General features: G+C 54.1%; 2 protein-coding genes across 4 annotated transcripts; both read right to left on the minus strand.

Moving 5' to 3' along the window:
- Window positions 1–18226: 18226 nt before the first annotated feature.
- On the minus strand, window positions 18227–38251 carry MCM5 (minichromosome maintenance complex component 5). Of its 3 annotated transcripts, none has more exons than XM_086712380.1 (17): window positions 38158–38251; window positions 37792–37966; window positions 35786–35912; window positions 35569–35697; window positions 32514–32686; window positions 30229–30384; window positions 28662–28828; window positions 28146–28317; window positions 27624–27735; window positions 25906–26049; window positions 25519–25584; window positions 25152–25328; window positions 24390–24502; window positions 23071–23199; window positions 21705–21847; window positions 19732–19859; window positions 18227–18577 (listed from the first exon to the last, which is right to left on the minus strand). In XM_086712380.1, the coding sequence occupies exons 2-17, from the start codon at window positions 37956–37958 to the stop codon at window positions 18476–18478; spliced, it is 2205 nt and encodes a 734-aa protein (XP_086568506.1). In that variant the 5' UTR covers window positions 37959–37966; window positions 38158–38251; the 3' UTR covers window positions 18227–18475. The 3 variants fall into 3 exon arrangements, with proteins under 3 accessions (XP_086568506.1, XP_086568505.1, XP_086568507.1); XM_086712379.1 differs by having other exon boundaries at window positions 38117–38240; XM_086712381.1 differs by having other exon boundaries at window positions 38168–38186.
- A 2257-nt stretch (window positions 38252–40508) lies between these two features.
- On the minus strand, window positions 40509–48222 carry HMOX1 (heme oxygenase 1). Its single transcript, XM_086712382.1, has 5 exons — window positions 48042–48222; window positions 46432–46552; window positions 43721–44212; window positions 42261–42360; window positions 40509–41250 (listed from the first exon to the last, which is right to left on the minus strand). Exons 1-5 carry the CDS (start codon window positions 48185–48187, stop codon window positions 41120–41122), a joined length of 990 nt encoding a protein of 329 aa, XP_086568508.1. The 5' UTR covers window positions 48188–48222; the 3' UTR covers window positions 40509–41119.
- Window positions 48223–69775: the final 21553 nt, after the last annotated feature.

Below are 69775 nucleotides of genomic sequence, written 5' to 3' on the forward strand. Positions count from 1 at the left end.
ACTGAGTTTGCGGTCATCTCAGCAGCCACAGGAGACCCGCACACCATCTCCCGGGACAAGGAGCAGGGAGAGAAGGGTGAAGGATGTTCAGGAGGGTGGACGGGGGTGGTCAGCACAGGGGCAGAGACGCGGCGGGCATCCAAAGCACGAGATGCGTTAGGGGCAGCGGGCCATCCACCAGGCCCTGGGCCGTGTGTGGTGGCAGGTGGGGCTGGAGAGTGCGGCACAGGAAGGGCCTCGAAACATCACCAAGCTGGTGGAGCTTGGGCTTTGTGCTCAGGCGGTGGGGAGCCACGGCGGGTCCTGTGCAGGGAGCAGCTTGATCAGCTTTGGATCGAATCAGATTGCCGAGGGACCGGGCAGGAGTGGGGAGGCCAGAAGGACAGAGGGAGGACGCTGGTCAGGATGCTGTTGTGATACGCTGGCTGGTCAGCCGAAGGGCCCTCCGGACACAGGCAAGGGGCCCGGCCCGTGGCTTTGGGACTGCGTTAGACAGTCCTGGCCGTGCCCATTGGTCTCCCCCCACCCGCCGCATTCCCACCTCCAGGCCTTTGCACCTACATCTTTCCTGCCCGAACACCCCTGCGGCTCCTCTCCATTGATCATTCCCAGACTTCACTTTCGGTTCAAGGGCACCTCTTCCTGAGAGCCCTCCCTGATGAGCCAGCCTCTAAAGCCATCTCGCCCAGCCCCTGCCCCTGCTCTCTTCCATCCCTCTTCACCTCTGCTCACATGGCCCCACAGCCAGGATGCCCCTACCACCTGGGTTCAAATCCCATCCCCTCCACCTCTGGACACGTGACTTACCTTCTCTGTGCCTCGATGCCCTCGTCTCTAAGAGGAGGACTATGGGAGCACCGACAGGCAGGGTCAATATCCTCACAGGGAGCTCACAGGGCAGAGGGCCTGTGGGTCCCTGCTAAGCAGCCAGCAGGTGTGAACCTGTGCTGTCGTATCGGCCAAACTGAGGGCTCAGGGGGTCTTGGGATGTCCTCCCTCCTCCCACTGGCCCCAGCTCTGCCCCCCTGGCCACCAGCACACATCCAACCCGTCTTCCACCTGCACCTGTGAACATCTGAAGGCAGCGATCAGCACCCCGGGCCTTCCTGCCTCCTGGCAAAACGGCCCAGTCCCCCCTACCCTGCCCCTCCCCCCGTGAGGTTTCCAGGCCCTTCTGCACAGCCGGGCACATTCCTGGACAGGGCTGCCTCAGACACAAAGCCCCCTCATTAGTGCTCAGTGGACCCCTGCTTTGTGCTGGGCCCTGGGGACACTGAGGCAAAGACAGCGTTATCCCTGTCTCCAGAGCAGCTCTTGGCCTCCTCGGGGCCTCTGGAAGGACTCATGAGTCCCCCTGCCGCCTGGGACAAGAGCACGTTCAAGTGCAGTTGTTTGCATTGCTGTGATTGGAACCCCAAACTTTTCTTTCTTAGAATTCTTGAATAAGAGTTCTTGAATTGGGCTTTGTGGCCTGGCCTTGTGCCTCCAACGGGACCGTCAGGTCGCCAAGGGCAGGGTCCAGGCTTCCCTTGTAGCACCTGGCGTGCCAGGTTTGTGGGTTGCAGGCCCCCAGAAACTCAGAGCTTCAAGGGGCCTCAGGGATCAGCCACTTCAATGCTCCCATTTCACAGACGCAGGAGCTGAGGTCCAGAGAGGTCACGTGGCTGGTTCACAGCCGTTTCCAGCGTGACTCCCCAAGGGGCCCTCTGCATGCTTCTCAAGGCCCCAGAAAGTCCCGTTTATCTCACTCAGGCTTCTGTCTCCAAGCCAAATCCCCCTTTCTCACGACTTTCTTCACTAACATCCTTCATCGCGGGGCCCCGTCAAAGATTCCGAGCATCTCAGCATCTCAGCACTGCGACCTGGTGTTAGGGGACGGGCCAGGGCCCCGGGGGAATGATGTCTGTGTGCAGTTAGGCCTGCAGGGAAATGGGGAAAACTGACAGCGAGCAACCTGTGAAGACGGGTGGGATTCGAGGAGGCCCCGTTCTCCTCCCTTTCTTTTCATTTTAACATTTCCACGTGGCTCTGAAATCCACACAGAAGGAAGGGCGTGGCCCCCCGCGTCCCCACACACCCACTCACGTGGTTCGGCTGTATCGCTGCCACGGTCCGGTAAGGCTCTGTCACCCCCGCTTCCCGAAACAAGGAAAATGGGGGGGCAGAGAGGCTTAGAAAAAGCATGTGCCCAGTTCACGTAGCTACTAAGTGGTAGAGGCGGAAGGTGAACATGAGACTTCCGATACCCGGTCTAGGGAGAGGGAGGGGGTGGAGAGTCAGGGAAGGTGACAAAGAGGAGGGAGGGAGAGGTGAGGGAGGAAAGACAAAACTAACCTACACAGGCCTCTTAACAGGTTTATCCAGGTGCACACAGTGCTTAGTACTTGATGAATGGATGGATGGATGGATGGATGGATGGACAGATGGAAGGACGGATGGACAGAGGGACAGAGGGATGGATGAATGGACGGACGGATGGACAGAGGGATGGATGGACAGAGGGATGGATGGATGGATGGATGGATGGATGGATGGATGGATGGAAGGATGGACGGATGGATGGACGGACAGACGGATGGATGGATGGATGGATGGATGGATGGATGGATGGACGGACAGAGGGATGGATGGATGGATGGATGGATGGATGGGCGGATGGACGGATGGACAGAGGGATGGATGGATGGGCGGATGGACGGACGGATGGATGGATGGATGGATGGATGGATGGAAGGATGGACGGACGGACGGATGGATGGATGGATGGAGGGAGGGAAGGATGGATGGAGGGATGGATGGACGGATGGAAGGATGGATGGATGGATGGACAGATGGACAGAGGGATGGATGGATGGATGGACGTACATCAGGCAAGCAGCAGCTCCAGAGCTAACAGTACAGTTTCTGTACACCCTCTCAGCTTCTGTCTGACTGGTGGCATTGCCTACAGGACAATGGTCTGTGCTGGGGCCCCTCTGCCTGGAGAATCTTAAACCTTCCCCATCTTTGCCCTTGATCCGGGGAAGGGTGGGGAGACAGGAAGGCAAGAAAGTGGGAAAAGAATGGATGGGGAATTGCCACTAATTTGCTGTGTGTCCTCCCCCTCTGGGCCTTAGTTTCCCTAATTAGAAAGTGAGGGAACAGGCCTAGGTCAGCAGTTTCCCACCTGGCTGATACCAGAATTCCCTGGGAAGCTTGTGAAAATGCAGGTTTCCAGGTCCCCAGCGTGTATTTTTAACAAACTGCCCAGCTGATTTCACAATAGGCCAGAGTTAAGGATGAGGGACTAAAAAAAGTCTCCGTGGCCCCAGTTGGGACACCCTCTGACCCATGGCCTTTCCTGGAAGCTGCCATCCTCTCTTTCTGATAGGCTCGTTTCCACCACAATGTCAAAAAGCAACCCACCCCAGCTGAAGGGAATTTATTTGCTGACATACTGAAAATTCAGAAGTGGGACTGCCTTCAGGCCCAGCTGGATCCAGGAACTCAAACATTCTCAAGGCTTGTCACTTCATCTTTCAGAAGTTCTTACTTCATCAGTGTGCTGGTTTCATTTTCTGGTGGGTTCTGTCTCTACATGGCATGGCAATGGCTGCTGGATAGTCCAACCCGCTTCAAGCCAATGGACAGCAAGAGACCCTCTGTTTTTGGTGTCCATGTACCAATCTCAGGGAAGACTCTGATTGGCTCTGCCTGAGTCATGTGCCCACCATGAGCCAATTGCTCTACCAGGGGATGAGGCATTCTGATTGGCCGGTCCGGGTCACGTGACCCAAGGAAGGCCATCTGGGCAGACACACAGCAGTGTGTCTGCTTTGCTCCCCATTTGCTCGTCAAAGGCCAGCCACAGAGCCTTTGTAGGAGGGGGCAGGATGGACAAACCAGTCTTCTGGGGGCTGACCTGCATAAACAGGGGTCAGGTGACACAATCACTCAAAACTATTGTCCCTCAGCAATTACCTGTCTGAGAGTCAGGAAGCTGTGGCAGTGTTCAGGAAATTTCTGGTGGATCCAAGCTGACCAACCACCTTTATACATCTGAAAAGGAGGCGATCCTAGTGATGTGTGGCTCAGTGCCAAGTCTTGGGGCACCCCCCGCCCCCATCTGGCTGTGGAACTTGCCCTTGGCACTTGCAAAAGGACCCTCTCCCTCTCCAGCTGGGCAGGGCTTGGTCCCAGAGATGAGAGTCTTCCCTGCACCCCACAATCCACAGGGCGGATCCCCAGATCTCTTTTGTTTGTGAAGATTGCAGGGAGGGGAGGGACGGTGATGGGACCCAGAAGGGCCTGTGCTCCTGCCCCGCTGGATTGGGGAGGGGGACGGGGGAGGGGGTGGGGACAATAGTCAGTCAGGGCTAGGAGAGCCCACAAGGGAGTGAAGGGGTCCGGCGGGCTTGAGGGAAGGAGCACACCATGCCTGGGACAGGGCGAAAGGCCAGAAACTTCTGTAGAGAATGTGAAGCTGTGGGTTTGGAGCCAGTGTCAACCCTCCCCCACCACCGCCTTCCCCTCAAGGTTCAATAAAGTCCACTGCACCACGCAGGAGAGGCATTTTGTGGAAACTGAGGCAGGGGCTGAATCCCACACCCGAGCTGGTGTCACACGTGGCAGAGGAGCCACGAGATGGAGGGACACCAGGAAACTGTTGAGTCAGAGCGTGCAGGAGCCCGAGGCTTTAGGACCACGGGGCCCCTTGGGTGCGGAGGCTGGTGGGGCTGGTATGAGGATTCACAAGGGCAGGGGGCCCACTCGACCTCCGGCCCATGCAGGCGCTAGATATTTTCCATCGGTTTCGGGAAGCCGAGCAAAAACACAAGCCCTTTCCACTCTCCAGGAGATAGTGGAGGCAGGACTGGAAGCCAGACCTCAGCCTTCAGGCCAGGCCGGAGAGGTGGCGTGGGGGGAGGCTGGCGGCCGGCGGAGGGAGTCCACTGGGCCCCCCTCTTCCTCCGTCTGCCCCTCCCAGCCCCTGTGTCAGGGGACAAGCCCGCAGGACAGGAGGGCCTGGGGATAAAGCTGCTGCTGGGTAGACCAAGTGCTAAAATGAGCCGAACTCGCCAGGAGTCTGGTCCCCATGGCAACAGGAAAGTGGCTCAGCAGAGGCAGAATCGGGCACTCACCGTCACCAGGAGGAGCCTGCTGTGGCCAGGCCCTGGGGTAGGCACTTTCACAACCCGCTGTGCCCCAGAGTCCCGCCGCTGCCGTGGTCCCTCTGCAGACGAGAGCCCTGGGGCCGAGACGGAGCCCCCCACCCAGAGTCACAGCCCCGAGCTGCTGGCTCCAGGTCCTGCGGTGGATAGGAACTGGGAAGCCTGGATCCGAACCCCCACCTCCCTCCCCGTCTCCCAGCCATCTCAGCCCTTCTGAGCCTCAGTTTCCCCCTCCACACCCAAAGCGCTCTCAGGGGTAGATACGGGGTAGTCCTGCCTCCTCCATGGTGGTTAAGTTGGAGCACAGGCACGATCGCCCCTGAGCAGGGACTCTGGGATTCCTGCAATCATCTCCTGCCCCCTGGGCTTAATTACAACTCTGTCTCTCATGGGATTCGTTAATCGAGCTTCCCTGTGGCGGGCGGCGTCAGACGGACGTGGTAGCTAATGCTGTCTGTGTGCGCCAAACTTTCCCAGCCGCTCTTCCAGAGACAGGCCCTGTCCCCTGGCCGCAGCGGTAGGACATGACCCAGTCATTCACTCCCCATCTCTCTGGCAACTGTGAGCGGGTCAGCACAAGAACTGACCCAGCAGAGCCCATTGGAACGCTCCCCGGGGACTGACGTCTGGACCTCTCGGTAGGGGCGGGGTGAGGAGTGGAGACCTCCTGTGACTTCGTCCCGCATACTCTGGAGAAGGTGTGAGCATCAGTCAGGCTTCAGTGACAGACAACAGAATCTATCCCCAATCTAAAAAAAAAAAAAAATTTTTTGTTTTTGTTTTTTTTAATCATATTAGGCAGCTGAGCGTCCGAGAATGACTGCTGAACTGGGCCGCCGAGGGGGCTGCGGCTCCTGTCTCCCTCGGGAAGCTGGGGCATCAGGTCACCTCTCAGCTGCCGGCCCCAGAACCACCCCTGCTCTGCTACGATCCACACAGCAGAATGCGTGCTCTGTGCCCAGCCTCTCTGCCCACGAAATCCGGTTCCAAATTCTCACCCTCAGGAGCACTCTCTGCGGGGGGATTTATGTTGCCACTGATCCATGACCAGCGGCAGGTGACTCTGGGAAACAGAGCTGTTGGGCTCTCCACCTTCTGCAGCCCAGCAGACACGTGCCACAGGCAGCCTGACCCTCGCTGTCACCACTGTCGTCCCAGACGATGCTGTCACAATGTCCCACGCCGCCCTGAGTCTGTTCTGCTGTCATTCAGGGATGTGGAGACCTGTCCCAAACACATCTCCAAGCAGTTATGAAGGTCAAGGTGAGAGAAGAGTGAGAAAAACCTGCACATGGGCCTGTGCACCTGGGAGAGCAGCTTTAACCAAGAGGAAAATGAGCCCAGAGAGGGTGAAATGCCTTCCCCAAGGTCAGGCGTTCAGGCGATACGGTGTGGAAGACTAGGACTTGGGACTAGGAATTCCTCCTTAGGGCTGGGGGGAGTGGGGGGAGGGAAGGGGGACAGGGGAGCCAGGGGGTCAGGGGATGGCTCTAGGAGGAGGTGGTGGTGGGTTGTATTAAGTCATCCATGGCTGTAGAGCAAATGTCCCCAAAACTTAGTGGCTTAAAACAAACATTCGTTATCTCCGTTTCTATGCATTCTCTGGCTCAGCTCTCTCATGAGCTTGCCAGCAGGCAGGCGGCCGGGGCTGCGGTCTAATCTGGAGCCTCATCTGGGGCCGGGGGTTCCCTCCCAAGCTCACGCTCATGGTTGTTGGTCGGCTGCAGGTCCTGGCTGGCTCTCGGCCAGAGGCCAGCAGCTCACAACACTGGTTTTCAAGGAAGCGAAAGGGCAGGCGCACCCAGAACACAAGCCACCAAATCTCACAAGGGACATCCCATCACTCCTGCTGTATTCTACTTCCTAGATTCAAGTCACTATTATCAGCCTGCACTCAGGGGGAGAGGATGACACAAGAGAGCCTCTCCCAGGAGGTGGGGTCTGAGACTCACTCTGCCTCTGAGAAGAAGGGTGGGCTGGGCCAGCAGGGGTGGCTGTCCCCCTGCCCCTTTGCACCCGATGTGCCCAGCCCCGGGTCTTGCAGATGGAGAGGCTGAAATGAAGCCGCCTTTGGCCACCACCCTTTTCCCTGCAGGGCCAGCCCCCTGGAAGAGGGAGAGGACGGAGGAGTAAGGATTCCACACTTCAGCAATGGCAGCAACATGGCCACCCCTTAGGTCAGACATTCCCAATGAAACAGGAGGTCCCAAGGCCCCGAAAGCCAGCATAATGTCATGCAGGAGCCCTGAGCTAAGAGCAGAGAGGACTGGGTTCTGGCCCTGGGCAAGCTCCTAACTAGCTGTGTATCTGTGAGCAAGTCGCATGCCCTCTCTGAGCCTCAGTCTCTCCAGCTATAATGCAGAATGGTGGTCTGATATCCCCAAGGTCCTCTTGGACTCCAAGGGTCAACGTTCTCAGTTGGATGGAGGCAACCTAGGGGCTTGGCCCGGGCCTCCACCACCTGCCCGAGGCACCTGCCCCCAGCAGCCCCTCTCCCTCCCTGCCCCCCACCTCTCTCTCAAGCACCTGATTCCCTGGTTTCCCTCCTGACCTGCCATCTGTGTCCCTGCAGCCCAGCTGGCCCTCAGCCCCCAGCAGCCCCCCACCTTCCTCCAACCCCTCCCTACACAGAGCCAAGGAGGCCCGTCTGGGCTGAGCAGATGGCTTGAGCCAGGGACTAGAGAGTGGCAGAAGCTGTCCACCTGTCGCCAGGTGTTGGTGCTGGAGGCTGGCCCCCATTTCCCTCCTCAAGGAAGGGGGAGAAAGATGCCTCCAGACTCGGAGCAGATGCTCTCGGGGCCCCTCCTCCCCCTCCACCCCCCAGCTCTGCTGCTGAAGAGCAGGTTCCTCATGGGGGCTGCGAACAGGACCGTCAAAGCCGCATCTGGCTCCCAGGCTGGGGGCTTACGTAACTGATGGCTGTCACCCCCACCCCAGCCGCACCCCCTGGGCTCCACCTCCAGGCCCAAGGCCACCGGGTGCCCCCACACCAGGCCTGCATGGAGTCCCTCCTCTTGGAAGGTGTCACAGCACCGGTCTCCTTACACAAGTTCCTTCCAAAGCCGCCCTGACATTCTTCTCCGGGCCTTGCCGCCCCAAGGCAGGAAGAAACCAGCTTTGTTCTCCGTACTCCTGGTGTCTAGGAAACGTAGCAGATGCCCAGAAAATTTAGTTGAATGAACTAAAAAAAAAAATCAGTAATGATGATAGTGACACTTACATTGCACCACGTGCTGAGGATTTGTCCAAGAAGTCTCCCTATGCTCACGCATTTAAGCCTCATCCTAACCCTGCACTGAGGTCCTCTTAACATCTCTGTGACATGAACCAGTGAATGAGTGAACGTCCTGTTCTTTCTGGGGAAGGCACTGACCCAGGAGAGATGACATCACCAGGCATAAAGCCTGAGAGGGTGTGAGGGGAGGGATAACTGGTTCCTATCACATGCATCTCTTGACGGCCACACCTCCCCAGGGATGTACGAAGGGCAGAAAGTCTGCCACGATCCCCGTTTTCCTGATCTGTAGCAGTCAGGACAGGGAAGATTAACCTGTGTAACAAACAACCTCCAATCTCAGTGGCTTAAAACAACACAGCTTTCTTTGTCACTCAGGCGACACATCCATAAGAAGGGTGGGGACAGGGCTTTGCTCCCTGTTGTCCCTACAGAGGAACCCACCTGGAATTTCCCCAGTCACTGCTCAGGACGGAAGGAGCCGGAAGAATTGGGCTCCACCCAGAACTGACACGTGTCACTCTGGCTCCTAGGTCATTGGCCAGAACGTATCACGTGGCTAACTCAAGGGACAAGGGGGGTGTAATCTACGGCATGCGAGGAAGAAGGGGGAACTGTGAATTGGGGTGGAAGATGTTGGGTTAACGGAGTCCCTTATGGAGTGTCTGCACTGTGCTGAACACTGAGAAGAAATACAAAATTCGGCAGAGCCCTGTCCTCCCAGAGTGCACCTGCTCACAGGGAAACAGATAAACAGAAGGAAAGTACAATCCAGCGAGACTAGAGCTCTGATAGAGGAGAGGGGTGCACGGAGGGGCCCGTGACCTGGCCCCCAGAGAACAGGAAAAGCTTCTGGAAAAGATCTCCCAGCTGAGGAAGGTGGGCCCTCAAACCCAGACCTCGTCGTGGCCCTTGCCCTCCCAGGTGGAGACAGGGGAGGTCTTAAGGCCCTTGGAGGGCCCATCAGCCCCCATGCTGCTCAGGCATCCCCATGGGGGACTCCGTCTCAACACCCGACACCCACCCCATGAGTGGGCGCTCCCACTCTCCCCTCTGAGGGGCAAACCGAACACGGGTTCCCACCACAGGTACAGGTCCAGGCTTTCCGGGGTGAGGACCCCCAGGGGTGGGGCTGCCGAGAGGAATCAGGCTCAGCCTCCCTGAACTGGAGGGGACACCCTCTTAAGTGCCAGCAAACCCCTGTGAAGAGGTAGGTGGGCTTGCAGCTGGGGGGTCTCGGGAGCCAAGACAGATCCTCAAAGCCAGCCAGACTGTGATAGTGACGCCAGCAGGAGCCTGAGGGCAGGGGACTAGAAGCAGCTGGGTCACCCAGAAATCCCGTCTAATTCTAATATTTGATGAGCCTGTACATGGGGAAAACCCGAGAAACCAACTGTGGTTTCCTCCAGGGAGGGGAAGGAGAACTAATCCTTTTGCTTTTCAATCTAAGTGCACATAGTAATAATAAATATATTAAAGTATGTAAGAGTAAAAACAGATATATATGGGACTTGAATAAAAATTTCTGAATCTAGCCTTTGGAGCCTCTAAGTTTGTAAGACTCTCCTAACACTTAAGATTCTGGGATTCTCAGAGGCTGTTGGGCAAAGATGTGGGCATCAGATGTCCCCGGGTTTAGATCCAGGCTTTCCCCATTGCTGTGTGACCTAACCCCTTGGTGCCTCAGTTTCCCCATCTGTGATCAGAGAGACCTTGCTTCTCCTGGAACAGTGTAAGATTAAATGGGATAAAGCAGGTCAGGCGTCCCCCAGGGTCTGGCACCTTCAAGCCTCTGTCTAAACCAAGCGGGGTGGTGAATACCCAGAGCCTCTTGGACTCTCCAGGCTGAGTCGGAGCCAGGGAGTTTCCAGATTCCCAGGGTCAGGCTGGGAGGTCGCTGGGAAGCCAGTGGGGAGAGCCCTCTGACAGCCCTCGGTGGGAAGGGACGCAGTGGACGGCTGCTGCCGTGGCTGGTGCTCGGGCGCCCCCTCGTGGGCACTGTCCTCCTCAAACCCCGGGAAAACAGGTGCTCACTTTTAAAAATCTCTGGGGGTACCTGGGTGGCTCAGTTCGTTAAGGCTCTGACTCTTGATTTCAGCTTGGTTCATGATCTCATGATTCAGGAGCTTGAGCCCCATGTCAGGGTCCAGCTGTCAGTACGGAGCCTGCTTGGGATTCTCTCTCTCCTTCTCTCTCTGGCCTTCCCTTGCTTGTACTCACTCTCTCTCAAAATAAATATATAAAAACTTAAAAAAGGTGGGGGGGGAGGTTGTTGGGACAGATCCTGATCCAATATGGTTGGTGTCTTTTTTTTTTAATTTTTCTTAAGTTTATTTCTTTGAGAGAGAGCAAGCACAAGCTGGGGAGGGGCAGAGAGAAGGAGAGACAGAATCCCAAGCAGGCTCCATGCCATCAGGACAGAGCCTGACATGGGGCTTGAACTCACAAACTGTGGAATCATGACCTGAGTGAGTGGAGAGCAAAAGTCAGATGCTTAACTGAGTGCACCCCCCAGGTGCCCCTGTTTTGTTTTTTTTTTTTATAATTCTTTTTTTTCTTTTTAAAAAAAATTTTTTTTAATGTTTTATTTTTGAGACAGAGAGAGAGAGAGCCCGAGCATGAACAGGGGAGGGGCAGAGAGAGGGAGACACAGAATCCGAAGCAGTCTCCAGGCTCTGAGCTGTCAGCAGAGAGCCTGTCACGGGGCTCGAACTCACAAACTGCGAGATCATGACCTGAGCCTAAGTCGGATGCTCAATCGACTGAGCCACCCAGGCGCCCCTATAATTCTTTTTTCTAATGTTTTTAATTTTATTTTTCAGAGACAGAGGCAGAGACAGACAGACAGACAGACAGACAGACAGAGGATCTGAAGTGGACTCTGATGACAGCAGAGAGCCCGACACGGGGCTCAAACTCATGAACCGTGAGATCATGACCTAAGACAAAGTTGGATGCTTAACTGACTGAGCCACCCAGGCGGCCTGATTGGTATCCTTTTATGAAGAGATTGGGACACACGCAGAGGAATGGCCATGTGAAGACACGGTGGGGAGAAGGCACCCATACACCAGCCAAGGAGTGAGGCCTCAGAGTAAATCAGCCCTGCCAACCCCTGGATCTGGGGCCTCCAGCTTCCAGAGCTGTTCAAGCCCCCCCAGTCTGAGGAACGGTTACAGCAGCCCCAACAGATGAGTAGCCACCCCACCCCCTAAATCCAAAGGGCATATTAAAGGCTCATCCACACCGGCCTTTTGCTGAATTCTGGAGGCTACTAGTCACCAGTCTCCTACTCCCAGCCGATTCCAACTTCCCACTAAAAGAGCTCTAAAGAGGGGCGCCTGGGTGGCTCAGTCCGTTAAGTGTCAGACCGTGGCTCAGGTCCCGATCTCGTGGTTTGTGGGTTCAAGCCCTGCATCGGGCTCTGTGCTGACAGCTCAGAGCCTGGAGCCCGCTTCAGATTCTGGGTCTCCCTCTCTCTCTTTCTCTGCCTCTCCCCCACTCACCCTCTGTCTCTCTCGCTCTCAAAAATAAACATTAAAAATAAAATAGCTCTAAAGACTCACAAAACGGGGTGGGGGGGGGATCATAAATTGCTTCTTGCAAAGAATTTGGTTTCCAAATAACATGGTGAACGTTGTTCACCAACATTGTGCCAGGGTGTTCTAAATATTGTCAAGGTAGCCGATCCACTGGTCCTAGGGCCTGCCACACGCCCAACCCTACTTTCTTGTTCCATAAACAGTAACATGCACCCAGAGTTCTGAGCCCGCTTTGAAATGCTGAGGTCTGTAACTTCAATATTAGCACTCACTTGGAACTCTGTGAACCCAGCACAGTCCTGAGTGCATTAACCCACGTTACCCTCACATCCCTCCTTATGACAGAGCTACCCCCAGGTTTATAGGTGAGGAAATGAAGGCTCAGAGAGGTGTCTTGAGTGGCCCAGGGTGGCCAGCTGGAAAGTCACGGAGCTGGGATTTGAACCCAGGCCATTTGGCTCTGAGACGACGCTCTCAACCACTGTGCTTTGCTGCCTCATATTTTAAGTGGAAAATGCTTATTTTTGAACTGCACATTACCAAAAGTTGTATCAGAAATCGTTATGATGTACTCTTTCGCCTTACCATATCGTGTGGGGAAAAAAATGCCTACTTTTGGGGGCACCTGGGTGGCTCAGTCAGTTAAGCGTCCGACTCTTGATTTTGGCTCAGGTCATGATCTCATTCTTCATGGAATTGGGCTTCACATCCGGCTCTGTACTGACAGCACGGAGCCTGCTTGGGATTCTCTCTCCCTCTCTCTCTGCCCCTCCCCTGCTTGTGCTCTCCCTCTCTCTCAAAATAAATAAACTTTAAAAAAAGTCTACTTTTGCTCATCCAGTCTTGAAGCTTCCGTTTACATCAGCTATCAAATAAATACAAAGCTTTTATATTCATGTTCAAATATATGTGAAAAATAGTTACTATATCCCCAAATGGAAAAGCTTCTTTCACGAACTGATATGTGGAAGACTTGTCTTCTGCATTTTTTTAAATCCAGTATTTTTTTGCGGTCTTGTTTCTTACAGACAAGAGAACGTGTTTTAGGCTGGTACCTGTGAGCACTTCTCTGAAATAACCCATTTCAAGTGTGGGCCACCTGTGTTTCCAATGTATAAAAACCCAAACTGGTACCATCCTCCTACACCTTCCTTTATAATATTGGGTTTATAAGTACATCGGTTCTGTAAGATTTGTGATCTGGTGGGCACAGATGAGCAGGCCCAGTGAGGACAGCGTCGAGTTACCTTGGGTCTCTGCAGTGGCTTAAGCCTCCTATCGTTAGGAACCAGGGGCCAACTGTGGGTAGAAACCTAACAATACGTGACTGAGGGCAATGAAAACAGTCTAAGTCTCCAGGGGGCCCGAGTGGCTCAGTCAGGATCGCGTGTGACTTTTTTTTTTTTTCAATGTTTAATTTTATTTTGAGAGAGCGAGAGACAGAGTGCAAACAGAGGAGGGGCAGAGAGAAAAGGAGACACAGAATCAGAAGCAGGCTCCAGGTTCTGAGCGGTCAGCACAGGGCCTGATACTGGGCTCAAACTTGTGAACCATGAGACCATGACCTGAGCCAAAGTCGGACACTCAACCGAATGAGCCACCCAGGCGCCCCAAGAGCATGTGACTCTTGATCTCAGGGTTGAGTCCAAACCCTACATTGGGTGTAGAGATTACTTTAAAAATAAAATCTTAAGTCATCTGGGTGGCTCAGATGGTTAAGTGTCAAACTCTTGATTTCGGATCAGGTCATGATCTCGTGGTTCATGGGACCAAGCCCCACATCAGGCTCTGTGCTGACGGCGTGGAGCCTGCTTGGGATTCTCTGTCTCCCTCTCTCTGTCCCTCCCCTGCTCTCTTTCTCTCCAAAGTAAATAAACTCTTAAAAATAAAATAAGATCTAGAAAACAAAAAACTAAGTTTCCAAACCAACAGGCAGAAGAACTAAATGACAAGCATGCTCCTCTGGTCGCTCCTCATGGACACGGGGAACAGGGTGGCTCCCTTAGTGGGAATAGAAGGGACAAGAGGCACAGAGGCCGGGGGTGGAGTCGGGGGGAGGGGCGCCCAAAGAGGCCTGGAGTCATCAGGGCAGGAAAAGGTGATCTGAGAAGTTCCAGCCCTCCCAGGAACAGCTCTGTGCCTGAAGGGACTGACTGGATGGACATCTGTCACCTCAGCTAACCCTCACAGCCCTCCTGGGGGGAAGGACTCTTGGCACCCCCTTTCTATGGATGAGAAAAGAGAAACCAAAACCGAAGATGCACCACTTAACCGCCTGCGCCACATGGTGTCCACAGAACAGCCCACGGAGGGCCAGGGGAGGGAGAGGGCCACACCCGCAGCGGGCTGGGGCAGGTGGGAGCGGAGCCCCCACCCGGGTTAGGATCCCTCTCCCTGGAGTTCACGGAGACCCGGCCCGGCCCTGACTCCCAGCCTGGGTGCTCCTTTCCGGGCAGCCTGCACAGCCTCCCACCCCAGCCAGCCACAGGAGATCCCGGCTGCCTCCCTCCTCACCCTTCAGTCTTTGTGGAGGCTCGGGGGCTCCCCGGGCACCCCCAGGATTTTCATGGCGCCAGGCCCTGCTGCTCCCTCCGTGGGACTCCCTCTGTGCCCACCCACCTGAGCCCTGCTCCGCCCTCCCCAGTCACAGCCAAGCCAGTACCCGCTTCGGTCCCTCCATACTGTGCCTGCCGTGCCACATCGCCGGGGACGGGGACTATGCCAGGGCACTCTTCCCCCTGGACCAGCACCTCCTCCAGGCCGGAACCGTGTCTGCCCCGGCACCCCGCTCAGCCCGAGCACGGGGCCTGCCTGGGGAGGGGCTGCTGGACAGTGACATGGGGGGTTCAGAGCACAGCCAGGTTTGAATCCTGACCCTGCCCTCACTCGCTGTGACATGGGACTCTGAGCCTGTTTCCCCATCTACAAGAGGTGACCACGGTGCCCACATCCACGACTGCCAGGGGCTTAAGTGCATCCCAGCTGACGATGTGGGATGACAGAGCCTCCACCCTGCAGTCCCCGCTGATGGGGCACCATCCATCACGGCCGAGACCCCGAGTGAATGCGCTCCCTGGAGAGAGATCTCTCTCCCCCTCCCAGAAACGCAAGCCCTGGCGGCAGGGTTAAAGCTCACCCTGCCTCCCGCACCCCCAAACACAAGAACAGAAGGCTCGGGTCTGCAGCGGATGCTGCCAACGCTCGCGTCTCCCCCTGCACAAGATGAAAGGAGCAGAGGATCTGGAAGCCCTCACGATGCTCTCAGAAGATGGGCGTCCGAACCAGGCGACAAAGAGCTCTTCAGAAGTTCTCCAAATTACCCAAGGAGAAATGGGCTTTGAGCAGGAGTGAATCAGAGGAAAACTGATTGAGCCTCTCTCATCCCTCCATTTCCTGGAACCGGGCAGTTGCAAAGAGCTGTAAGCGGCTGGAAATTGCCACAGGTAAGTACATGAGTGACTCAACAGTGACCACACTGACGCACCCAGGTTTCCTGGTCGGGGTTTTAGGAAGATCGTATAATCAGACTTTCAGTTCGCGGCGGTCTTCGTTTTAACATGGTGCTTATTTTTAGACACTGTATCTGCTAGTAATTTAATAGAATAAAATGTGTAATGCATTTCTGAATTCATGCTTTGCTTGAGGTTCTGCATTCCTAAATGTATCTTAAGTGGCAAATATCTTACTTCGTGGATTTTTCTTGAATTTTACGAACTGTACCCTTTTATTGGTATTACAGTATTAAGCAAAATAATGACACACAACGAGGGCTATTGATTTTCTCCGATACTGCTGTTACTCGTGCTTTCTACCATTCAAACCTCACAACCTGCGGTGCTGAATCCTACGACTTCCAGCTCACTGATGCTAAATTCAGGTGCACACAGGCCAATGGGACAGAACAGGGAGTCCAGAAATAAACCCAGGCATACACGGTCCATTAGTTCAGGACAGAGGAGACAAGAACATGCGATGGGGACAGGACAGGCTCTCCAGGCGGCCGTGCTGAAAAACCGGAGATCCACGTGCAAAAGAAATTGGACCGCTATCTCATACCACACAAGCTAACTCAAAATGGGTTAAAGAAGGAAGAAAGACCTGAAGCCATAAGGCCTTAGAAAACAGGGAAACTTCTGGACATGGGCCTTGGTGAGGACTTTTTAAATCTGACACCAAAAGCAGAGGCAACAAAAGCAGAACAAACAGGTGAAGGGACATCAAACTAAAAAGCTTCTGCATGGAGAAGAGAACCGTCAACAAAACAAAAAGCTCACAGAATGGGAGAAAGTGTTTGCAGATTGCATACTAATAAGGGACTAATACTCAAAACATATAGGGGCACCTGGGTGGCTTATCAGTTAAACATATGACTTCGGCTCAGGTCATGATCTCACAGTTCGTGGGTTCGAGCTCCGTATCGGGCTCTGTGCGGACAGCTCAGAGCCTGGAGCCTGGAGCCTGCTTCGGATTCTGTCTCCCCCTCTCTCTGCCCCTCCGCCACTTGTATTCTGTCTCTCTCTCAAAAAATAATAAAGAGTTAAAAAAAAATAAAAGTAAATAAATAATAAAGAACAAAATATATAAAGAACTCAGGTAACTGGACAGCAAAATAATGCAACTAAAATATGGGCAGAAGATCTGAAGAGACATTGCTCCAAAGACATACAGATGGCCCACAGACACATGAAAAGATGCTCAACATCACTGACCGTCAGGGAAATAAATGAAAATCAGAACCACAACGAGCTCATCACTCACACCTGCCAGCATGGCTAGTCTCAAAAACACAAGACATAACAAGTGTTGGCGAGGAAGTGGAGAAAAGGGAGCCCTCGAGCACCACTGGGAATGTAACCTGGGGCAGCCACCGTGGCAAACAGCAGAGAGAGTCACCGCGGGGCTAAAACTAGAAATACCATAAGACCCAGCGATTCCACTTGTCAGTATCTCCGTATTTACACAAAGAAAATAAAAACACCAATTTTTTAGCAAAGGAAATGAAAACACCAATTTGAAAAGACATAGCACCAGCAGGTTCACTGCAACATTTACAACAGCCAAGATACGAAAACGACCTTGGACCTAATTCCAAGATATGGAATCCGTCCACTGATGGCAAAATGGATGAAGAAAACGAGGTGTATGCACACACACACACACACACACACACACTATCCAGCCATAAAAAAGGAAGTCAAAGAAAAATATTGTATAACCTCACTTATACATGGAGTCTTAAAAACAAAAAACACAAAAAACACAAAAAACAAAACAAACACCTCAAGAGACACAGAGAATAGATGGGCGGTTGCCAGAGGTGGGCGGTGGAGAGTGGGCAGATGGGTGAAGGGAGTCTAGGGGTACGTACTTGCTAGTCAGTTAGCCATGAGGAGGTAACGCACAACATTGGGGACCCTAGTTAATACTGTCTTATGAATGTTTCAAAGTCGCCAAAAGAGATCTTACAAGTTCCCATCCCAGGGATGCCTGGGTGGCTCCGCTGAGGGTCTGACTCTTGATTTCAGCTCAAGTCATGATCCCAGGATCGTGGGATCGAGCATCGTGTCGGGCTCTGCGCCGAGCATGGAGCCTGCTTAAGATTCTCTCTCTCCCTCTGCCCCTCCCCCACTCATGCTCCCTAAAATTAAAGTTCCCATGACACACATGCAAAAATTAACTACTTGTGGTGACCCCGCCCAAGAAAAAGGAAACGGCAAAAGGCGTATCCTCAGACCCAGAGAAGTCGATTGCCTCAGCCAAGGCCACACAGCTACGGGGGAGCCCGCGGGGAGCAAACCAGTGCACACAACACTGGCACCTCCACTCTCAGCCACTTTGCTCTAAGGCCTGTGGGAATCCAGGTCCCCGAATCCCAAAAGCCACTGGCATCTCACCGCACTGCCCCGTCCTCCCTGAGCACCTCGCTGTCATTATCCTGAACACAACCCTGCAAAGCACGTGCTAGCGTCAGCCCTTTACGGTCCGGACACTGAGGCACGGAAAGGTGTGGGACTGGGCGGGCCTGAGGCAGGAGCACGGCCTCCGCGCCCCCACAGGCTCCGGGGAGCAGCAGAGCCCATCTTGCGCACCCCCCCAGAGCCCTCCACACGTCCCGGATCTGGTGGGATTCTCACCGCTGCCAGCTGGTGAGTTCAAGAACCCGGAGCACAAAAGGGAAGGGAGCTGCCCAAGGGCCTGAGGGGCGGACGCAGGTCAGATGCCCCGCTCGGTCTGGCTCCAAGGCTGGTCTGCAGGGCAAGATGGGGGCGGGGACGGGCTACCCAGTGCAGAAGCCCAGAGACATCCAAACGCACCGCGGCTTTATTATTTCAACAAACTCCAAAAGCACGCCTCCTGGACCTGCGCCACAGGCAGGCGCCCGGAGGCAGCGAGGCAGGGGGGACGTTCCTTCCTCCAGGGCAGGTGGACAGCGCGTGGGAAGTTCAAGATGGCAGCAGGGAGGCGGAGGGCAGTGACGTTCGGGGTGCGGGCCGTGCGGGAGGCGCGGGCCGTGTGGGAGGCACGGGAAAGTCCGAGGCCGCGAGGGCTCACTTGAGGCGGTAGAGGACCTTGCGCTGCATGCGATGCTGAATCTCGCCCCGTCGGAGCATGAGCTGCAGGACCTTGTGGATGGCGTGCTCCGGGTATTTCTGCGGACGCAAGGCTGGATGCAGGAGCGTGCCTCCAGAGGGGACCCCACGTATCCCCCCCCTGCTCACAGAGAACTTCCGGCTTATCAAAGGCCTTCACACCCATCTCCTTGGCTCCGGCAAAGGGCTCACACCTCCTGAACTCTACTACGTGCCAGGCACCGTTCTAGTCTTCGTACCTCAACTCACTCCACGCCCACAACAGCCCCACGCAGCCGGTACTGTGATTACTCTCATCTTACGGGCCAGGAGCTGAGGCACAGAGAGGCTAAGTCACGTGCTCAAAGTCACACAGCAATTAAGTGGCAGACCTGGGCCTTGAACGGAGTCCACCTGACTCTAGAACCCAAGCTCTTGACCCCCTAAACCTCCCTAAGCCCCAGTCTGCTCACATATAGAACGAGCGTGGTACCACCTGCTGCGTGAAACTGCTCTAAGATTCAAATGACATGACGTATGTTAAGAGGAGCTGAAATCAGAAAGGCATGGATTGTTCCTGTGGTTTTAAAGACCACAAGTTGGGGCGCCTGGGTGGCTCAGTCGGTTAAGCGTCCGACTTCAGCTCAGGTCATGATCTCACGGTTCGTGGGTTCAAGCCCTGTGTCAGGCTTTGTGCTAACAGCTCAGAGCCTGGAGCTGCTTCCAATTCTGTGTCTCCCTCTCTCTCTGCCCCTCCCTAGCTTGTGCTCTGTCTCTCTCAAAAAGAAAAAAATGTAAAAAAAAAAAATTAAAAAAAAAAAAAAGACCACAAGTTCTCCACAGCACCCAGAAGGCCCCACTCCTCTCTGGGTTCTCGAACGTTGTCCTCCATGAACTGGAGACTCCCCCTCCTGACTCTGCCCCTCCCCACCCCACAAAAGCCAGGCAGCGAGGGCAGAGATACATGGGAGGTGCTGGGGGAGCCTGGGTGTGGTTGTACCAGAACACCAGCCCCCCGTCCTCTCCCCTGATGGGAGAGAAGACCACCCCTGCCCCAGACTGAGGCCATCTCTAGGGGATGAATGACGGGAACAGGTCCAGGGCGAGGAAGAGCCACCTCATCCCCATCCCCAACCCAGGCCTGTCAGCTGAGCAACAGGACACAGGTGCCGGGTGGGTAGGAGGCAGGCCGCGGGAGCCCCCCACCCCCCGCCCCAGGCCATGGGAGGACCTACCTGCTTGGTGAAGTCCTGGATGATGCTGTGCTCCGACACCTGGGAGCCGATGGCAAAGCGGCGCTTGAGCTGTTTCTCGATGCGGCTCAGCATCTCCTGGTCCTCCTGGCTGGTAAAGCCCTCCACCCCTGTGGGCAGAGAGAGATGGGTAGGTGGGGACGGGGCACCAGAGACCTCAGTCTGCTCGTGGTGGGTAACCTGAAGGGACGGGGCCCCTGAGCCAAGAAAGGGTGGCCGGGGAACGGTGCATGGGGGACAGCACGGGCCTGTGGAGATGGCTGGACACAGCCGTGAGTCAGGGGACACAGCACACCTGTGTGGAAGGATGCTCCAGGCAACGGACTGGCAGGTGCAAAGGCACAGGGGTAGAAACCCGACTTCATTTGAAACCCTGTCCAGAGACCAGGGACGTGGCCAGACCGGCGACCAGGGGCCAGGTCCTGGGGGCCCTAGGCCATGGCACGGGTTTTGCTTTGATTCTGGGAACGGCCAGGGGAGGGCTCTGAGGAAGGACGTGAGCGGACTTGGAGAGAGAGCCCGTAATACCTGGACCCCACCCGGTTGGTCAGGCAGCAGGGACAAAGTTCCTGGAGGAGCAGATCTGAGAGAGCCGAACCCACCAGTGCCCCAAGGAAGGAGGGCAGGCTGCCCAGAGACCACGGCTGTGAGGTGCCCCAAGGGGCCCAGGCAAGCACCAGGCTCACGGCTTGCATGTGCTGCTGCAGGGCACGTTCCTCCTGCTGACCAAGGCCTACAGATGCCCTGGGGTGTCAGCTGAGGAGAGGGTGGGGCACGGTCAGCGGAGCCACTGGGTGGGGGACCTCAAGGCTCCAGGATGAAACGGATCTGCAAGGCAAACTGCTACGCAGCCTACGATGCCCAGTTCAAACCTCACTGTCCCAAATCACACCTGACCTCTGGCCATCAGCAAACCCAAGAGCCCCCATAGGCAAATTTCTCATGTTGACGGGAATCCCCTCCAGGGCAGAGACTGAGTCTTCACCAAGGGGAGGGTGGGGGCGATCAGGCCCCTCACACCACCCAAGGCACCGGCCACACTCACCCTTGAACATGCCAAGCCTGCTCCCTCCTTGGAGGCGTGGCATTCAGCCTCCCCCTACAGTGTCCTCTCCCCCTGCCCTTATTTCCTCTTTTCACACCACTCCTGAATAACGTCACCTCCTCAGAGAAGCCCTCCGGAGCATCTTCTTCCAACATATCCGGCCTGCCAGGATCCCCCCCGCCCCCGCAGCCCAGGGCACTTCTGACTGCCTGAACCCCATCTATCTGCCTTTGTCGAGTCTCTCCCCATCTCAAATGAGGCCCGCACGGCAAGGACTTCGAGATCTGTTCACTCCTACACCCCTGGCACCTGGAACAACGCCTGACAAACACGACACCCTGCTCGGTGAAGGAATGAATCTACTCCCAGGAGAGTCTGGCACAGTCAGTGATCCAGAACAATCTGTTCAAAGACTGAGCCTGAAGCAGACTGTAGGGCTTATGGCAGTGTGACCTTCACTGCCCCCCGGGTCGAGACCTGCATTCCAGCTAACGAACAGCCAGCCTTGGCACCATGAAAAGGCCTCTGAATGCCTGTCTTATTTCTAAGTGCCCCGCCTGGCTTCTCGGGGGGGTGGGGGGGATGTGGGGACAGCTGGAAGTAAACGGGAAAGAGTTCTGGAAGCACTCAGAACGGTTACGAGCTCACAAGGAGTGCCATTGTTCTCAGATGAGGACAAAATGACGGTTCTTCCTAATTAACTGGCTCAAGAGGAGTGTGTCCAAGGGTGTGGAGAGAAGCCACCACTTGTCATCGTGGAAGGAAGTGGCCGGGGCGGAACTGGGAACGGGGGCTCACCGCCGGGAGGACGCTCAGAGACACTGGGCAAAGGCACAGACGCGACACATGCTCCGGGCCTCCCGGCTGTGCCCCTCCCCCCCCACCAGCTCGGGTCCCTGCGCCTGCTCACCTGTCAAGGTGCCGGACAAGGCAGCGTCCAGCGTGGACACCTGGAAGAGCCGCAGAGCCTCCTCCACATCTGCCTCTGTGGCAAAGGGCTGAAGCTTCATCTTGCTGAGGGCCTCGGCGATGCGCACGATGGCCTCCAGCTGCCTGCATGGGAGCAAGGGGACGCGGCGGGGACTCAGCTCACCCCCCGCCCCTGTCCCAGCACAGCATCAGGGAGGTGCCTGCCCAAGGTGTCAGACTATGGGGGAGACTGCTTGCGGTCCCCACGACCCTCAGAAACGGAACCCCAGGGGCGCCTGGGTGGCTCCGTCGATTGAGTGTCCGACTTTGGCTCAGGTCATGATCTCATGGTTCATGAGTTCGAGCCCCACATCGGGCTCTGGGCTGACAGCTTGGAGCCTGGCGCCTGCGTCAGATTCTGTATCTCCCTCTCTCTCTGCCCCTCCCCCACTCGCGCTCAGTCTCCGCTCTCTCTCAAAATTAAATACACATCAAAGAAATGGAACCCCAATTTTTACTCCAGCATGTGGCGCCCAGCTCAAATTTGACATTTCCCAGCCTCTCTGGTATCTACGTGTGTGTATGTGACTAACGTAGGCCAAGAAGATGGAAGTTCAAACATTTTGTGGGAATTTCAGGAAATGTCCTTAAAAGACGGGCCCTTCTTTTCCTGCCTCTCCTGTCTCCAGGAATGCAGAGGTGATGGCTGAACTTCCAGCAGCCATCTTACACTAGGAGGATAAGGGTAAGCATGAAAGAGCCCCACTTGCCAATGACTCTGAGGAGTCATCGCATCAGTCCTGGACCACCCACCCTCTAACATTTTTACACGTGAGAGAGAAATAAACTCCGATTTATTTACTCTGTTTGTATTTTCCATTACATACAAACAAAATCACTCCTAACTAATCAGTGCTAGAGACAGGATTCAGACGAGATGGGGTCAAACTCTTCATCACTATCTTCTACTGTGTAATTTCACAAAAATGAGGAGTTAACCATGAAAACTGAGATCCAGAGAAGGAAAGCCATTTCCCTGCAGTCAGTCGGCCAAAGTCTAGGACCCAGGTCTCTTTAACTCCCATAACTGGACCCTTCCCTTTCCCTCATGCTGCCCTGCAACGAGGGAAACCAGACAAAATTCAGAAAACAGGGTCCCAGATCTTCTCAACCTTAAAACAGGCCAAGAAGTACATACCGTGAGGGTTTATATTCCCAAAAGCCTCCCTGACCCACAGCCCTCACTACAGGCCTGCGCTGTGCGGTGAGCAAGGGCCCCCAGCCCTGGCTTGCGAGGCACACCCTGTTCTGTAAACCGAGGAGGCCCATGCAGCCCTCCTGGGCCCGGCCCTCCCGCGCCCGCTCACCGCACGGTGATGGGGATGTTGGAGCGGCGGTCACTGTCCCTCTCGTGCTGCCGGGCTCCGCTCCGCATGATGATATACCGGTTCTTCAGCTTCTCTGCGGCCTCTGCCGACAGCCGGGGGCCACACCTCCTGCAGGATGGTGGGGAGCAGCTGACATGAGGCCAGGAAGGGTTCTTGGGGCACCCACCATGTTGCCCAGCCAAGTGACAGTCAGAGATTCAGGGGAATACTCAGATCACCTAAGGCAACCCCGTCCTGAGGGTGAGAAGACAGAGCCAGGAGGGAGGAGTCGACTCCCCAAGGCCACCAAGGACCTGGCGTCAGGATGGGGCAAGCCTCACAGCTGGGGCCCGGGCCTCTGAGGACGGGGCCACAGGAGCTCAGAACTGTGACAAGGACCCGGGACGGGAGTCGCTGCGCCACTCCATCACTCCAAGGGTGGGTAGGGGGGAACTGAGGGACCTACCCGACTACAGTGCTCCCCTCCCATCAGAGGGGCTCTTGAAGACTCCTCCACCCTCAGGTTTTACCCCCAACAAGAGGCCACCGAGGCATATGTCCAGCATCTCCACACTGTGGCTAACAGCACAGCCCCTGGAGCCAGGTACCTGGGTTCAAATCCTTGCTCTCCTACCTCCCACTCAGGACCTTGGACAAGCTACTTAACCTTTCCTTCCCTCAGCTTCTTAGCCGCAGCCCCAGTAAAATGGATTCCTATGGTCCCTCAAAGGTTTAGGGACAGGGCTAAAGTTCGCTTACACGTGAAATACTCAGAGAACACCCAGCACAGGGTAATTATTGTATGTAGGATTACAGTTACTGGCCGGCTGTGAAGAAAACAGGAATAAAAGTCTCAGCTGCCATTTCCCGAATGTTGACTCGGTGCAGGGGCTCTGCCAAGCACTTAATCACCCGTGCCATCATTACAAAAACCCTAGGCAACACCAGTCCAGGAAAAGGGAGATTCAGAGGGCAACTGACTCGCCCAAGGTCACACGGTGGGGCGGACGTGCCCCAGAGCCCGTGTGCACGATGTCCACACTGCACCGCCTGCCTCCCTGCATGTGAGAGTCGAGCTGATCTTTAAAAGACCTTCTGATTTTTACAACCTCGTTTTAGAGATGTGGCAACATAAGCCAAAAGCCACCGAGTGACCTGTGCGAGTTCAGAAAGGAACCTAGCCAGAACCCTCAGGAGGGCTTCACTTGTAAGAAGGCATCCCTTCTTGTAATCCCTCGTAAGAAGCAGGCCCAGGGTTCTCTCCCACCCTAGGAGAGCCAGGCAACCTCACTCCTACAGGGCCCATGCCTAGGACTCACGCTCGGCAGTAGGCAATGAACTTCTTGAGCTTGGCCAGGTCGACCTCACCCTCCACAGCCTGGGTCTGAGTCAGTGCACTCACGTGCAGAGTGACGACGTGCTTGGCCAGCATCTGGGGAGGCAGAGGGGACACTGGGTCAGCCCACAGGCCCTCCCCAGCCTGGATCCCAACACAGAAGTTGAGCAGGCAGGAAGGAGGAGCTGGTAGGGCCAGAACTCGTGGAAAGGAGGAGGCCCCCCTTTCCTCAGGGTCTGTGAGCCGACCAGACAAAATCACAGAGCTGCCAGGGCCGTATCGGCCACAAGGGGAGCATCTGCCTGAGTACAAGCCTCCAGCAAGGGAGGGAGAGCAGAGGCAGAAGCAGAGAGCTCTGACCACGGGGCCCCGGATGCAGCTGAGCCCCACACCTTTAGGCTTGCCCATTACATAAGCCACTACTTTCTTCCAGAGACGTCCTGGCCAGAGCCGGGCTTCTATTATATGCAGAGGTCAACTTCCTTGTTTCGTATACAAGGTGCTGAGGCCCGGGGAGGGAACGATTGACCCAAACCGCATAGCCTAGCACACACAGGAGGCAGGACTGGACCCCCAGTCGTGTTCTCTGTAAGCCACAGCCACCCCTCCTGGGCTGCCCACTTACGGGCAAGTCGGATTGATGGTCAGGACTCTGGGCCAAGCCCCGGTGACCCTCCCCCAGAACTGCAGCCCTGGCTGGACCCGGCCCTGTGCGCCCTGTGGCCCTGGCCGTCTTCAAACGCACCACGTCCCTCTCCTCGTTGTGCTCGTCCTTGACAATGAAGATCATGTCAAAGCGGGACAAAATGGTGGGCATAAAGTCGATGTTGTCCTCCCCCTTCGTCTCATCCCAGCGCCCGAACACCGAGTTGGCTGCAGCCAGGACGGAGCACCGGGAGTTGAGGGTGGTGGTGATCCCAGCCTGAGGGGAAAGGGAGGGAAGCAGATGGCAGAGATGAGAACCCGGGGGCACATCCCCTCCGTGCGTCTGTGCACACGCGCCCCACGACCCCAGGACGGCGGCTGCTGCCAGCACAGGCCCTGGCGAACAGTGGCCCCCGGCCAGCACCCTCCCCACGCACGCCGGGCCAGGCTGGACGGGAGCCGCGCACCTTGGCTATAGAGATGGTCTGCTGCTCCATGGCCTCGTGGATCGCCACTCGGTCGTCTTCCCGCATCTGTGTGGGACAGGAACGTCTGAGGCCCAGGCAAGGGGGCAGGAGAGCAGCAGGGCAGCAGGAAAACCACAGCAACTACCAGTCAAGCCCCAACTCTATGCCAGGCGGACGGCAGGAACGTGGAGACCTCTCGCGCCAGTGACCACGAACCCACTCTCCAGATGAGGAAACGGAGGCTCAGAGAGGTTAAACTACTTCCCTCGATAACAGGCCCAGAGACTGACCACACCGGGCTCTAAGTCAGAGGCGGTCTGTGCCGTCTGAGCACGGGAGGCCACACCTCCACCTTCCAGCTGCCAGCCACGTCGCCATCAGACTCACCTTGTCAAACTCGTCGATACAGACGACCCCGCCGTCGGCCAGGACCATGGCCCCACCCTCCATGATGAAGTTCCGGGACGAGGGGTCCCTCATCACTGAGGCGGTCAGGCCTGCCGCGCTGCTGCCTTTCCCCGATGTGTACACCTGCAGGGAGAAGGGGAGGGGTCAGGGCCCCGCACATCTCCAGCTCCACGCTCTGACCCCAGTGAGGCCGGGGCCCAGACTGACGGGGCTGGCTCAAGCTCACACACCAAAGCCGGCCGCAGAGCCCAGGACAGAACCCCAAGCTCCTCCCCTGGGCCAGGAAGGCAGCCCCGGCACCAGTCTGGCCCGGTGGGCGTCCACACGCGCTCTCCACGTGAGTCCCGCCACAGCCCTGGGAATCGGCCCTCGGGGGCCCGGCTCACAGAGGAGCAAACGGAGACCCGGAGATGAAGGACACACTTCGAGGCGGCCTCAGGGCTGGAACAGGGACGCCTGACCCCCAAGGAGAAGCTTCCCCCTCCCCAGTCCCCTGTCATCTCTGTACAGACTCGAGTACCACATGCTGCCCCTGTGGCAAGTCCCAACCTAGGTGGCCTTACGTATGCACCCATTTCAAACTTAGCCCTTAAAAAAAGAAAGGATGTGAAGTATCCCACTGCATTTTTTATGTTAAGCTACGAACTAAAACACCGCTTCAGATATATTGAGCTACACACAATAGTAAGATTAGTTTCGTCTGACCCTTTTAGTTCTCTAACGTGGCCACCAGAAACTTCAGCCCACTGGGGGCACCTGGCTGGGCCCAGTCAGTTAAGCAGCAGACTTCGGCTCAGGTCATCTCACGGTTCGTGAGTTCCAGCCCCGCATCGGGCTCTGTGCTGACAACTCAGAGCCCGGAGCCTGCTTCGGATTCTGTGTCTCCCTCTCTCCCTGCCCCTCCCCCACTCGTGCTCTGCCTGTCTCTGTCTCTCTCCCAAAAATTAACACTAAAAAAAATTTTTGTTTTTTTAAAGAAACGTAAGCCCACCCCGTGGCTCATGGCTGTAGTGCACACGTGCTTGTCGGGCTGCTCCAGCAAGGAGCCCCTGGCATACTTCCGGTCTATCCAGACTACAGCTCCCGCTGGCACAGCCCTGTCCCACTGGCCACGATGGCCATCCCCGCCCTCTCTGAGCCCCCAGACCCCAATCACTGTACAGAGCACCCCGCCTACCGCACACCTGGGGTCAGATCCCTGTGCCTGCACTTACTAGCTGTGGGACCCCGGGCAAGACGGAGCTATTCTGTACCCATTTCCTCCTCCTTAAAGGGGTCACAACACCCACCGTGCAGCGAGCAGAAGGTCAGGTGAGTAAATCTACGTAATGCACTGCGAGCAGGGCCCGGCCCTTAATCTTCATGTGATTATTACCAACACTACGGCTCAGTGGGTAAACAGTCTCGGGGACAATAGGTGACTTGCTTGCGGTCCATGACCAGCCAGCTACTGGCCAGGCAGAGATCCAGAGCCTGTGCTCGCTCGCAGGCCGCACTCCACCCACGGCCCCAAACCGACCCACACCCGTTGGTTCCCTTCCTCCTCCCTCTGTGCCGTCCTGACCACAGGCGAGAGGAACGAGAAAGAGATTCCGGGAAGCCAGCTGCCCCAGGGGTCCTGGGGACCCAGTAGCCCTGCCTGCAGCCTGCCTCCCTACTGGGGTGGCCAAGCAGAGCAGTGAGCCCTAGGCACTCACCCCGATGGGAGAGCACTTCTCCACAAACTTCAGCAGCTGGGACTTGGCCGTCCCCGGGTCCCCCAGCATCAGCAGGTTGATGTCTCCTCGGCGGGTGAGTCCATCAGGGAGCCTGGGGGAGGACGGGCAGGTGGGCGAGGCTGGCACTTGGGCTGGTCACGGGGAGGGCTGGCAGTCGGCCCCCCAACCGGGTATCACGAGCCTTAGAGCAGCAGGCAGCCAGGGGCTCCGGGCTGAGACCCTCGTTCACAGCCGCCGTGTCCCCTAGCCTCGCCCATGGTAGCAATGGGGGAGACAGCTTGCCTCCAGGGCACGGACAGCCAAGGAAACGGGAGACCACAGATGAGCCACAAGCCAGCTGACAGCAAGCCTGGTTGATGGGGAAGGAGCCTGGGAGTAGCAGGCAAGGCTGAGGGTCCCAGGAAAATGAAAAGAACATTCAAGTCCTGACCATCAGCAGCTACCCTCATAGGGGCCAAGTTACTCATCCCCTCCAAGATCTGGGGGGACCCAGGCCCCCACCTCTTTCGGGAGCCCCCAAACAGCAGGCAGGCGATGGCCTTCTTCATGTCCGTTCCACCGAAGATGGACGGGGCGATGCTCTTGGAGATGACCTCATAGACATTGGGCAGGGCGGCCAGGCGCCGGAACTCCTCCTCCTCCTGTGGGGTCACGGGCCCGGCAAAGCTGCGGCCTGGGTGGGCCGGTGGGGGGAGGGTGTGTGAGTGCTACGTGAGGGAGACCCTGGCCAGCCCACCGCCCAATCAGGGCGCCCTGCAGGGCAGGGCCTCAGAGCTGGGACGCCACAAGCCTGAGCAGAGACCCCGGTTCTGCCCCTCAGGAGTCAGCCTGTGCTCAGGGTCCAGTAAGTGAGGGGAACGGGTTCTGAGGAGCTATGGGGCTAGATCACGGACGCCCTTGGGGACCGCTGGGAAGGGTGGGGACAGGGAAATCAGGAGGCCCGGCAATGATCCAGAGGAGAGATGACAGGGGCTCGGCCCAGAGTGCAGCACAGCCAGGACCCCAAAGCCAACTCACCAGAGCCATCTGTGTCCACCTGGATGCCCAGGACACGGATGTAGGAGCTCCGGATGCCCACACCCACCCTGTCGCGGCCCCTGCTGGAGGTCAGGCCAAACTTCTTGATGGAATAGATGCCCATGATGGTGACCCTGTTCCCGGGGACGACCTTGTCACACAGGTACCTGAGGAAACAGGGAAGAAGGAGAAACAAAGATGAGAGCCTGGTGGGGACAGGGAGGTCTCTGACCCGCTCACCCACCCTGTCACACTCATGGTCCACCTTATCGTCTATACCAGAGGCCTCCCCGCCTGAGCTGGCTCCAGCTGGCTCCGTGTTGGCTCCCCACCTCTTCACAAGCCCCATCCCCGTCTCATCTGCTGTCAGACTCGCCGCGGGCTCCCCAAGCCTTCCTCCTCAGGCCCTCCAGCCTCTCTGCAGGGGCCACCCCCACTTCTGCCTCTTCATGGCCCCATGAGCTCCGTTCCATCAACTCGTTTTGCCTCTGGACTTCCACGTTCTCTTCTCAAAACGAAGGTGCTGGAAGAAGGCAGTCTCCGAGCCCCTCCAGCCAGAGCTGGAGCAGTGGGGACGCTGGGGTGTACATCCGGACCCTGCCACTCAGAAGTCACCGCACATCTCTGAGCTTGTGGGGTGGGGGCAGCGATATCACGGGATCAAGAGAGGAAACAACCCAAAAGTGCTTTCCATGCGGGAAAGAGTCACATCCCACCAAGGAGCGTCACCATCACTGTCACTGTTCTGAGAGGATTCTAAGGCCCTTCTTCCCACACACCACTGCTTGAGTCTGGATTACTGACTGCTTGGAGAATAACCTAATCAACAACAAACACTCAATTTGTATTAAGGAACTACGCTAAACACGTGCATCTTCCAATTACCATCTCCCAGCAGCTTAACTAGAGATTCAGGACTGTCATTATGCCCGTTTTCCTGATGAACAAACCGAGGCTTTGCCAACTCATGTAACTCGCTCGAGTCTGACCTCTACACGTCCCACTGCCACTGACGAAGCTAACAAGACCTGTGGATCCACGCCTCAGGAAACCACACAGCACAGGACACCTGCACGCACACCCAGGTGCACCAGCCCAGGTGACGAACCCCCATCACGTCACCAAGTCTTCCACTCAGGTGGCCGAGAGGGGACCAGACTCTAGTCAAGCACCCTCCCCTCCTTCCCGATCCTTCAGCAAAACCCAAGGAAGAGGGTGAACAGAGAGCCAGGGATGCAGGCGAGGCAGGGGCTCTCCCGGCTCCGAGGGCTGCGGGGACCCCCCCGGAAAAACCCAGAACCAGAGCCCTCAAGGAGCCAGTCGGCCTCTCGGGGTTCCAGGTCCAGCACCCGCACGGCAGGGGCTACACGCCCTCACAGACTCTGGGAGGACAGGACGAGCGGAAACATGGGAGGCACCAGGGTGCCAGCGAAGGGGTGTTCCGTGACTAGCCACCCTCTCCGCCCACCACACTCACTCGGCCACACCCAGCACCTGAGCTGGGGACTCGGCCTGGCCGCTGCCCCAGTGGGAGCCCCTCCCTGCCCCCAGCCCCAGCCTGTGTCACCTGTCGCAGTAGAGCTGCATGTGTCTGGGCATCTCGCCGTGAGGCACCGCGTCGGGCAGCTCCTGCAGCTTGAGGGTCTGGAAGTCCACACACTTACACTTGTCGGGCATGATGAAGTACGGGTCCAGCGGGCACTTGGGGCGCCCAGCCTGATCCCTGCACAGGGGGAGGAGAAAGGATCACCAGAGCTCCCCTGAGAACCCAAACCCCAGGGAGCCCACCCCAGGAGTCGGTGACAAGCTCTGGTCCACAGCAAGTTGAGGGTCTCCGCAACAGCGGGGCAAGGCCCTTAAAAGGAGTGCAGCTCTGTGGGGTACCACGAGCCAGGTGAGGAACGGGGAGGTCTGCTCTAGGCCCGGCTCCTCCCCCTTGCAGACAGGTCACACTTCCAAGCCCCACGAGGGTCTCGGGGTCCCCACAGGTAGAGGAGCCAAATCACCAGTGACCTTATGAAACCCCCGCTCAAATCCCAGGACCTCTCGGTGAGGGTCTGGGCACCTGGAGACCATCCTCAGGGTCCAGGCCTCTATTCACCTCCATGTGACGAAGTCACAGTTCAACTATTACCGAGGCGTTAGAGCAAAGCACCCCCTACGTGCCAGACACAGTTCTACAGGCCAGGGACATGGCAGTGAGTCCCTGCTCGTATGAACTTATGGTCTAGTCAGGGAAGAAAAAGCCAGCCAGCGAATGACTCCGTAACAGGACAGGCAGTGCTCCATGCTGTGAAGTCGGTGGGTAACAGAGTGACTGGGCACACACACACCCAGTGTAAGCTGGAGGCCTGGGGGAGGACCTCTGTGAGAGGACAGAAGAGAAAGCTGATGGAAAAAGTGAGAATGTGGACTGTGGAGGTCAGAGGAAAGAATGTTCTGGGCAGAGGAAATAGCATGTTCAAAGGCCCTGTGTTAGGAGGGAGGCAGCGAGGCTGGGCCCAGAGTTGGGGGAGGACCAGAGGCCAGAGAGGGCTGTGGAGGGCCGTGCGGGCCAGGACAGCGCTGGTCTCTGGGTGACATGGAAACGACTGGGTCACCTGTGGCTGCAGAGTGGAGAACAGACTGGGAGATGAGGGTGGGCCCGGGATTCACCACTCCAGGTGAGAGGACAACAGACATGCCCAGGAGGTTAGGAAAAGGTCTGGTTCTCTACATGCAATCTTAAGGGCAGAGCCAAAAGGACTTCCCGGAAACATTCTGAGACTGAGCACTTGGGCCTGGGCACCTGAAAAGATGGGGCTCCCATCTGGGACGGGGGAGGGGAGCTGTGGAAGGACAGATCTGGGGGGTGGGATGGAGGTCAGGTCAGTGTGGTTCAAATCTGCAGTGTCCCCTGGGCACCGGCTCGGGGGCATCCCACCCACAACCAGGTCTGACTCTGGAGTTCAGGGGAGACACATGTGAGTGTCCTCTGCACGCGGATGATTTTTTTTTTTTTTTTTTTATTTAAAAAAATTTTTTTTTTCAACGTTTATTTATTTTGGGGACAGAGAGAGACAGAGCATGAACGGGGGAGGGGCAGAGAGAGAGGGAGACACAGAATCGGAAACAGGCTCCAGGCTCTGAGCCATCAGCCCAGAGCCTGACGCAGGGCTCGAACTCATGGACCGCGAGATTGTGACCTGGCTGAAGTCGGACGCTTAACCGACTGCGCCACCCAGGCGCCCCTGCACGCGGATGATTCTTAAAGCCCGAGACCACTCAGGGAATGAGTGCAGAAGAAGGGAGCAGGGCTGAGCCCAGGGCACTGCCGACACTTAGGTCAGGTAGCTGAGGGGGACCAGCAGAGGCCAATGAGCAGCCTGACAGAGGGCATGGGCCCTCAGACCAGGGGTGGAGATCATTTTCTGTAAGAGCCAGAGTGTAAACATTCGGTGTTACGGGCCAAGAGGCCACACACGCAGTCTCTACAGTGCAAATGTGGTCATAGGCAACGTGTAAATGAACAAGTGTGCTATGTCGCTGGCCCGGCTGCCCCAGCAAGCCAGTTTGCTTCAGAAGACTCCAGACAGACTCATCCCCCTGGAGTGCTTTCCCCTTTGAACCCTGGGTTCCCCGCACAAGTCGTCTGGACGTCCCGGTGGGCACAGAACTCACCAATGGAGAAGGATATGGCCCCTGGTTCTCAGCCCTGAGCCCCAGCGCATCGGCCCACACCACCCCCACAGGGCACGCCTCTGCCCCAGCCCCTCTCCCTGCAGGCGCTGCAGGCTGGTCCCTACCCTTCCCGTCTCCACTCAGATGTCCCTCCCCCAACAAGGCCCTGGGGCCCCCGCAAGGCCCACTCACGTGTTGCACTTCCTAGGCAGGGCGTAGCCCTCCAGGCCGGGGCGCATGGCGATGTTGCTGAGTGTGTTGCGGCAGCTGCGGCACTGGATGGAGATGCGGGTGGCCTTGGCTCGGACCCCAGACGCGGAGATGATGATGCCAGGAATCTTTACCAGATGCGACATCATGTCCGACTGCAAGAGAGCCATCCAGAGGGCGGTTGATTAAAGGGAGACAGGGACCCCAGAGAGTGCATGGGAAAATCTTTTTCTCACGTATGCAGAAGTACTGAGAGATAAAATGGCACTTCTAGAATTTATTTCAAAGTACTTTGGCAAAAAAAAAAAAAAAGAAAAAGAAAAAAAAGAACAAAGGCAAAATGTTAACCACTAAACCTAGGTGAAGGTATATGAAATTCATTACACTATTCCATTTCCATGTATAATTTTCCATAAGACAAAACAAGAAAAGTTCCTTTCAGGGGAACCTTGCTGGCTGAGTCAGTAGAACATGTGACTCTTGATCTCAGGGCCTTGAGTTGAAGTCCCACGTTGGGTGTAGGCTTCCTTAAAATTAAAAAATTAAAATTAAAAGGACTTTAATATTTATGAGACTGAGAGTGAGAGACACAAAGCATGAGCGGGGGAAGGGCAGAGAGAGAGAGGGAGACACAGAATCCGAAGCAGGCTCCAGGCTCTGAGCGGTCAGCACAGAGCCCGATGCTGGGCTCGAACCCACGAAACCGCGAGATTGTGACCTGAGCCAAAGTTGGACACTTAACTGACTGAGCCACTCAGGAGCCCAAAATTAAAAAGATTTTTTTTTAAAAGTTCCTTTCGCTACCTTTTCTTCCAGTTCCCAGTGGCTTTCCTGGGACAGGCAGGCTACAGGTTCATGCTGACACCCCCTCCACCAAAGCCTGGGAGATGGGAGGCGGAGAAGGAAAGAGGCTGGCCCCCTCTGTGCTAAGTAAGGCCACATGTGCCCACCACAAGCTGGGGACACCGGAACTGTTGGAACCACCACAGAGGATGTTTTTCAGACAACAATCTACAAAGACGCGGGCACCTGGCACTCCAGAATCCTGAAGGACTGGGATAGTCTCAGCCCCTCCAAGCCATCCCTGACCAGTGATCCTTCTAGAGAGGGCTCCTCCTCTACTGTAGGAAACCCATCACCTCAAGTGGGTCATTCAATGTGTTCTCCAATGAGTCTGACAGTCGGAAGCGTGTCCCTGGGGGGAAGTGGAGGCTTGCCTCCCTCATGAGACAGCTGCCCCCCAAACAGGTCCAATGCCGCTTCCACAGAAAAACGTGATACTGAGTTTAATTCCAAACATAGTCACGGAGCCCTTCCCTGGTGCTGGGAATAGATAAAGCCGACAAGCTCCAGAACTCACAGCCCTGCTTCTGGAACAGACCTGCCATTGTGCCAGCCAAAGGCGGCTTGACAAGGACCCCCAAGAGAGCTGCAGGATGTGGAGTAGATCTGTCAAGCAAAGACCAGAGCATGGCCTTATGGGTATGATGCACGATGAGGAAGTGCCATTAGCTAAAAGGGTGACATCTGGGCCCCGCTATGGAGCATGCCGAGTACAGCCAAGTGCATCACCTCCTTAGATTCTAACCACCACCCTGTAACGGAACGACTAACGTCACGACCATCACTTCCTGCTCACTGCTCCCCTGGCTCTCACTCCTGCCAATTTTATAAATTGTCCTCCACGTGGCAGCCAAAGGGACTGTTTGCCAATGGAACCAGCCCACTCGAATACCTAAACACCCCCTGCTTTCCTACCGTGCTCCATACAGAATCCAAGCGCGTTTCCATGGCTGGAAAGCCTGGGCCCTCTGGCCTCTTCCTCCCTTCCCCCTTCCTTCCCTCAACCCTCATGTTCACTGGGGTCCGGCCACACTGGTTCCTTCTTGTTCCCTGAAGCATACCACTGTCCCCACCTCAGTGCCTTTGCACCTGCTTCTCCTTGAGCCTGGAATGTTCTTCCCTTGGGCTGTCGCGCAGCTGACTATGACTCACTCAGACTCACTCCAACATCACTTCCTGAGAGAGGCCTCTTCTGACCGCCATCCACCTCCCTTGGCCACTGTCATATTTACTCGCGTTTCTCTTTCCTTCATGACTCCTATCACGGCTCCTGAAGTTATCTCAAAGTCCTGTATCTGTCTCTCCCACCATAAGCTCTGTGAGAACCGAGTCCTGTTTACATGAGGGTCTAGCCCACACGTGGAGCACAGCAGCCTTCAGTATTTGTCAACTAAAACAAATAAACCCCTCAGATGCCAGCCCCTCCTGCTTCCCGATCACTCTTAGCCTCGCCGGCTGTCCTTCAACATGGCCTTGACCATACATACCATGCCCCCCTCACCACTCAGGCTTTGTCCAGGCTGTACCTCTGCCTCCCTGGAATGTTCTCCCAACTGTCTGCCCACTGCTCGGTCTCCACTCAGATGGTTCTCCACCACGGAAGCCTTCTGTCTTTCCCACAGGGCCACCCCCCTGATTTCTTCCACTGCACTTAGGAACATCCAAAAATCATCACGGGTGGGGCTCCTGGGTGGCTAAGTCAGTTGAGCATCCGACTCTTGATTTCGGCTCAGGTCATGATCTCATAGTTCAAGATCAAGCCCTGCATCGGGCTTTGCACTGTGCTTGGAATTCCCCCCCCCCCCCCCGCCCCTCCCCACCTCGCATGCACACTTGCTCACTCCCAAAAATAAACATTAAAAAAAAATAGGTAACTAAAATCACCCTGGGTGATATTCACTGCTTGACTCAGGGCTCCCCCCACACCCCACGGGTGGACATAAACCCCACACAAGAGCTTTTTGCTTAGCTCAATGTGATTTCTCCAAGAACCAACTCAATGCCTTGCCCACAGAAGGAGCTCAGTAAACATTTGTCCTATGAGTTAATTTTACAGAGGAGGAAACTGGCTCAGAGAGGTTGAGTGAGTTGCCCAGGGTCACACAGCTGGCACTTAGATCTGCCTTTGCCTGAAGCCCCTGTGCACCATGCAGCAGCCACTGCCACCCTCGGACCAGCCTCTAAGGGGACCCACCTTCAGGCTACGAATGCTGGACGGGCTGGCATCGGACTTGAGCATGACTTGAATGTCCTGGAGCACCTCCTCGCCAGTGGGCCGCGGCCGGGTCACCTCATCAGCCACCTCCTTGGCAGCCTCCTCCAGCTGAAGAGGAAGGAGACAGCTGTTGGTGACCAGAGCAGGACCGGCCCTGGAGCGGGGAGGGGAGGTTCAGGGACGGGGACCCACTCACCAGCTGCAAGTGCTCGGCTGGCTGCTTATACAAGTAGTCAGCCAGGTCCTCGTCAAAGCTGGCCAGGTCCTCCACCTCCACTTCGATCCAGTACTCCCCCAGGTTGTAATGGCGCTTGAGTTCATCCCTGCGGTGGGCAGGTGGCAGGGTGGGGGAGGGGGAGGGTGCAGAGGAGATCAACACTGGCCGAGGCGCACCTGCACCCCAAATCTGCCCACACCAGCACCACCACTGCCCGCCCCCTCCTCTTCCCAAATACACATCGAGTTCCAGGTGGTTCTGTGACGTAACCCTGCAGAGGCTCCCTGCTGCCGACAGAGGCATATCCTCCAAAAAAAAAAAAAAACAGGTTCCGTGGAAATCGTCCACAAGATGGCCGAAGCACAGTTCAACACTCCAACACAGGGTTGTGTGCACACACAGGTCAGTCTGGGAGACTCAGCTCTTTCGCTGCAGGACTCCCTGGAGCCTTTTCCTTTCTCCTGGAGACTAACCTAACACACAGCTCAAACCTGGGAGCCCAAAGACAGCAGAGACTGTGTCTGTCTCATCAACCACCAGACGCACTTTTTACAGAGCATCCTATGGGACTCTTGTCCCAAAACACACTTAGGGACCACTGACCCACACAGGGCCCTCTCCTCAGCCTCATCTCAGACCTTATCCCCCACCCCTGCCTTATGTCCCAGAGCCACACACAAAATGACCACCCTGGCCCAAAAAACCCCTGCTATTATAAAAAGCCACTCCTACCTCTCTGCCCATGCATGCAACTGCTCCTCTCAGGAATGCCTTCCACACCTGAAACTCTTCTCTCAGCCAGGGGTTAAACTTGGGCTCCTCTGGAAGCCCTCCCTAACTTCCTTCTATATTCCTCCTTTATTTTTTCCCTTTAATTTCTTTTCATGTTTATTTATTTATTTTGAGAGAGAGACAGAGCACGAGCAGCAGAAAAGACAAAGAGACAGAAAGAGAGAGAGAATCCCAAGCAGGTCCCGCACCATCAGCCAAGAGCCCGAAGTGGGGCTTGAACCCATGAACCTCGAGATCACAACCTGAGCTGAAATCCAGAGCCAGACGCCCAAATAAGTGAGCCACCCAGGCACCCATATAGTCCTCCTGTGAGGTAACTGTCACTTTGTAATTCGTCTCTTGGCCTCTATGCCTTGCTCCCACTGACTTATAAGCTTCACGGACCTAAGAGCTTCTAAAGGGTAAGCAATAGATAGGCCTTTCCATCTTCATACCTCAATGCCTAGCACAATGTTTGGCACACAGATGGTCAATGTCAGCTGGTACATGAATAGGGGGAGGCACCATTTACTGATGACACAGAGAGACTGTTACTTGGAAGTCACTCAGTTATTGGTCCTGCCCAAGCCTGAACCTACAAATCCACCTCTGCCTTTTAAGGTGCTAGGGACAGAGGCTGGACCTACAAGGATCTGACATGATGCCGCGGATTATACAATGACAAAGAGCAGGTTCAGCGGAACAGTGCCTGGCCCGCAGCAGGTGCTGATCAATGGAACTTGCAAATCAGAATGACTGCATGAATGAAGTAAATCCTAACTACCATCTTCACCTTTTACACCCATAGAGAACTTGAGTTTAGGAGACATCAAAGACAGTACACGGAAAAACAAGAAGCAAACGACCAGAAACAAGTCATGGGTTAAAAAAAAAAAAAAAAAAAAATCAAAGGACCCTAGGAGCTCTAGCTGGCTGTTAGGAGCCCACTCAACAGGTGACCACTCAAAAGTTACCTTCAGGTATAACACGTACAAAACCAAAGGCCACAAGGGTGCGGCCGGATGAAGCACGGCTGGGACCCCGATCCTCGGACCTGGGACATGCTCCCTCATCTCTCTGGGCCCGTGTCCCCCCATTCGTGCTCTACGACACTAGCCGGCTCTGAGTGATGACGTGCGACCCCTGTCGGCGCCACACTGGGGGGGGGGGGGGTCTGTGTGCCCTCCTTCCTCCTATCCCGCTCCAGCCCGCACCTGTATTTGAAGGTGAAGCCGGTGCGGTCGGTGCCCACTCGGTACTGCCGCAGGAACTCCTTGAAGCGCCTCTGCAACTGCGATTTGCGGGCCTGCCCCTCGTCGGCCGCGGTGTCCCCCCCGAAGCTGTCGCTGTAGAAGATGCCGGGGTCGTCGAAACCCGACATGACTGCGCCTGGCGCGGGTACAAACAGCTGGAGCCGGCGGGGGTGGGCTCGGCTCCGAATGCGGGGCGGGGGGACCCCAGCTCGCCGGCGAGAACGCCTGCCCACCCTGCAGCGCCGTCGGGTGCTGAGACCTACAGACCCCCCGCCCCCGGTCTCACCTCTGCGACCCCACAACCCCCAGACCCGGGTACACCAGCACCTCCACGCACCGCCGCCGAGTTTCGCGGGAAAAACGAGACGCCGCGTTCGGGCGCCGCGGCCGCTGCGTCCCCATTGGCTCGCTGAGGTTCCACAGCCAGCGATTGGACCGCTCTGCGCCCGCGAGCCCCACCTTCCGGACAGGCCGCTGGAGCGGATTGGCTACGGGGCCAGTGACGTCACGTCCCTGGCCTCCTTCCGGGCTCCATTTTGCTTGCCGGACAATTTGGCGCGAAACTTCTGATCCGGGAGGAAGCGGCGGCGCGGGGCGGGAGCCAAGATGGCGGAGCGGAGGTCTTCGCGCCGGGGGCGGCGGGCGCGGTGCGAGGGCTGCCTGTGGACACTCCTCAGGCCTTTTACAAGCCTCGTGAGACCACGTCCGCCTCCAGAGCCAGGGGCTGGGAGAAGTGGGGGTTCCGAAGCTGTCGCTCCCGCGCAAGCCCGCTCGCCCCCCGCGCCGGGCTCTCCCTGGCACACACCCTTCCAGACGGTGGGGATGAGTTAGAAATAAGTCGCCTCTGGATCCAGAATGGTCCCAGGGGTGTTTTCTTCGACCCAAAGGGTGATTTTTCTTTTTCCATCGTAGACGACTTTTCATGATTTGCCAGTGCTTAAAATTTGCGAAAGTTCACGACCCCAGATACCCAACCTCGCTTGGAAAACTGGGAAGATTTGGTAAAACTTGGCGTTCTCAAGCAGCAGCGAGGGCTGCATCATCTCTCTTCCCTGGTCTTCCGTTCCCACCCTCCACGATGAACCACGGCAAATGTTTCCTTCCCTTTGCCACAGGCATGTAAACCTATTTACTGGGGAGTGTAAAATACCAGTATTTTTACAGTGTATAACAAAATCAGATAAATCTGAAATTTGCTTTTCTGGTTACTACTTCCTGAAAGTCTCTCTGAGGACAGGATAGATTTATGTCATTCTATTACTTTTTTTTTTTTTAAGTAATCTCTACACACCCAACGTGGGGCTTGAACTCACGACTCCGAGATCAAGAGTTGCATGCTCTTCCAACTGAGGTGTCCCTGAACTCATTCTACTTAACAGCTCCTAATTCTCCATAGTATGCATAGAATACAGATTATTCAGCCCTTTTCCTGTGAGTAGAATCAAGACGGTTTGTTTCCCTGTCTTTCCCCTCCCTCTTTTCCCTTTTCACTACAAATAAGGGATATTGACGTCCCTTTCACAGAAAACTGGAAACGAGGCCTATGGTGGGAAGATCTACAGCCGCTATTTGAATGCCTACTCTTTGCAAACATAATGTCATCATAATCAGTGGCTCCTGGACCTGATTGCACTTTGGACTCTCTCAGCTTTTCACAAAACAGGATTCCAGAATCCTGCCCCAGGTTTCCAGAATCAGAGCTTCTCAGGTGGGACCCAAGATCCCCTGGGGTGATTCTGACAGCACTGTCCACAGACGGGTGTTTAGACACCCCTGGCCCCTCCACCAGCTGCGGAAGGTCGTTGTATTACTTTCATTTTGCCAGTGAACAAAAGGAGGCCAAGTGCCTTGTCCAAGGTTCCAGACTTCGTGACAAAGCCAGGACAAAGTTCTCCAAACTCCCCAGTCATCACGTGCTAGTGGTATAAGGAAACACTTTGTCCCCTGCTTTCTCAACTACACCTTAAGCGAGGGCTTTTCACTTTCCCAAATCGGGAAGCTGCACTATTAATATGTCAGTGGCTCTCATGACTTAGGGGGAAAAAAATTGGGGCTTTAGAGCTGGACAGACCTGGCTTAAATCCTTCCTGACCCCCAGAGCACCCTGCGCAGGTTTGCTGCGAGGATTAAACGAGATGACAGGTGGGGTGACACAAAAATCGCTTAGCCCAAATCACAAAACCCCGATCACCCTCCTTTCAAAATAGGAGCTGACGTTGGGCGATGTTGACATTTTACACGCCTCTCGGTTGCTTCTCCAGACGGGCAGGTGATGTGGGTCTCACCGCATTCGTGTTGCAGATGGCAGGACTGAGCCCCACAGAGGTTAATAACGAATGTCCACAGCCGCGCTCCATAGCAGTGTCACATCTCACTGTAGTCCCAAAGATTCGCTGTTACCGACTAGATAAATTTTATCCCATAAGCTGCTCGTTGCCGCCTAACAGGGCAACGCCATCCTCAGTAAAGCAGTCCTGCATCCAAAAAGGTTCCGCACAAAGCTGCACACGCCCGCTGCCCAAAAGCTCGCCCCCCACATTCCCACACCAGGGACCAACATCCGAAACTGGTTCCTTCCACCCCCACCTTCGCCCCTTCTCCCCACCAGGCATTCAAGAAACAAGTGGGGGAAAGGTCAGTTCCCCAAGGGTAACAGCGCCCAAGAAAAACACTTCAAGTTACTATCAGGCAACGTAGTTTATTATTTCACACAAAAGTTAGCGACCAAGGCCACAGTGTCGTTAAACACCTCCCTCCCCACCCCCCACCCAAACTCGCCCCAACCCCGCTATAAAAACAGAACACAACAAAATACCACAGTTCACATTGAGCCAGGAAGACAAAGTGGCTCTGACAAAAACAAGACAAACACAAGACACAACATCTTTGCACGTTTGTATAAAAATTGCCATAGCCCACGGGGCAAGCGGTCATGGCGTGTCAAGGAGACCGCGAACTCGGGGCATGGGGAGGTTCAAGACAGCTGCCACTTCTGGCCATGTCTTCTGGGCTCTGCTGCAGGAACGGGGGCTGCTGAGGGTCCAGGCAGGACCCCTCATCCCAGTTTGGAAGTGCAAGTCGTTGAGTTGGATGTGCTTTCGGTTGGGGAAGATGCCGCAGGCTCTTCCTCCCTTTCCAGAGAGAGAGGGACGCAGGGACAGGGCAGGCGGGGGGCCCAGACAGCCCCCCTTGCCTACAGTAAGGAAGCCAGCCAAGAGACGTGCCCTCTCCAGAAAGAGGGCCCTCGGTGGGACAGAGTTCACAGCCTGAGGGGCCAGCACCCTTGCAATCACATGACATAAAGCCCCACAGCAACTGTTGCCACCACAAAGCTGAGGGTAAGGACCCATCGGAGGAGCGGCGCCTGGGAGAGAAGGTTCGGCTGGGGCTTCCCTCTGGGAGTCTCCGTGAGAGCAGCATCTGAGAGAGAGAAAGGGGGCAACGTCACCAACAGGTGGACACGGGTGGGAGTATGGGTGTCACAGAAAAACACAGCAAAAGGGTCTCGGCAGCCTCTAGTACACTTCCTCCTCAGTGTCTGTTAGAGCAGACAGAGAGCCCTCTGGCCACTGCTCGGTTATCTCCAAAGACGGGGAGCTTACTCCTTCTCCCAGCTGTCCGCTCTTCCATTTTCAGCCAGCCCGCATGGCGAGGACACATCCTCCAGGGGTACTCCGGGGAACCCCACTTTGAGAACTGCTGTGTTAGGGTAACGACCCCCCCCCTCCCCGCATACCAGCTAGCCAATCCCATCAGGACTGGCCTCATTCCCATGTGCCCAGGCGCAGTTCCACCAACAGAGGGCTCCACAGGGTCCTGGCACAGGTGGGAAAGCCACAGGGCAGGTGGGGTAGGCTGCTGGTGGCTCGAGGGGCAAGACCTACAGTAACCCGCCAAGCAGGGGGCTGGCCTTCACTTCTCTGTTCACCCCCGCCCCCAAAACCACAATCTTGCCCACACCCGTGTCGGGCTCGATGAGGGTACATTTCGTGGAGCACCTTGGTCTTTCTGGAAGTTTTCCAGATGTTCTCTCAGGACTGCCACGGAGGCACATGAGGGGGGGACTAACACGCAAGAAGACCGAGGGGTCCCGTGCCTCCCCGGGGTCCCACGGCAGGGTAACTGCTAGAACCACTTCCAGACACCCTGCCCCCCATCAGGGGGTCTCCACTCAGAAACCATGAAAGGGGCGGGGGGAGGGGTGACAGTGAACGAGAACCAATCGACCGCCCTTGATTTCAGAGATGGGGAAACAGGTGTGGAGAGGCTGCAGGGCTGGCCCCGAGCCCCACTGTGAAGGCTGCTGCCCTGTGCCTGCGCCCTACTTGTCACTCGGAACACTCGGAAGACGGGGCAGCCAAGCAGCACCCGAGACACGCAGCTGGGCCCCGCGCCCCTCCCACAGCGGCCATCCCCGGGGGGACCCTCACCTCGCGCCCCGCTGCCGACCCGCCGGCGCAGCCCCGGTGCCTGCGAGGGGCTCTGGTCCTCGGCGTCCTGGCCCAGCAGCTCCTGCAGCTCCTCAAACAGCTAAGAGACAGAAGACACACAGCCCGTCTCAGTGACATCACAGGTGACAAGTACGTTAGAACCGCCTCCCTGCTCTTCCCCAAATGCTCCCCGGTAACCAGCATCCTGACATCACGGTTCACTGGGGCTGTTCGTGCCCTTGTCCCGTGTCCCTGGGCCAAGTCTTATTCCGCGAGCGGTACCCAGTGTATGTGGCTCCTGCAGCCCGCTGTCCTCACCCAGCCGCCCCCTGTGCCACTCAGCCTTGGTCCGTGTGTTTCGTGATGCTCACTAGCCAGGCTTTGCAGGGGAAGCGCCTGGACCGAGGCTGACCCAGAGGTCAGGCAGCAAGAGCCAGCCTTCCAGCGGCTCCAAAGCCCCTGGAGGGGTTTTTCTGAACCCCTCCGAAAGACACAGAGCCTTCTGGGAGGCTTGACCAGGTCTGTTTGCCCTTGTCATCGGTCAGGGGACTGCAAGGGAGGGACGGTGCTCCCTAACAGGTGCTGGGTGCCATGCTGGGAACCAAGGGGCCCAGGAAGGCATGAGCTAAGACCCCAGTCCCCACAGCACCCCCAGGAGGAGGGGAGAGCTATAGGATTCTACGACATCCGGGTTAGAAGGAACCTCACCCTCAGCTCCGCCCAGTCATCCTTCAAGGTCTTGCTCAAAGCCCACGCTCCCCCTGGGTTTGAGGCAATGCTAGAAACTTGCATCCTGCCTTGCCGGCCACACCTGTGACCCCTGCAATGCCAACCCGGCCACACACAAGTCTATGTTGTCGCACGGTGTTGCCACAGAGTGCTACAACTGTGCCTCTCACACCCTGAGAGACCACAAACCAACCGTGAGAAGGCTGGCCCTGTGCCAGGTCCTGCCATTGGGACTTGATTGGTATAAACTCACTTGACTCTCACAACAACTCTTAAGAGGCAGGCGCTGTTACATCCTCGTTTTACAGATGGGGAAACTGAGGTAAGATCACCCAGCTAGTGGGGCGCCTGTGTGGACAGTCAGTTAAGCGTCCGACTTCAGCTCAGGTCAAGATCTCGCAGCTCACAGGTTCGAGCCCCCCATCAGGCTCTATGCTGACAGCTCAGAGCCTGGAGCCTGCTTTGGATTCTGTGTCTCCCTCTCTCTCTCTCTGTCTCTGCCCCTCCCCTGCTTGTGTTCTCCCGCTCTCTCCTCTCTCTCTCAAAAATAAATAAATAAAAACATTAAAAAAAAGATCACCTGGCTAGGAAGTGGCAGAACTAGGAGCCTGACTCCCTAACCATGCCTTTAACCATGACCCACAGCCCACGCCCCCTGTGTAGGAGCGATGTCCCCACAGGAGCAGCGAGGGGAGACAGTGGCCACCCTGGGCTGCCAGCCAGCTCCTCACCTGAATGTTGAGCAGGAACGCAGCCTTGGCCTCCTCGATGACCCTCTGCCTGACCTCGGGGGTCATCTCCAGAGTGTTCATGCGGGAGCGGTACAGCTGCTTGAACTTGGTGGCGCTGGCGACGTTGGGGAAGGTGAAGAAGTCCACGCCCTCCCCGGAGCTGGGCAGGTCCAGGGCCTTCTGAGCAATCTTCTTGAGGACCTGGCCCCCAGACAGATCGCCGAGGTAGCGGGTGTAGGCGTGGGCCACCAGCAGCTCTGGCTCCTTGCGCCCCACCTCGTGGAGCCGCCGCACGTAGCGCCTGGTGGCCTGCGTGTAGGGGATGGCGTCCTCCCAGCGGGGCCCGTACCAGAAGGCCATGTCCCGCTCCAGGGCGGCCCTGCGGTGCAGCTCTTCGGGGAAGTAGAGGGGGGCATAGACGGGGTTCTCCTTGTTGCGCTCGATCTCTTCCTCCAGAGCCACGTAGATGTGGTACAGGGAGGCCATCACCAGCTGAAACCGGAGCGAGCAGGTCAGGCTGCCAGCCTCGCGGGAGAACCCCATCCGGCCCCTCCCCCCACTGCCCCGGGGAGACCCTCACGACCTCCCCAGGCTGGGCTCCCACCTCTTGCTGCCCCCTCCACGCCACAAATCCTCTCTACACAGCAGCCAGAGAATTCGATCATGCACCTGCTGAGCCTAAACCCTGTTATTCCATGGGATGAACACGCAGTCTAACTTAGTCCCTATGAACAGAGGAGCTGCTGTCCCCACTTTACAGAAAGGGAAACGGAGGCTCAGAGAGGGGAGGAAACCGAGGTCTCACAGCTAGTAAGAGATGAAACTGAAGTCAGGCCCAGGCGTTGCTAGGGAACCAGCACAGCTCTAGAGCAAGGGAGGACCTGAATGAAAGTGCTTACTGGAGACTCCGGCGCCTCTGGACTTTGACCTCTGGGTAACTATCTGCCGGCCGATTCTCCCTGGAAACGCACTCCGAACCCCACACCTCTAGATGTTGGTCTAGTCTAGGGGGACCGGCCCGGTCCACCTTGGCTTGGGGAACTGCCATTACACGTTAATACTCTAAGTTTGAGTCTGAAGGAGAACAAAGATGTTCTGGTTGAGGTTTCCAAGTTATTTCTAAGCCGCAACCCTTCATGGCAGCCTCCTTTCTCAACAGAGCAGAAATCCAGGCAGCTTTCTGATACAAAGCAGCTTGGGCTATCGAGTGTGACCGACCTGGTTCTAACCTCTGCTCGGCAGGTCCTCAGCTGTGTGACCTTGGGTAAGCCGCTCGCCCTCTCTTGGCGATTTGAGGTCTGAGTGACTGTCAAGTCAAGCCTTGGTCCCCTCCCCTGCCAAAGGGGACAAGCATGTACTAAAGGGGACTCATGGGAGAGTCAAGCAGGGTGACACAGGTAAAGTACTAGGCACAGCCTGGCCCTTGGCCCTCGGTTAAGAGGCTGTGGTGATAAACGTCACCGCCATCAGCATCACCTCCGCGAGCATGGGTTCTCTCATGGATCTTTGTGCCCACTTTGAACTCAGAGGCTCAGACGCAAGATCCAAAGTCCCAGTGGCTGGCTATGGGATACTCCAGCAGTCACCTCCGCGGCTCCCGCTGTCCCCAGCTACAGTACACCAACTGGGTGTGTGTCACGCCTCCTGGAACTGCATGTCACATGTCACTGCAGCATCTCTTGGGTTGGAAGCGGGGAGGGTGCCGATTGCAAAAGGGCGGGGTGTCAGGAGCAGGGGGGGATACACCTGCTTGACCCCCTGTGTTCAAGCTGAATAAGTCTTTCCTCACGATGAGGTCTGACCACCAGACACCCGCCTGACCCTTGGAGTGCTTGCCTTTTACTCGCATGAATTCCACAGCGGTGCTGGGAAAATCAGTGCCTCACGTGAAGCGGGTGCTTAAGAAGACTCTGTGTTGAGGGGGCACCTGGGTGGCTCAGTCGGTTAAGCGTCCGACTTCGGCTCGGGTCGTGATCTCACAGTCCGTGAGTTCGAGCCCCGCGTCGGGCTCTGTGCTGACAGCTCAGAGCTCAGAGCCTGGAGCCTGCTTCGGATTCTGTGTCTCCCTCTCTCTCTACCTCTCGCCTGCTCACACTCTGTCCCTCTCTCTCAAAAATAAATGAAGATTAAAAAAAAAAAAAAGAAGACACTGTATTGGAACCCACTTCATAGAGGAGGTCCCCACAATCTTACCGTTAGGAAATGGTCGTGGTCGGGCTCGAACCCGTGCTGCCCCTTGCCTTCAGAGGCAGATCAGAATTACGTCACGAGCGCAAGGTCTGAAGTGCGACCAAGCCTTGGTTTGATTTCAGCCTTTCCCGTTTACTTACTGGCTGTGTGACCTTCTGTTAGCTACTTCACCTCTCTGAACCTTCCCTTCCTCATCTTCCTTACCCAGAGGGGAGGCACAGAATAAGAAACTGTAAAATGCCCAGCACAGAGGAGGCACTCAGTTGATGGCACTAGGGCCCCTGCCCCTCCACAGCACTACCGTCACAGGTTGGGAATTTGCTGTGTGACCTTGTGCAGGTCACTTCCCCTCTTTAAGCCTCAGTGGTATCATCTGCAAAATGATTCCCTTGAACACGCCCATCTGGTCCCTCGGCATCCCTGGGCCGAATTTCCACTTAAACCACTGGTCTGGGTGCCTTGGACACACACACACCCCTGTCATACTCTCCACCAGGGCTGGGCCCCACCAGGCCACATACCTTAAATCCTTTCCGGGTCACCTGGCCCTTCTGAAAGTTCTTCATGAACTCGGCATTCTCTGCCTGGACGTGCACCTCCTTGGTGGCCTCCTTCAGGGCCTCTGACAAATCCTGGGGCATGCTGCAGGGGGGCGGGGAGGGAGAGAGAGGGGGAGGGTGAATAAGAGTGGCTCTGAGCAGGGTTCATCCCCACGCTGAGCTTCTGAGCCTGCCATCTGCCTCTCAGCAGGCCTCAGAGAGCGATCAGAGTCCTCTGCAGAAATCGCTCCAACCTGCCATCTAATACATAGGCCACCTTCCTTCCCAACTGCCTTCCAACACAGCCCCATCAACGCGCTTCAGGTCCTACAACCGACTGGGAAACCCTGATACCAAGTTATTGGCGAAAAGCAGGGGGTGCAGTTTGCAATGCCCGGGGAGAAGTAGCCCCCGAAAATATGAACATTCATATTCTACATCATCACTGCTTGCATTGGCTTTGGACCCAAGATTTAATTCAATTGTTTTGTTGACGTTTCAGGTACAAATCTCTTAAAATGTTACGCGCATCAAAAAAAAAAAAATTTTTTTTTTAAATTAAAAAAAAAAAAATGGGGCGTCTGGGTGGCTCAGTCGGTTAGGCGTCCAACTTCAGCTCAGGTCATGATCTCACGGTCCGTGAGTTTGAGCCCCGCATCGGGCTCTGTGCTGACAGCTCAGGGCCTGGAGCTCATTTCAGATTCTGTGTCTCCCTCTCTCTCTGCCCCTCCCCTGTTCATACTCTGTCTCTCTCTGTCTCAAAAATAAATAAACGTTAAAAAAAAATTTTTTTTTAAATAATAAAAAATAAATGTTACGCGCATCATAAAAGTGCTTGGTTTAAAAACCCTGTGAAACTCTGCGTTACTCAAAAGAATCCCTTTCTGGGAGTATTTCTGCCATATGTCTGTATCCACTTCCCGCAGAACTGTCATGTCTCCTTTCTCTCCCGCACCCCCCCTTCCAGAAACATCACCCCCTGTTCTGTACATGTTCATTGAACTCCTGGGAGAAGGGAAGGAGCCAGACTGGGAGGCGGACAGACGGTGCTTCAAATCCCAGCTCAGACACCTGCTAGCCAAGGGGACCTTGGGCTTGTTGCCTCCCTGGTCTGTGAAGTCCTCATCTGTAAAATGGGGCCAGGAAAGCCACAGTGGTGTTTTCGTTCAAGTGCCGGACAAGTAGTAAGACAAGGACATGGCCACCAGGGGGCTCTGGTAAGAGAACCAGCCACTGTCACCCAGCCTGGGCAGCCCCAGGGATCCTAGATTTAAGCAGAGAGCACCTCCAAGGTCATTCAAAAGTCCAATACAAAAAAAAGAAAAAAAAAAAGTTGGGATACCATAGGGTCACACCCATCTGGTCCCCCAGCCCGGGCCGGGGAGCCAGCCAGGTAAGCCACCTTTTATCCCTCTAACTGGCCCACCGGACGAGACTGAAACCCAGCTTCTCCTTAACGGGAAACCCAAGGGAGTGAGCGATGTGGCTTCCCGGCTCTGTCTCGGGGAGGGACTGGAGACCAGAGCTGGGCGGCAGGGCAGGGGCTGCCCGCCGGGGAGAGGCCGGTCCCCCGCCCCGCACCCCTCACTTGCCTGTCGGGCTGCGGGCGCTCCATCCGGCCGGCGCTCGGTGCTGGCTGCGGTGCTGGGTGCTGGGTGCTGGGTGCTGGCTCCGACGTCTCGGGACGCGCGGGAGGAGTGGCGAAGGCGACTGTGCCGAGCCGCGCCGCGCCGTCCATTTATCGCCCGGACGGATCACGTGGCGGCCAGCAGCTGATCCCCACATTCGGCCCGACGTTGCAACACCCGCGCCGCGCCCGCCCCAGGCCAGCGGGGGTGGAGGGGGAGCGGTCATATGACCCTCGGAAAACAAAGCAATTTAAAACAGGACGCTTAAAAAAAAAAAGGCAACAATGTCTGGAAATCTGAGCAACTGTGTGATTTTGTCCCTTCCAGAGGCACCCCCATGCCAGGATGGGACTTGTGCTCCCCAGGAATCTGAAAGAGCCAGAAAGCTCGGGGGCTTGAGTCTCAGAGCAGGAGGCAGGCGGGCCACAGCTGGGACTTACCAGTCCCAGACCCTGCCGGCATAGCCCTAAATGTCACCTCCTCAGGGGACTCTCAGCTGACAACCTCCCTCATTCTCACTTTACATGTACATTTAGGGCCTTTTTAATTTTTTTAAGCACCTATTAAGTGCTAGAGACTGTACTGATTTTATAGTTCATCGCCACAACTATTCTGTGGGGTAGACCACTACCATTTTACAGACGGGGAAACTGAGGCTGGGGATTGGGGGGCGGGGGGGATGAAGGGGCGTGCCCCGGGTCACACATAAAGCAGGAAACTGGGACCCAAACCTGGGAGTGAGTCTGAGTCTGCCCTCCCCCTCCAGGCTGCCCTAACACTTGGTACACAACTTGAGAGCAATGTCTGTCACAAAGCTATCTTCCTGCTGGCATGCGTAGGGCACTCTTCCACGGCTCGTCACAGCTGACTCATCTTGGAACAGAGCTGTTCCCTATCTGATCTACTATTGAATTAGTTCTGCATGAGATTGATCACTTAGGACACTGGGTAAGCCCAGGTGACAAAACTGAATAGTTCCTGAAGTGCCGTCCCAATGCCACAATTCTGGACTCTAAGTTTATTTTTTTTTATTTTTATTTTTTTAAATTTTTTTTTCAACGTTTTTTATTTATTTTTGGGACAGAGAGAGACAGAGCATGAACGGGGGAGGGGCAGAGAGAGAGGGAGACACAGCATCGGAAACAGGCTCCAGACTCCGAGCCATCAGCCCAGAGCCCGAGCCATCAGCCCAGAACCTGACGCGGGGCTCGAACTCCCGGACCGCGAGATCGTGACCTGGCTGAAGTCGGACGCTTAACCGACTGCGCCACCCAGGCGCCCCTAGACTCTAAGTTTAAAAACAAAAACACAGGGGCGCCTGGGTGGCGCAGTCGGTTAAGCGTCTGACTCTTGATCTCAGCTCAGGTCTTGATCTCAGGGTCCAAGCCCCGCATTGGGCTCTGTGCTGGATGTGAAGCCTACTTCAAAACAAAACAAACAAAAAACATAAAACAAATCATAAAAACATAACTTTGGCTCAGTACAAGTATGTTGGTTGGAAACAGAGGTAGCAAATGCCCAAGTCTGAAAAAAATGCAAGTACAGGCTTGAGGATGGTCTGTCAAGCATGGATTTCCCAGCTGGAGGACTGTGGTAGCTGAGGCCTGAGGTCCCTTCCGTCTGTGCATGTCTAGAAAGCTCTGCTGCTTGGAGACAGTCTGCAAGTCCCAGGCAGGGACAGGTGGGCAATGGGTCCATCTAATCCGCGCTCAGAGTTCTGGCCCATGAGCCACCCTCTTCCAGGGTCACTCATCTGAGTTTCAGTCACCAAATCAATCCTGAGATCTGGGGGTTGCTGAGCCTTCTAGATAGAGGGGCTTTGCCAAGGAGTTCGGTCCTTTGTATAAACCATATAACCACCTCTGCTTTTATGAACAAGGTTTACAATACTAACAGCTAATATTCACCGAGCACTTCCTGTGCACCAGCTACTATATAAACACATGCATCAGCTCATTTAATCCTCACAATTACTCTATAAGTTTGGCATTATTATGCCCATTTTACAAATGAGAAAACTGAGGCAGAGAGGTTAAGATAAGGGCTTGAACTGAGGTAGCCTGGGACAAAGATTTCAAAACGTCCAGGTGGGATGTCATCTCCCAGAGGTGACGAGACTCACAGAGGTCAGAACTAGAACGGGAGCTGCTAGAACATTAAAAAAAAAAAAAAAAAAAAAAAAAGTTGCCAAGAACTTGCTAGAAATTAGGGCTACTAGAAACCAATGACCTCATTAAAATGCAAGTTCCTGGAGGGCAGGGTGTTTGCTTTGTTTTGTTAATCCTGGAGTCTGGTACAATGCCTGGCAGGTAGCAGACAATCAACACTGATTGATTGGAATGAATTAATAGATAGGCCACAAGATCTCTTACTGCGAAACGTGATGTTATTGGTAGGCTGCCGGAAAGGGCTGGAATCAAACTACAAACTGCAATCGTAGCCAGGCTTTACAGAGCACTTACAGAGACCTTATTTATGGGCAGGATCTCATTGAGTCCTGACATCAGCCCTCCAGCTTATTGTCATTTTCATCTCCATTTTGTCCCCGTAATCACTAAGGCACAGAGAGGTTAATAGTGTTCGCAAGTCACATAGCCAGAGACGGCAGAGCCAGGATTCAAACCACGGTGCTTTGAAGCTGGAGCCAGTGTTCCTAAGCCTCTCACCACATGCCCTGTCATAGAGGGGCCCATCTGAGCCCCAGCAATTTAGGGGATGAGCCTGTCAAGATCTGAAAGCTTCCCATCAGCACACCCAGAGCCTGTCCATTCGGGAATCCCGGAAAGTAATGCTCGTGTGATCGGATTCTTTCTTATTTAACCTGGGGGAGCAGAGGCCCCAAGTGGGGACTGACTTGTCCAGACTGCACCGGTAGGACACAGAGCCTTCAGTGACCACAGGTTGCTGGTTCTCTGTCCAGGCTTGCTCTTCATCCTGCCTGCTGCCCCAGGGAGCCTCAGACTTGTCCAAAACAGACCCCACACCCAGACAACCCCGGGGGACAATCCAGGTCAGAGCTGATCTGGCTCTCTCCTCTGTCCCAGTATAGAGCTGGGGGTTCTTCTGCATGCTGATTCAGCTTCCTGACTTTCCCTTCCCTGTCCTCAAGCAATTAGGATGATCCAAATGGTATTCTTTCTCCTCCTGTAGTAAACTCAATAATGCCCCCCCCCCCGGATGTCCGTATCCTACTCCCCAGAACGTCCGAATATGTTACAATACAGGGTGGAAAGGATTTTGCAGATGTGGTTACTTTAAGGATCTTGAGACAGGGAGATTATCCTCGTGGGCCTAATGTAATCACAAAAATCCTGATGAGGGAGGCTGCGGGGTTACAGATACAGAAAGTGATGTGACGAGAGAAACAGGACACCGAGACTGGGAGATGCTTGTGTTGAAAATAGAGTCAGGGACCATGAGCCAAGGTAAGCAGGAGTCTCTAGAAGCTGGAAAAGGTGAGGAAGTGTATCCTCACAAGTCCAGAAGAAGCACAGACCAGACCCGCTGGCCCATTTTAGAACTTCCGACCCCCAGATCTCTAGAGAATAAACATACATCATTTTTGTTGCTGTTGTTTTAAAGTTTATTTATTTTGCGTGAGAGAGAGAAAATCCCAAGCAGGCTCTGCGCTGTCAGCGCAGAGCCCGACGCGGGGCTCGAAACCACAACCAGTGAGATCGTGACCTGAGCTGACATCAGGAGTCGGACACTTAACGGATTGAGCCACCCAGGAGCCCCTGAATGTGCATCGCTTTAAGCCACTATGTTTGCGATATTTGTTACAACAGGAAAGGAGGACGTGCCCCCTCCAAGCCTGTCTTCCTTATACCAGGAACAGAGAGCCTCAGCTTTGGGAAGCAGGAGACAGATGGAGAGAGAGAGATCCTGCGGGTTCTCCCTCAACTGCTCCCTTCTGTCATCTCTCAGCATAACGAATGGCTGCCATGAAAGCTTTATTCTGTTAGAGAACCCACCACCTTTTCTCTGAGCCTTTCTTTCAGGGTCAAATGCTTGAGCCTCTGGATTGGACCCGATTCGTAGGAGGGCTAGAGAGGCTCGAAGCCCACCTTGATAGGGCATGCGTGCTCAGGATCCTAATTGGAAGAAGTCTGGGACGAAGGGAAAATGATCCAGAAGGGGGGCCAGGGGGCACAGAAGACAAATATGGGCGGAAAGAAATACTGAGGCCTCCCTTGAGCCTAGCGTTCTTCCAAGCCTGGTTTCTCTTTTCACTGTGGGCGTCTCTCTCTCTCCCTCTCTCTCTCTGTAGTGGGTGGAATCACAGCCCCCCAGAGATGCACAGAGACCCTGAACCTGGGGCTCTGTTATGTTACCATTGCCCTGTGCGTATGTAATGAAGGTTACAGACTTCCAGGTAGGGCGATCCTGCTGGATTCTCGGGCAGGCCTAATCTAATCTAACAGGAACCCTGGAAGTTGAGAGCTTTCCCTGGCTGGAGGCAGAAGAAATGGTAGGAGAAATCTGATGAAGGGTCAGCAGGACTCCGGGATTGTGATGTTCAGTCAAGGTCAAGTCAGGGCGGGCTCACTGGCTGGGAGGTGAGGGGAGAGGCAGGCCCTGGGCCCCCAGGTGGGCCAAACCTAGCAGCAGTCAGTGTGGCCGCTGCAGAGAGAGGGAGGGACAGGTGGGAGAGCAGAGCCAGGGGAGACCGGGGACAGAGCCCCTGGGGCCTGCGGGCTCTTGCAAGGACCTTTGGTAAGTAGGTGAGGCTGCAAGGCTCGGAGCTGGGAGAGGCGGGTCTCACTAGGTATGGATCGCTGGGGTTGCTGAGGGGCAAATTGGCCTGAAGAAGGCTGGGGGCCGAAGGCTGAGCATCGCCGTAATCCAGGGCTCGGACAGGACAGGGTGAGAGGACAGGATATCCGTATTCTAAAGGCAGAAGTTGGAGTTGCCAGTTTACTGTGACAGAGGAGGGGGTGGGGGGAACGTGCTGAGCAGTTGAGTCTTGGACGAATCACCCTTGAGATGTCTGGGACCGGGCTTTGAAACAACGTGCAAAGACTGGAGATCGATTGGAGGCTTCTGCTCCTTTCTGGAAGCTTCACTTCCTCCTGCCTGCTGTGAAAGCTGTCCTTTCACCCAGACCGCTCAGAGGGAGGCTGAGGAAGCAGCCGGTGACTCAGCAAAATCTGCCTTCCCTTTGTCTCCGAGTCCCCCCTCCCAACCGTGACTCAGCAGAAACGCAGCTGCTGGAGGGGAACGTGGAAATCTCGACTCAGCACTCCCGGGGCACCACCCTCCGCCGCCCGCCTGGAAAACAGAAGTGGTTTGGACTGCAGGGGAGGCCCAGCGGTCTCCCAAGGCTCTAAATGTGAAAAACAGAGGTGAGGCCCCCAGCCGAGGCTGGGGAATTGCGGGGAGGCTCGCCCCTGCTGGATGATGGTTCAAGGAGAATCAGGAGACCTGCCTGGGTCTCTCCACAGGCAGGGGGCATCCCAGGTTAACAAGGCTGGGGGTGGGGGGTAGTCCTGACCACCCAAGAGGATATGCCCTTGACCCAGCAGGGGTCGGGGGGGACGAGGAGAAGGGGGAGCCGAGGGCCAGGCGCTGCCTAAATGGAGCACAGCCTTTCTCAGCGAGGCAGACAAGCCCAAACCATAAAAACATCCTCAGACTAGGCCACAAAACACTAAAGCTTTCTGGGTTTCAAGCGACGCGGTTCTCAAGGCCAAAACCCCCGACATACTGGGAGAAACTGCCACAAGTGTCACAGACGACAGATGAACACTCCCAACATTAAAGAAAAAAGACAGCACAGGCCCCAAATGGAGTCACTTGAGCTAAGCCACACGGCAGCAAACCAAGACTAACATCTAACCTCATTGTAGTTTCTGCCTCTTCCGGGAATGTTACCTGTACCCAGTCTGGAGTTGCCTTGGCCAGACGAGTGAGGTTGTCAGCCCGAGAGATCCTTGCCACCCTTCCCCTAAAGGAAGGTGACCTTGCCTGAAATAATCCACTCCTTCTTTGTCTCACTGCCCTCCCCACCCCAACTTCTGCCCATAAAAACCCTAAAGAGCTCCCTTCTATTTGCCAGACATGGGATGCTGCTCGACTCGTGAATCACTGAATAAAGTCAATTTGATCTTTAAATGCACTCCGTTGAATTTTGTTTTATAAAAGTAATAAAAGAGGTGCCTGGGTGGCTCAGTGGGTTAAGCGTCCAACTTCGGCTCAGGTCATGATCTCGAGGTTCGTGGGTTCGAGCCCCGCGTCGGGCTCTGTGCTGACAGCTCAGCCTGGAGCCTGCTTCGGATTCTGTGTCTACCTCTCTCGGCCCTACTTACCCCACTCATGCTCTGTCTCTCTTTCTCAAAAATAAATAAACATTAAAAAAAATTTTTTTAAGTAACAAAAAGGTCCCCAAAGCAGTGGGACAAATAGTCACCAGGAAATGTTAACAGTTAATTCAGGGTGCTTATCACGAGCCTTCTGAGAGGGCTGGGTAGCCAAAGAGGGTGAGAGAAGCTGGCCAACGCACCAATGGAACACCTTTCCGTGCCTTATCTCCTTCCCGCCTCCTGCCCCGGATTTTGCAGATAAGGTAGCTGTGGTGACCACATCACTCCTCTCTGGTCAACACCCTTCTCTAGCTCCCCCTGCCCTTGGGATACCGTGCAATCTCCTTCTGGCACACCTGGCCTTCCGCCCTTGGTGGTGGCCACCTCACCCCACCTGCCACCGTCACACCACGCATGCCGGTCTCAGAAATACTTACCCCTCCCAACTATCCAGGCACACATCCCCCTGGCCCTTTGCTCAGGGTGGTCCCTCGAGCCTAGAAGACACGCCTGCCTCTCTCACGCCTTGGCCAAGCTATACGTTTTTCAAGACTCGGCCCAGAAGCAGATGATAGACCTCGAAGGAAGAGTGAAACCCATAAAAAATATAGAGTAAATCAAAAAGGAAAATCTTAGTGACCTTAGATTTGGCAGATCTCTCAAATACAATGCATTAAAAAGGCAAGAAGAAACTATGATGAACATTTATTTTTATTTAAAAAAAAATTTTTTTGGTGTTTATTTGTTTTTGAGAGAGAGAGGCAGAGCACGAGCGGGGGAGGGACAGAGAGAGAGAGAGGGAGACACAGAATCCGAAGCAGGCTCCAGGCTCCGAGCTGTCAGCACAGAGCCGGATGTGGGGCTGGAACCCACCAACCACGAGATCATGACCTGAGCCGAAGTCGGACGCCCAACCGACTGAGCCACCCAGGTGCCCCAACAATGATGAACATTAAAAAAAAAAAAAAATACAACACAAAAAGCACAAAATATAAAAGGAAAAGTATTAACCAGTGGGACTTTATCAAAATGAACAACTTTGGCTCTTCAAATGACACAAAAAATAAGAGGCAATCTAGAGACTAGGAGAAAATATTCACAAACGTATTCAACAAAGGACATGTCCCTAGAATATGTAAAGAGCTTGTATGATTCAATAATATGAAGGCAATTAAGTTTGGGGTTGTGAGTTGAAGCCCCACGTTGGGTGTGGAGATTATTAAAAAAAAAAAAAAAGCCAAATAAGTTAATTTTAAGAGTGGATAAGAAGTTTGGACATCATCGGGGCGCCTGGGTGGCGCAGTCGGTTAAGCGTCCGACTTCAGCCAGGTCACGATCTCACGGTCCGGGAGTTCGAGCCCCGTGTCAGGCTCTGGGCTGATGGCTCAGAGCCTGGAGCCTGTTTCCGATTCTGTGTCTCCCTCTCTCTCTGCCCCAACCCCGTTCATGCTCTGTCTCTCTCTGTCCCAAAAATAAATAAACATTGAAAAAAAAATTAAAAAAAAAAAAAAAAAGAAGTTTGGACATCACCAAAAGAGATATATGGATGCTAAGTGCATGGAAAGATGTTCAAGTCTATATATAGTCAGGGAAATTTAAATTAGAATCACAAGGAGATAACCGTACACACCTCTTTGAATGGCTAAAAATAAAAAGACTGACTATCCTCACTGTTGAAAATGTAGAGCAACTAGAACTTTCACTTTCTGTAGGGGGTGGGTGGGGATCTTAAAATGATACAGAATATTCCATCCCAAAATATGCCACTTTGCATAAGGGTTCTCTTGAGCTGAAGACAATTGAGAAACAGCAAACGCAAAAAAAAAAAAAAAAAGCTATCTGCCTTCTGCCTAAGAGCAAGCTTCAACTCTTTTTTTTTAAATTATTTTAAATGTTTTTTTACTTATTTTTGAGACAGAGAAAGACAGAGCATGAGTGGGGGAGGGGCAGAGAGAGAGGGAGACAACAGAATCCAAAGCAGGCTCCAGGCTCTGAGCTGTCAGCACAGAGCCCAACGCAGGGCTCGAACTCACAGACTATGAGATCATGACCTGAGCCAAAGTCAGTCACTTAACTGACTGAGCCACCCAGGCACCCCAGCAGGTTTCAACTCTTAATCACCTGAGATAAATCCAGACTCTTACCAGCTCAGAGATGGCATCCAGAGGAATCAACAAGAAGAGTTAAGATGGTAAGCCTCAATATCAAGTGTTATCTGCCCTAAATTTCCCCCAAGACTTTACCCACCCACTGCTTGCTGCCCTTTAAAACCTCAACCCCTTTCCTTCGTCTTATCACTTCTCCACAAACACCCCGTACAGTTGACTCTTGAACAGCACAGGTTGGAATGACACAGGTCCACTTATACAAGGATATTGTTTTCGATAAATACAGGACAGCACTGTAAATGTATTTTCCTCTCCTTATGATTTTTTGTAAGATTTTATTTTGAAGTTATCTCTATAGCCAGCGTGGGGCTCGAACTTACAACCCTGAGATCAAGAGTCACAAGCTCTACGACTGAGCCAGCCACGTGCCCCTTCCTTATGGTTTTCTTAATAACCTTTTCTTTTCTCTAGCTTACTTTGTTGTGAGAATACAGCGTATAATATATACAGCGTACAAAACGTGTTCATTGTGTTACCAGTAAGGCTTCTGGGTCAACAGTGGGCTGTTAACCTTAAGCTTTGGGGGAAGTCAAAAGTTATCACGGATTTTCAACTGTGGGGGTGTCCCCGAGCCTAACCCCTGCGTTATTCAAGGGTCAACTGCATTGTTCTCTGTTGAGATGCATTTTAAACTTCAGTTCCTGAACCCCTGAAGTTACTCCTTACTGTTTCTCCCATGTGCATGAGTGCCACATGTGTTAACAAACGGTTTCTTGTTAATTTGTCTTTGTTTCAATTTCTAGGGCCCCAGATAGAGAACCTAGGAGGGTAGAAGAAATCACCTCTCCTACTGTGCAGCCACTTTCAAAAAGAGCTGGCAATTCCTTTTTTTTTTTTTTAATTTAATGTTTTAATGTTTATTTTTGAGAGGCAGAGACAGACAAAGCGTGAACTGAGGAGGGGCAAAGAGAGGGAGACACAGAATCCGAAGCAGGCTCCATGCTCCGAGCTGTCAGCACAGAGCCCGATGCAGGGCTTGAACCCACGAACCGTGAGATCATGACCTGAGCCAAAGTCAGACACTTAACTGACTGAGCCACCCAGGCGTCCAAAGAGTTGCAAATTTCTTAAGAGACCAAACATACACCTGCCATACAACCCAGCTGTTCCACTCCTAGGTGTTTACCCACGAAAAATAAAAGCATGTTTCCGCACAAAGACTCATACACTCGTGTTCACAGTGGCTTTAAAAAAAATTTTTCTTTTTGGGGCGCCTGGGTGGCGCAGTCGGTTAAGCGTCCGACTTCAACCAGGTCACGATCTCGCGACGATCTCGCGATCCGTGAGTTCGAGCCCCGCGTCAGGCTCTGGGCTGATGGCTCGGAGCCTGGAGCCTGTTTCCGATTCTGTGTCTCCCTCTCTCTCTGCCCCTCCCCCGTTCATGCTCTGTCTCTCTCTGTCACAAAAATAAATAAAAAACGTTGAAAAAAAAAAAATTAAAAAAAAAAAATTTTTTTTTAATGTTTATTTCTGAGACAGAGAGAGACAGAGCATGAGTGGGGGAGGGGCCGAGAGAGAGGGAGACACAGAATCTGAAGCAGGCTCCAGGCTCTGAGACGTCAGCACAGAGCCCGACGCGGGGCTCGAACTCACGGCCCATGAGACCACAACCTGAGCTGAAGTCGGACGCTTAACCAACTGAGCCACCCAGGTGCCCCCACAGTGGCTTTCTTAAAAGTGTATTTATTTGTTTTGAAGGTGGAAGGGGGTAGAGAGAGAGAGAATCCCCAGCAAGGAGCCCCACACAGGCCCAATCCCACGAACCGAGAGCTCATGACCTGAGCCAAAATCAAGAACCAGACGCTTAACCGACTAATCCACCCAGGTGCCCCCACGATGACTTTATTGGTAATAGTCCCAAACTGGAAACAACCCATATGTCCGTCAACAGGTGAATGAAGAAACAACTGTGGTATAAACACACGCTGGATACCCAGCAATAAAGAGGACTTGTTGCAACAACACAAATGAACGTCAAAATTATAATTCTGAGTAACAGAAGCCAGATTAAAAAAAAAAAAAAAAGAATTCTTGCTAATTACATTCATATAAAATTATATATAAAATGAATATAGGATCTTATAACATTTTGGAAAACGCATACTAATCTCATCATATTGTGCTTCCCTAGCTGGAAGGGGGATTACAAAGGGCCATGAGGCAACTCTGGGGAGTGGTGAATACATTCGTGATCTCGATCGTGGACACGGCTGCACGGCTACACTTAGGTTAAAACTCATCAAATGATAGACTTTAAATGTGTAGGGCTTGTGTCAATTACATGTCAATAATAATTTTAAAAAGTTGGAAAACAAACAGACCCAGCCCAGGCTTTCCTGAATTTGTACCCCTAATAACCTTACAAGGCTCCTCACCGAGCTTCCCACGCCCCAGCTGTCCCCACCCCAACTCTGCGCTCCATGAAGGCAGCAAGACCGCAGGGGATTCACTTTCCTAGGCTCAGAGCCCAGCCCAAGGCAGGCAGTCCTACATATTTAGCAAATGAGGCTTCACAGGGTTAAACTCCCCTCCTACAGTCACACAGCTCACCCGGGACTCGAGGCCAGGCGGATCTCTCTCTTGCAGGGGAGAAAAACCTTCCCCTCCTTCCCTTCTAGGTTTTCAGGCTAAGCTAATACTTAAACGGACGTAAGAGAGAGTAACAGGAGAAAAAGAAATTTAATTTTGTACACAAGAGAGCCTATAAAAATACGGGACTCAAGGAAGTGACCACACCGGGCAGCTTTCATACCTTTCAGACAAAGAAAAGATAAATTTGTGAAGCACTGACAAGCCAAAGCAGTTTGGGTTTCGGGTAGTAAATCAGTGAGGAAATAAGAAGGGTTGTTTTTGCAGCCTTTTCAGCCTTGGATTCCCTGTCTCCGGCGATAGGGATGCCTTCTACCCTCCTGGTACAGAGAGGGTACCTTTCACATGGGAGATTTATTTCCCACTTTCAGAGGGACAGAGGATATTCAGAGCATCCTTGCACTGGCTGTTTCTTTTTTTTTTTTTTCAACATTTATTTATTTTTTGCGACAGAGAGAGACAGAGCATGAACGGGGGAGGGGCAGAGAGAGAGGGAGACACAGAATCGGAAACAGGCTCCAGGCTCTGAGCCATCAGCCCATGCCTGACGCGGGGCTCGAACTCCCGGACCGCGAGATCGTGACCTGGCTGAAGTCGGACGCTTAACCGACTGCGCCACCCAGGCGCCCCTGCACTGGCTGTTTCTTAAGTAACTTCAACTCAAAATAATCTATGTGCCAAAGTGGCATGTTTTGGGGTGGCAAATTTTGCTCCCTTTCCACCTTAAAGCATGCTCAAGTTCGACAAGAATCAGCTGTCTGGAGCCCCCCCGGGGCCTGGGGCAGTGAAGGGTGTATGTAGAAAGAGCAACATCTTTGTCAAGTACCTTCCAGCTTCCGTTTCCCCAGATCCAGTGACTCAAGACCTGTGACCAGACCAGGCAGCAGTCGGGTGTCTGGAGAGCTCGGGCCTCGAGGACAGTCTGGCCAATACGGAGCCCGCCCATGTCTCCGAGACCTGGTTCAACCTGGCTCAACACGATCAAGGCACTTGTAGGTAGTGTAGACGGGTTAAAGCAATGAACTCTACACAAAAAGATTGCATCAAATCCGGTATCCGTGACTTACCCCACGTGCGCACTTTTAATCCTCTAAACTTTATTTCCTCATATGACAAAATGATAAGTAATAACAGCATCAGCTCCAGGGGATGTGGTAAGGATTAAATCAGCTTAACATATGTAAGAAGCTCAGAATGGGGCCTGTGGAAGAGGAAGCCCTGGCTCACTAAGCATTCCTTGCTCTGTTTAGTTGGAGAATGGCATCCAGTTCCCCTTTCAGGATTCTGCCAGAGCCTTTTTCCTACCTAGAAATTTCTAGATGGTTCTGAGTACGGTGGGGGGGTCACTAAGATCTGACCCAATCTTGCTCTCATTTGGGAGTTCAGAACCTCGGGTTCCTCATCTTTATTTTCTTCTCAATAAGTAAACTTCCGTGAGATAATCTCAAATGCCCAGAAAAGTCGCAAGAATAGTACACAGAATTCCTCACCTGGATTCACCAGTTGTTAATACTTGGGTCACATTTGTCTTGTCATTCATGCTCTCTCGATTATATATGCATACACACACTTTTTTACATTTTTACATATACGTACATATTTAATATGAGTATATTAAATATTTGCATGTTTAATATATATTTTACATATATGTAAATATGTATATTTCTGGCTTATTTGAGAGTAAGTTGCAGACATCATTCCCCTTTGCCCCAAATCCTTTAGCATGTATTATACCAGAGCACAGTCTCTTGTAACCACAGTAACATTGTAAATATCAGGGACTCTCACTTCAACACAAATACGTTATATAAAGCCGGCATCGGGGTCAATTGCACCCCCCCAAACTGTTCTCCCCACAGTCTGGGTTCCAAACCGGATCCTGCACGCGTTTTGCTGTCCCGCTGCTTTGCTGTCCCCAGTGTTTCATGACTGCAGGGGACAAGATGGGAATCACTCGTGTCAAGCAGGGGGCCCCGTCTAGCAATGACTAAAGCAGTTAAGGGCACTGCAGCCAGGAGCTGTCCCGCATCAGCTGACACCCCAGAACTGATAACAGGCAGAGAGCACATGATAACAGGCAGAGAGCAGAGTGGGTCTTCAGGGGCCCAAGACTGAGTAAATCCCTTTAAAATGGGAAGGTTTTTGCAGCACACTGGCAAGACTCTTCAGACACTGACCCCTCTGTGTCTGACCACTTAAAAAAAGGCAGCTGTGGGAAGGCTCTGCCGGATTGATCTCGAACACAGCCGAGATCCTTCACCGCTTCGATATAATAAGCAGTAAGGGCCCAGAGCGGGAACGAGGTCTTATCTCAACTTTGCCCCACAGACTGACTTCTCCTTTGGTTCATTAACTTCCTACCCACTCTCTTATCTTGCTTATTGTGTGACTTATGTTCGCTATGTGTGCCGTGTAAGAAGCCAGGCTAATCACGTCTGAAATGTTAGTGTAGAATCCTGAACCTGCCTTATAATTACGCTAACCTTGCTTTTTAAAGACACAACTGGGGCATGCTCGTTCATAGCGTGCTCATGACAACGACCTTGTCGTCTGGGGAAACTAAGGGGCTGTTTTGCGCCTGACCCTCCCCGCTCCCCCCCTTTTGAGTAGATCTCCTCTACGTGGGCTCACATGCCCACCCTGCTGGGCTGTTAGGTCTGCAGAGCGCCTGGTCCTCAGAGGCGGCTGAGAAGGCCGGGTCCCTAAAGCAAGGCTGGGGAGGCTGGCGAGGACCCGGGGGCAGGGGGCGGGACGCTGGCTCCGCCGGGGATGCGGGCGCGGCAGGCAGTACGACGTGCCGGCCCCGGGGTGTGGCTGCGGGGACCTAGCCCCAAGGGAGTGAGGCGGGAAGCAGCTGGAACAGTGACTCAGCGAAAACAGACCTCGGAACCGTGACTCGGCGAAAACAGACCTCGGGACCGTGACTCAGCGGAAAGCAGGCCGGGCGTGACTCAGCAGGAAAGAGCAGCCGGGCGCTGGGCAGAAGGATTGCTCAGGGGGCGGTCCTCTGCGGGCTTTCCTCCGCGCTCCGCCCCTCCGCGCCCCGCCCACTGGCCCCTGGCCTTCCGGGGTTCCAGCAGCCACCCCTGCCAGCCTGCGGGGCATCTGTGGCAGACACGGTGGCAACCTTAGCAAGTGACATTTGAGCGGGTGGTTCCGCCACTCACAGCATCGTGGGCAGCGTGGGGACTGCTGTGGTGGCCTGGGAGGGTCTTTGGTATGATCCCAAGTTCCCTTCTGCCCAAGTTAGCAAACACTTGGGTGCCTCTGGGGCCTCCGTTTCCCCATCTTCAAACTGAGGGGGAGAGATGAGCTCCCTTCACTTTATGACGTTCCATGGCTCTGTCACTGTTGACTTTTAAATGCATTTTTTGTTTTTATTTTTTGTAAGCTGATTTATTTTGAGTGAGAGAGAGAGAATCCCAAGCAGGCTCTGCATCGTCAGCACAGGGCCCAGTGTGGGGCTCGATCTCACCAACTGTGAGACAAGAACTGTGAGATAATGAGCCGAAATCAAGAGTCGGATGCTTAACGGACTGAGCCACCCAGGCTCCCTTTAAATACATTTTTTTTTTAAATATTCCGTTTTGATCCACTAGTTAGAAAATCCTGCATGGCTACTGTAATCCATTTAAGTCTGCAATCCCCAGCCTGCAGACAACCATTGTTAACCCCGCAGTGTATTTCTTAGGATTAAAAACAGTGCTGAAACTCTTATGCTCACAAAGGAGTATATACACAGGATGATTCTATGTAAGGAATGTTGATGACAGGAACACAGCTTATGAAATAGCTATTTTTCTTTCTAGCCTTTTTCTTCAACGTTTTTATTTATTTTTGGGACAGAGAGAGACAGAGCATGAACGGGGGAGGGGCAGAGAGAGAGGGAGACACAGAATCGGAAACAGGCTCCAGGCTCTGAGCCATCAGCCCAGAGCCTGACGCGGGGCTCAAACTCACGGACCGCGAGATCGTGACCTGGCTGAAGTCGGACGCTCAACCGACTGCGCCACCCAGGCGCCCCTCTTTCTAGCCTTTTTCTTTGTAAATTCTATATGGTTGTAATCATAACGTCTATATTGTACTTTTGCCTTCCTTTTGCTTAATTAACCTAACCGTCTTCCCAAATTACTACAAGGCCTTTTTAAGCATCATTTCAAAGGGCTCATAAAAATCCATTCAGGGGACATGTTCACTCATTCAACACATAGTATCCTGAATGCCTCGGTCCTACTGCTAAACCTTTGGGTTGCTTCCTATGTATTTTTTTCCTATTGAAAAAGAACGATAAGGAGTATTTACAACAATCTCAGTGGCTTTCACATACCAGGGGAAGGGCATTTTTCATATCCAAGAATTGTCATTTACTTATTTTTATTTTTTAAATGTTTGTTTATTTTTGAGAGAGAGAGCACGCATGTATGAATCAGGGGAGGAGCAGAGAGAGAGGGAGACAGAGGGTCCAAAGCAGGATCTGCGATGACAGCAGAGCTCCTGATGCGGGGCTCGAACTCACGAACCATGAGATCATGACCTGAGCTGAAGTCAGGACGCTCAACTGACTGAGCCACCCAGGCGCCCCAAGAATTGTCTTTTTTATTTTTGCAGAAATGTTACATGCTTCCCCCTGCCCCCCAAGATCTGGAAGGAAGGTAAAAGAAAGGTGGAGAAAAGGTAGGCGGTGAGAGACTTTGTGTATAGACCAAGGCCTTCAGCAGATGCTGGAAAACAGGTAAGCTGACTTCTTTCTCTCTTAGGCTTACCTAGGGCTCTCCAGAGTCCAGAGGCCCACAGAAATGTTTTAATTTCTTTTAAAATCAGAACAAAACAAAGAATAAAGTAATAAGAAATATAGAATAATGAGGCCAGCCTGGAGTATATTCATCTTTATACTACTGCAGTCCTAAGGTGTAATTTTTATTTTATTATTATTATTTTTAGAGAGAGCATCCTCAAAGACAGAGGTGCCTCCAGCCCACGAAAGTCAAAATGCATCCTTGCGGATAAGCTGGGGTCTAGGATGAGAAAGTGATCAATAAGAAATTGCTGGGGCTGGGTCGTCCAGGTGGTTCAGTCGGTTAAACATCCGACTTCAGCTCACGGTTCATGGGTTCAAGCCCTGCATCAGGCTCTGTGCTGACAGTGTGGAGCCTGTTTTGGATCCTCTGTCTCCCTCTCTCTCTCTGTCCCTCCTCTGCTCTTGCGGGCACGTGCACGCGCACGTGTGTGCTCTCTCTCTCTCAAAACTAAAATAAAACATTAAAAAAAAAAAAAAAAGAAAGAAATTGCCAGGGGTGAGAAATGGCCACTGGGTTTACGGGAGGAGGTGGCTAATGCTAAACTTTTATGTAGCTGCCGTGCTGTGTGCCCTGTAGTTCTTCTCCACGGCAGACCCTCAGTCCAGATCTGCCATTCACAAGGGCTCGGATGGGGTTCTTTGTGGGAATGAAGGAATAGGCCCCCACGGAAGAGGTGGAGGAGGTGTCCCCAGCAGACAAGGAGAGCGAGGGGTGGCCCTCGGGGCTGTGAGCTCCCCCAAGAGGCGCCCTGCTGGCCGGGTGGGTGGGGCTGGGAGCTTTGCACTTGAAAATTGAAGGACAGGGTGTCCCCCCGTAATCAAGAACTTGGGGGTACCATGGAAGCACACACTGGGTTACAAATCATTGCAGATAACAGCAAAAGGGACATCTTTAGGCAACCTATTTCCTCCATTTCTGATTATGGGTTTAGATGGAAACCCAAGAGCAGACTTACTGGGCCACCCATAGACCTCTTTTTAAAACTTTGAAAGTCTTGGGGCGCCTGGGTGGCGCAGTCGGTTAAGCGTCCGACTTCAGCCAGGTCACGATCTCGCGGTCCGTGAGTTCGAGCCCCGCGTTGGGCTCTGGGCTGATGGCTCGGAGCCTGGAGCCTGTCTCCGATTCTGTGTCTCCCTCTCTCTCTGCCCCTCCCCCGTTCATGCTCTGTCTCTCTCTGTCCCAAAAATAAATAAACATTGAAAAAAAAAATTAAAAAAAAAAAAAAAAAACAACTTTGAGAGTCTTGGGGCACCTGGCTGGCTCAGTCAGGGGCGCTGTGATTTCTTGGGGTTGTAAGTTCGAGCCCCACGTTGGGTGTAGAGATTATTTAAAAACAAAATCTTTTTTTTTTTTTTTAAGGCTTTTGGAGTCTTTTACCTAATTGCAGGTGAAAGTAAACCTTTACTTTTTATAACTTTATTTGTCCTGTTACTACAGTAAATATGACTTTTGCCATTGGGGATGGGGTTGGGGGCGGTTTGCTTCAGTCTGTGAGTGCCGGCCAGGAAGAAGGACGGCTCCAGCGTTCTGCAAGATGGTGTGCTGTTTGACTGGGAGTGAGGACACTGAGGGGTCTGGGGACCCACCCCCTAAGGGACAAAGAAAGGATGCTGGGAATCCAGGAAGAGGCCTATTACATTGCACCCAGAGTAGGGAGGAGCCTTATCGCAGGTCACTTGACTTGACTTTGACCCTGAACTACTGGCTGGGCTGCTGGGTGTATGTATTGTGTTGTGTGTGCATGGGGTGGGGAGGGGTGGAGGAGGGGGGTGGGGAGAGGGGCAGGAATGGATGAGAAGGTTGGTGGTGTCAAAGGTGAAGGAAGAGCTCGTGAGCTCTCTCTCTCTCTCTCTCTCTCTCTTTCTTTCCTGGCAGGTGCCTGCGGCAGCCCCCTCCCCCCAACAACCTGCCAGGAGCTCAGCCTTGGTGCTGGGGCAGGGGGGGGCACAAGCGTGATTTCCTGAAAAGGCCTCTTTGTGCCCCTGTGGAGTTTGGGGTGAAGCTGCAAGTAGTCTTAGGATCTGTTATGGGCAGAATTGTGTCCCTCCTCAAATTCATCTGTGGAAGCCCTAACCTCTGGTACCTTAAAATGTGACTGCGTTTGGAGATGACGCTTTACAGAGGTGACGGAATTAGAACCGTGTTCTTAGGATGGGCCCCCAGTCCAGTGTAACCGGTGTCCTTCTGGAAAGAAAGACGACGTCTGGAACATGCACAGAGGGAAGACCTGTGAGGACACAAGAAAACTATTGTCTGGGGCGCCTGGGTGGCTCAGGCGGTTGAGTGTCCGACTTCGACTCAGGCCATGATCTCGCGATTTGTGAGTTCGAGCCCCACGTTGGGCTCTGAGCTGATGGTGTGGAGCCTGCTTGGGATTCTTTCTCTCTCCCTTTCTCTGTTTGCCCCTTCCCCACTTGCAGTCTCTCTCTCTCAAGATAAATAAATAAACTTAAAAACAAAAAAACAGAAAGAGCAGGCTGTTGGCAAGCCAAGGAGAGGCCTTGGAAGAAAGCAAACCTGCCGACATTTCGACCTTTAGAGCTATGGGAAAATTGAAGCTGCCCAGTCTGTGGTGCTGGGTCATGCTGTTGCTAACAGACTGACGCAGGGCCCTCGACTCAAGACGGAAATGGGCCCTGAAATAGGCTCATTCAACTTCTCTTTCCTCTCTCCTCTTCTCTCTCTTCACCCCCTCCCCCACTTTTTAAAAAGATCTTATTATTAAAAAACATTTTTTAAAAATGCTTTTATTTATTTTTGAGACAGAGACAGAGCATGAGCCGGGGAGGGGCAGAGAGAGGGAGACACAGAATCCAAAGCAGGCTCCAGGCTCTGAGCTGTCAGCACAGATCCCGACGCGGGGCTCGAACCTGCGAACCGTGAGATCATGACCTGAGCCAAAGTCGGACGCTTAACCAACTGAGCCACCCAGGCACCCCCTCTTTTATTTTTTTGGTTAATGTTTATTTATTTTTGAGAGAGAGAGAGAGAGCATGAGCAAGGGAAGGACAGAGAGAGGGAGACCCAGAATCTGAAGCTCCACCCTGTCAGCACAGAGCCTGACGTGGGACTTGAACTCATGTAAACCATGAGATCATGACCCAGGCCACAGTCGGACGCTCAACCGACTGAGCCTCACGACATTGACTTTTGAAGAACTGTTTGCAAGAGACAGGTCAGTTGCCTTGAAAACGTCCCGTGTTCTGGATTTGTCTTTTTTCTCGCGTTTAGATTCTGGTTAAACATTTTTGGCCAGAATGCTGTATGGGTCTGTTCCATCTCCTCATAAGGGGGAACCAAGGAAACGGAAACCCAGTTAGTTGATGGCAGAGTTTAGATGCATTTCTTTGTCTTTTTTAAAAATTTTCTTTCTTTCTTTCTTTCTTTCTTTCTTTCTTTCTTTCTTTCTTTCTTTCTTTCTTTCTTATTTATTTTTTTTTTCAACGTTTATTTATTTTTGGGACAGAGAGAGACAGAGCGTGAACGGGGGAGGGGCAGAGAGAGAGGGAGACACAGAATCAGAAACAGGCTCCAGGCTCTGAGCCATCAGCCCAGAGCCCGACGCGGGGCTCGAACTCCCGGACCGCGAGATCGTGACCTGGCTGAAGTCGGACGCCCAACCAACTGCGCCACCCAGGCGCCCCTCTTTATTATTTTTTAAAGTTTATTTTGAGACAGAGACAGAGCACATGAGTGGGGGAGGGGCAGAGAGAGAGGGAGAGAGAGAGACTTCAAGCAGGCCCTGCACTGCCAGCGGCCAGCGCACAGCCTGATGTGGGGCTTGAGCCCATGAACCTTGAAATCATGACCTGAGCCAAAGTCAAGAGCCAGATGCTTAGCCCACTGAGCCAACCAGAAGTCTCCTTTTTTTTTTTTTTTTTAATTTTTTATTTTAAGTAGGTTCACACCCAACATGGGTCTTGAACTCATGACCCTGAGATCAAGAGTCGCATGCTCTAATGACAGAGCCAGGCAGGCACCCCATCTTTTTTTTTTTTTTTTCTTAAAGGAGATAGAAGTTTGTTGAATATACCGCAAAGGAGCGATGGGCAGGACAGCAGAGGAGAGACTCTCTGCCTTGGATGCATTTCAATACCAGATTTTTACTTTGCCTTTACCAAGGCTGTGACTGCAGAGAACAGGAAAAGTGCCTTTGTGTCAAGAAGGGGATGCTCATTAAACGAAGGAAAATAGGATCTGTTAATATAAATAATGCTATTTTTCCTTGTAAAGCCTGGTGGTTAAATACAAAGACACAGCTTTGAATCTCACTAGTAATAAGCTGTGTGGCCTGACTCAATCTTTTAATGTCTCTGGGCCTCAGTTTTCTTATCTGTAAAATGGGAGTAATAATAGTACCTACCTCCTAGGCTTATGTGACATGAAATTATCCCCCGTGCCTGGCTTATTGTAGTTGCTGAATACAAAGTAATAATTATCGTAGATACGTTATGATTACGATTACCGACAAATAAAAATGGCCTGGCCCTGTCACTCGCATGTTTCCCCAGTCCCTGCAGTGAGTGAGCGGGAATGAGGTAGAGGCAGGTCAGAGTGGGCAGGCTGCAGCTTGAACTTGAGCTAGCCCCCCCACCCGGGGGAAGGACATGGCCTGGAGACTGAGTGGCTCAGGATTCTCCGCGGGCCGCAGGACTCTGGGCTGCACAACTCCAGGGGCACTGTCCACGTCGTGGCCCCTGTGAACGGTGTCTGAGAAGCAACCTCTATCCCCAGAGCCCCTGTGTAGGGGGCCCTTCTCCGTGTGTCCCTGGTAAAGGGTGGGGTTGCCCTTCCTGCCTCCCTTGGCGGGGGGGGGGGGGGGGGGGGGGACAGATTTCAGGCCTGAGCATCCCGTAGCCAGTGCGAGACCCTCCGCAGCTCTTTGCCTCTGGCTGGCAACAGGCACTGTTCAAATGGTGGCTCCTCCACCCCCCTGGGTCCCTAAGTGCCTCCCCCCGGCAGCCCGCCGGGGACATGCGTGTGCACAAAACACAACCCTTTGCCGGGGATGTCGGGTCCAACACAGTGACGAGCGTTCGCAAAACCATATTGTACCTTTGAAAGTTGCGAAGAGAAATCCTCATCACGAGGGGGAGAAATGGATAACCGAGTGAGGTGATGGGTGTTAACTCAACTCACTGTGGTGACCATCTCGCAATATCTGTGTGTATGAAATCACTGCTGTGCACCTTCTACTCATGCCAACTTACAGGTCACTTACATCTCCTGCCCCTGGGAGAGAAAAAACAAGAAACCATGCTTCGTAGGTCCAGCTGAGGAAGGGGCTTGGTGATCAGCTCAGCATTACCGAGCCCACCCAGCTGCTGCCCCTCAACCACGGCTGCTCTTTTCCCAGCTTCCTCCCCATCAGAGGGCTGCCCGGGCTCCCCTTCCTCTCTCCGCACCCTCCCTCTAGCCCACCTCCTCCCCACGTTCGCCCTGAAGGCCTTTCCACTCACCCGCCCGGCCACTGCAAACAACTCGTTCAGGTTTCCTGGAGCTGATGAGGAGAGATGGGGACCGGGGGAGATAGGACGGTGGCAAGGGACGAAGACAGTGGCTCACTGCCTGTGTCCCCTGGAGTGGGGCATGTCTGCGGCTGAGCGCGATGGGCCTGGTCCCTGGCCGGCTCCTCCGGTTTCCTAGAGAGCCACTGTCCCCTCCCCCACGCAGGTGAATCCACTTTGCTGCCCAGGGCGGAGCCATCTCAGAGGTCCTTTAGAGGGTTGGAGTGGGTGCTGGGTGGCCCGCCTGAGATTCTAGGTCTTTTTGGTCCCAGATGAGTTACTAACTGGGAAAGCCGCTCAGCCTCCGGGCGTCATCCACTCCTCTGTGAC

The sequence above is a fragment of the Puma concolor genome, chromosome B4 (genome assembly GCF_028749965.1).
Source record: "Puma concolor isolate L17-30 chromosome B4, mPumCon1.1.hap2, whole genome shotgun sequence".
Lineage (NCBI taxonomy): Eukaryota > Metazoa > Chordata > Mammalia > Carnivora > Felidae > Puma > Puma concolor.

What these genes read in the sequence shown, in the direction of transcription:
- MCM5 (XM_086712380.1), bottom strand. Translation starts at nt 37,958, where the DNA reads ATGTCGGGTTTCGACGACCCCGGCATCTTCTACAGCGACAGCTTCGGG. An exon ending in CTGCCTAGGAAGTGCAACAC is followed by an intron (nt 30,385 to 32,513) that starts GTGAGTGGGCCT and finishes CCCCCTGTGCAG; the next exon opens with GGATCAGGCTGGGCGCCCCA. An exon ending in AGACCATCTCTATAGCCAAG is followed by an intron (nt 25,329 to 25,518) that starts GTGCGCGGCTCC and finishes CTTTCCCCTCAG; the next exon opens with GCTGGGATCACCACCACCCT.
- HMOX1 (XM_086712382.1), bottom strand. Translation starts at nt 48,187, where the DNA reads ATGGACGGCGCGGCGCGGCTCGGCACAGTCGCCTTCGCCACTCCTCCC. An exon ending in TGACCCGGAAAGGATTTAAG is followed by an intron (nt 44,213 to 46,431) that starts GTATGTGGCCTG and finishes CTCCGGTTTCAG; the next exon opens with CTGGTGATGGCCTCCCTGTA. An exon ending in GGTCGGCAGCGGGGCGCGAG is followed by an intron (nt 41,251 to 42,260) that starts GTGAGGGTCCCC and finishes TCTCTCTCTCAG; the next exon opens with ATGCTGCTCTCACGGAGACT.